We start from the raw sequence: 72,089 nt of genomic DNA, 5'->3' as shown, positions 1-72,089 counted from the left end.
TGTAAATGAAATATACAATCGTATTATTTTTCACCTTTTTCTTTCTATAGAATCCTAACACTCACTAGCTTCTAGAACTCTCGTCCCCTTGGAACGAGCCCAAACACAACTCATCTCCAATACGGAAAAACATGCAGTCAAAATAAATTGATCCATGGCAACACACTGGCTAAATGCAAAACAAATCTTTTTGACAGCCCACCCTTGAGGCAATCAGCAACTAAGTTGTCCTTACCACGGACATGTCTGATTTCAAGAGGAAACTCCTGCAATATCTGTAGTAACTTTCCACCTCATTGCAGAGCTTCTCTCTCTTTTCAGGGTTCACTAGATAGGCATGTTGTTGGATCGGGGCCCAGTCCCCAATGTCATGCTCTAGTACATTTGCGTTGGCACATCTGAGAATGAACCCTGATATTCTAAAAGCAGGGCAACAATGTCAATATAATTGTCCCCAAAAATTGTCAGTTGGTCATATAAATAATTAGGATTACTAAATGTAAATATGAATACCAAATGTACACCCCTTTGTTAATATGTATTGTCAACAATTAACTTAATGGTGAGGCATGTAATAATAAAACATGTATATTTTGTCAGGCTGAATATTTGAAATATGAGGTGATTTAAAATCATGCTTCTTCAGGAGTGGAATAAAGACAATTATCACTTGAATGTTGTCAAGAAATACTGGAGTGATGTCAGATTGTTAATACAATTGATTATAGACCAATCTATTATACTGCGTCCATGTGTTTAGGCTGCAAGTATGTTGAAATTAAGTTGTTTTCAAGTCAATGAAAAAACAACCCGAAAAGACATCTTCTCAACTTTCAACTAAAACTGAACTGTATATTGGATGTCGGGCATAGTTTGATTTTCAACGTCTTTTCAATTACATTTCGGGTGTCCAAATCCATAACCAATATGCAGAAACAGTTTGTGGTGTATTGAAAACCTAAACATAAAATGTGCTATATACACAAACATCTGCCACAATAATCATAATACTTGTTTTTTTTTTAAAAGCACCTTATAAACTGCACAAGCACCAGAAACGCTGTTGTTTTGACAAGTAGCAATAAATCACTGATATCGATTAGGGGGGAAATCAGGTTGTACGTGCTTTTGAAACTAACACAACTAAACAAAACACATGGAAATGGGAGATATATTTTACCTCACTGGTTAGAGGACAACCTGCAGAAGACAGTCAGCTACATTTTGGAGTGATGCATTTAAATGTAGGGGTCACTAAACAAAGGAACACAACACCTATTTGTCATCACTCATCGATATAATGCTAAAATCATTTGTGTGACAGGAGGGAGATGAGGTTGCACGTCCTGTTAAAACTAACAGCTCAAAAAACACGGAATCTGGGAATAATGTGTACATCCCTGGTTAGAGGACCATTTGTAGAAAACAGCTAGCTACATTTTGAAGTGTTGCATTTTTATTCAAGTGGGTCACCAACGTGGTAAGTGTAACGCAACACTTTCAGAGCCTGGATTTTCCCACTGAGGCTAATATCCATATCATGTTGAAATCAATAGAACAGGGGGCAAACGTTTAGGGTTCTACATTGTGACATCATTAAAATACTCCTTCTACAATGTTAAAACATTCTACATTGTGACATTAATTCATTGATATCATGAAACAACTCCTTCATGGATTTTCTGATATTTGATCAGAGATCTTTTATCAGATTATGTCTGGTCACAGCTATGAGATTTTTCTCCCGTGTGTGTTCTCTGGTGTAGAGTCAGATTGCGAGATGTAATAAAACTCTTCCCACATTGATCACAGCTATACGGTTTCTCTCCTGTGTGTATTCTCTGGTGTATTCTCAGATTGCTAGATCCTGTAAAACTCTTCCCACATTGATCACAGGTATAAGGCTTCTCTCCTGTGTGTGTTCTCTGGTGTATTCTCAGATTGCTAGATCCTGTAAATCTCTTCCCACATTGATCACAGCTATAAGGCTTCTCTCCTGTGTGTATTCTCCTGTGTACAGTCAGCTTCCCAGATTGACCAAAACTCTTCCCACAATGATCACAGCTATAAGGTTTCTCTCCTGTGTGTGTTCTCTGGTGTATCGTCAGATTGCAAGATCCTGTAAAACTCTTCCCACACTGATTACAGCTATAAGGCTTCTCTCCTGTGTGTGTTCTCCTGTGTACAGTCAGCTTCCCAGATTGACCAAAACTCTTCCCACATTGATCACAGCTATAAGGTTTCTCTCCTGTGTGTATTCTCCTGTGTACAGTCAGCTTCCCAGATTGACCAAAACTCTTCCCACAATGATCACAGCTATAAGGTTTCTCTCCTGTGTGTGTTCTCTGGTGTATTGTCAGATTGCTAGATCCTGTAAAACTCTTCCCACATTGATCACAGCTATAAGGCTTCTCTCCTGTGTGTATTCTCTGGTGTAGAGTCAGATTGCTAGATGCAGCAAAACTCTTCCCACAATGATCACAGCTATAAGATTTCTCTCCTGTGTGTGTTCTCTGGTGTCGAGTCAGAATGCTAGATGTAATAAAACTCTTCCCACATTGATTACAGCTAAAAGACTTCTCTCCTGTGTGTATTCTCTGGTGTAGACTCAGATTGCTAGATGCAGCAAAACTCTTCCCACATTGATCACAGCTATAAGGTTTCTCTCCTGTGTGTGTTCTCTGGTGTAGAGTCAGACTTCTTGATGCCGCAAAACTCTTCCCACATTGATCACAGCTATAAGGTTTCTCTCCTGTGTGTGTTCTCTGGTGTAAAGTCAGCTGACCAGATGTAGTAAAACTCTTCCCACATTGATTACAGCTATAGGATTTCTCTCCTGTGTGTATTTTCTGGTGTAGAATCAGACTGCTAGATGCAGCAAAATTCTTCCCACATTGATTACAGCTATAAGGTTTCTCTCCTGTGTGTATTCTCTGGTGTAGAGCCAAACTTGTAGATGCTGCAAAACTCTTCCCACATTGATCACAGCTATAAGGTTTCTCTCCTGTGTGTGTACTCTGGTGTAATGTCAGCTGGCCAGATTGAACAAAACTCTTCCCACATTGATCACAGCTATAAGGTTTCTCTCCTGTGTGTGTTCTCTGGTGTAAAGTCAGCTGGCCAGATTGAACAAAACTCTTCCCACATTGATCACAGCTATAAGGTTTCTCTCCTGTGTGTGTTCTCTGGTGTAAAGTCAGCTGGCCAGATTGAACAAAACTCTTCCCACATTGAGCACAGCTATAAGGTTTCTCTCCTGTGTGTGTTCTCTGGTGTAAAGTCAGTTGGCCAGATGTAGTAAAACTCTTCCCACATTGAGCACAGCTATAAGGTTTCTCTCCCGTGTGTATTCTCTGGTGTGATTTTAAATGTCCAGAAGAAACAAAACTCTTCCCACAGTCAGAGCAGCAGTGAGTTCTCTTCCCTGTGGGTCTCTGTGGGTGTTTCTTGAGGTGTTCTAATGTGGAGAGACTCTTCTCTGCCTTGTCAGCATCATGAGATTGTTGAGGCTCCTCAGAGGACCCATGATAGTCACGTCTCTCTCCTGTGTGAACAACAAAGTCAGACAGATAATTAAAGGCCGACAACAGCAGTAATCCACTGTAAAAGGTGATGCCAACAGCGTAGCCATGATGTTGTACAACAATTGACGTCTGTAATGAATGTTACAATTATTTGACAATTGTCTTAAAATTAGCAAGAACAGTCATATTTTGTCTTTTCACAATAGTAGTAAAATCGATGATTGTATGCTAGAAGAAAGTTAAAGTTGCTGAAATCCTAAGGGGTGTGCCAGACGACTTTTGGTCTCCAATATAGGCCCCTTTCTGTGTTTAATAAAATTGCGGCACGAGGGCGATGCGCACACAATTTGATTGCAGAAACATCTCCCTGCTAATGAGGAAACCAATAGTTATGGATGTAGTATATCTGCCTGGAGCAAAAATGGTGAGCAAAGATTTTCGATTTTTACAATGTATTCAGAATGTGAACGGGGGAAAACTCAGGAGAGTAACCTCCATTTCCAGGTTGCTTATGAGTGCATTTCACACTACTTTGGATTATAATTGTAAGGATTCTTTGAATGTCTTGCTTAATATAATGTTTGTGTCATGATCGCAAATCAACCTCTTTGTACTTAAAAAACCCTTCAACCAGTAAAACGCTTTTAACTCAAAAATGGCGCCGGAGGAGATGGCCGTCTCCTAACCAATTGTGCTATTATGTGTTTTCTTTCCCGATATTTGTAAATTATTTTGTACATAATGTTTCTGCAGAAAAGAGCTTCTGGATATCAGGACAGCGATCACTCACCTCAGATTAGACAAAGATTTTTTCAACAACAACAAGCAGGACTCAGACTATATTCTCCAAACACCCCACAGGGCCGACATCCCAATTATTCGCAAAAGGAAGCGACGCAGAGGACGAAGAGCCGGATGCCTCGTCCGGACCCACAGAAGGCGAGTAGGAAAGCTGCCGTTACCGTCAATATTACTCGCCAAAGTGCAATCATTGGACAATAAACTAGACAAGGTACGATCACGAATATCCTACCAACGGGACATCAAAAACTGTAATATCCTATGTTTCACGGAATCGTGGCTGAATGACGACATGGATATTCAGGTTGCGGGATATAAGCTGCACCGGCAAGATAGAACAGCACACTCTAGTAAGACGAGGGGGGGCGGTCTGTGCATATTTGTAAACAACAGCTGGTGCACGAAATCTAAGGAAGTCTCTAGATTTTGCTCACCTGAAGTAGAGTATATTGTGATAAATTGCAGGCCACACTACTTGCCTAGAGAGTTCTCAGCTATACTTTTCGTGGCTGTTTATTTACCACCACAGACAGATGCTGGCACTAAGACCGCACTCAGTCAGCTGTATAAGGAAATAAGCAAACAGGAAACCGCTCACCGAGAGGCGGCGCTCCTAGTGGCCGGAGACTTTAATGCAGGAAACTTAAATCAGTTCTACCAAATCTCTATCAACATGTTAAATGTGCAACCAGAGGGTAACAAATTCTAGATCACCTGTACTCCACACACAGAGACAAAGCTCTCCCTCACCCTCCATTTGGTAAATCCGACCACAATTCTATCCTCCTGATTCCTGCTTACAAGCAAAAATTTAAGCAGGAAGCACCAGTGACTCGGTCTATAAAAAAATGGTCAGATGAAGCAGATGCTAAACTACAGGACTGCTTTGCTATCACAGACTGGAACATGTTCCGCGATTCTTCCGATGACATTGAGGAATACACCACATCAGTCACTGGCTTTATCAATAAGTGCATTGAGCACATTGTCCCCACAGTGACTGTACGTACATACCCCAACCAGAAGCCACAGGCAACATTCACACTGAGCTAAAGGGTAGAGCTGCCGCTTTCAAGGTGCGGGACTCAAACCAGGAAGCTTACAAGAAATCCCGCTATGCCCTGTGACGAACCATCAAACAGGCAAAGCGTCAATACAGGGCTAAGATTGAATCATACTACACCGGCTCCGACGCTCGTCGGATGTGGCAGGGCTTGCAAACTATTACAGACTACAAAGGGAAGCACAGCCGCGAGCTGCCCAGTGACACGAGCTTACCAGACGAGCTAAATCACTTCTATGCTCGCTTCGAGGCAAGCAACAACGAGGCATGCATGAGAACATCAGCTGTTCCGGATGACTGTGTGATCACGCTCTCCGTAGCCGATGTGAGTAAGACCTTTAAACAGGTCAACATACACAAGGCTGCAGGGCCAGATGGATTACCAGGACGTGTGCTCCAGGCATGTGCTGACCAACTGGCAGGTGTCTTCACTGACATTTTCAACATGTCCCTGATTGAGTCTATAATACCAACATGCTTCAAGCAGACCACCATAGTCCCTGTGCCCAAGAACACAAAGGCAACCTGCCTAAATGACTACAGAGCTGTAGCACTCACGTCCGTAGCCATGAAGTGATTTGAAAGGTTGGTAATGGCTCACATCAACACCATTATCCCAGAAACCTAGACCCACTCCAATTTGCATACCGCCCAAAAAGATCCACAGATGATGCAATCTCTTTTGCACTCCACACTGCCCTTTCCCACCTGGACAAAAGGAACATTTATGTGAGAATGCTATTCATTGACTACAGCTCAGCGTTCAACACCATAGTACCCTCAAAGCTCATCACTATGCTAAGGAACCTGGGACTAAACACCTCCCTCTGCAACTGGATCCTGGACTTCCCGATGGGCTGCCCCCAGGTGGTGAGAGTAGGTAGCAACACATCTGCCAAGCTGATCCTCAACACTGGAGCTCCCCAGGGGTGCGTGCTCAGTCCCCTCCTGTACTCCCTGTTCACCCACAACTGCATGGCCAGGCACGACTCCAACACCATCATTAAGTTTGCTGACGACACAACAGTGGTAGGCCTGATCACCGACAACGACGAGACAGCCTATAGGAAGGAGGTCAGAGACCTGGCCGGGTGGTGCCAGAATAACAACCTATCCCTCAACGTAACCAAGACTAAGGAGATGATTGTGGACTACAGGAAAAGGAGAACCGAGCACGTCCCCATTCTCATCGACGAGGCTGTAGTGGAGCAGGTTGAGAGCTTCAAATTCCTTGGTGTCCACATCAACAACAAACTAGAATGGTCCAAACACACGAACAGTCGTGAAGAGGGCACGACAAAGCCTATTCCCCCTAAGGAAACTAAAAAGATTTGGCATGGGTCCTGAGATCCTCAAAAAGTTCTACAGCTGCAACATCGAGAGTATCCTGACCGGTTGCATCACTGCCTGGTACGGCAATTGCTCGGCCTCCGATCGCAAGGCACTTCAGAGGGTTGTGCGTACGGCCCAGCACATTACTGGGGCGAAAAGTGGGAGGTGTGGTCAAGAAACACTGGCATATTTTATCATCGGACCCAACTTTGCCGGCCGAATTTAAAAATCCACCACTTATTGTGTATAGGAGAGGTCGCAATTTACGCGATAAATTGGTTCATGCCAACTGCCAGCCACAAAAGAAAAATCAGCCAGGCTCTTCTACCAAATGGTAGCTATAAATGCAAAGGATGCGCACAATGCAATATGATGAGGTGTGAATATTTCTGCCACACCCACACAGGAAAACGGTTCCAAATAAATGATATCATTACGTGTTCCGCCACCCATGTTATTTACATTATTAAATGTCCATGTGGGCTCTGCTATGTCGGTAAGACCTCCCGCTCTCTCAAACAGAGAATTAGTGAACATAAAAGTTCAATCAGGCGAAACGACAGGGATTATCCAGTCGCAGTACATTTTAATGACCTAAAGCATGACATTTCTACCTTTAGATTTTGTGGCATAGAGAAAGTCAAGATATCAGACAGGGGAGGTGATATTAATAATACTCTGAGCAAAAGAGAATGTTTTGGATTTTCACCCTCCAACACATTATTTGCTAAAGGACTTAATGATGAAATGCCTATGTATGTTATGTTGTGAATTTCAACATGAATTATGTGCCTATTTAAGATAATTCTGATGCTTTTCGTACGACGTACCCAATGATTAATGAAAACTTGCTATGTCCTCATTGTGGTTTTATGGACGTGTTTAATGCGTCTTATTTATACACTTTTGTTGTGTTTGCGAAAGGCATATTGTTATGTTTGGTAGCACTTATTTATTTTTCCTTTGCCTCCAACCCCTTTCCATGCGTGGAACGGATGTGGGTGGGGCTAGGTCTACATAGGGGTGCTGATTTAAAAAAATTCACAAAAGCTCTGACAAAGGCCGTGAGGCCGATACTTAAAGCTTATTAAATATCAGTGATACTATCGAGAGCAGTGTGCGGTTTCCTTTCTCCTACATCCTGTTTCAACTGTTGCCATGCACCTGCAAAAAGATTGATCAGATGTGCGAGTGCCTTTTGAATTTTGTAACAGTAGTTATAGTCAAAGTTACACTCCCTTTCAGTCGGTCAACTTCGGTACAACATTCTATGGGGAAATACAATCATTCCCCATGCCAACCCAAATCCACGGATACTAAATGAAATGGCCCCTGGCAGACCACCCAGACCTGACACCGCAAGATCTTTCTTTCTCTCAGAGGACCTGAGCCCTAGGACCATGCCTCAGGACTACCTGGCATGATGATTCCTTGCTGTCCCCAGTCCACCTGGCCGTGCTGCTGCTCCAGTTTCAACTGTTCTGCCTGTGGCTATGGAACCCTGACCTGTTCACCGGACGTGCTTGTTGCACCCTCGACAACTACTATGATTATTATTATTTGACCATGCTGGTCATTTATGAACATTTTAACAACTTGACCATGTTCTGTTATAATATCCACCCGGCACAGCCAGAAGAGGACTGGCCACACCTCATAGCCTGGTTCCTCTCTAGGTTTCTTCCTAGGTTTTGGCCTTTCTAGGGAGTTTTTCCTAGGGAGTTTTTCCTAGCCACCATGCTTCTTTCACATGCATTGCTTGCTGTTTGGGGTTTTAGGCTGGGTTTCTGTACAGCACTTTGAGATATCAGCTGATGTACGAAGGGCTATATAAATACATTTGATTTGAAGATGCGTCAGGTTTGTCAATTTATTAATTGTCTTTTGTTTGAAACAGTCCTGTCAATGTTGAGTAAGGACGCACACCTGATTACGCATATAGAAGTAGGACTAGTCTACCTGTCCTGCACACAAATGTAGGTCTATAAATGTGCCCATTTGGGATGTCTGAAAGTATTTCTACCTGATCGAGAATAATTTTTATTTTATTAAAACACGTGGGTGGTGTTTATATATGGAGAAATACACATTAGAAATGTTCAACCAATCGATTGTTTGAGGCGTTACTACAGACCCTGGTTCGAATCCTGACTGTATCCCAACTGGCCGTGACTGGGAGTCCCATAGGGAGGCGCACAATTGGCCAAGCGTCGTCCGGTTTTGGCCGGTGTAGGCCATCATTGTAAATAAGAATTTGTTTTTAACTGACTTACCTAGTTAAATAAAGGTTACATTTGAAAAATGTAATAAAACATAGAGCATTCAGAAAGTTCAGACCCCTTCCCTTTTTCCACATTTTGTTAAGTTACAGCCTTATTCAAATGTTTAATGCCCATCCAAGAGACTGTCGACCAATCACGTTCACATTGTCATGCTGTGACACGCAGTTCCTAAAATACACGTTATAAACTAAGCTAATTGTACCAAAATCCCTTTTAAAAAGTCAGGGTATGAGTGAGAAACCATCAAGACACCAACTTTAAGAAGGTTCTAAAACAAAGGTTTCAAACCAATTCATGAATGTTATTGAATCTAGGTATGCTTCATCCTTAATGTAATTGAATCTAGGTATGTTTCACCTTTAACCTCACTAGGGTAGGGGGCAGCATTAGGAATTCTGGATGAAAAGCGTGCCCAAAGTAAACTGCCTGCTACTCAGGCCCGGAAGCCTGAGTAGGATATGCATATAATTGGTAGATGTGGATAGAAAACACTCTACAGTTTCCAAAACTGTTAAAATAATGTCTGTGAGTATAACAGAACTGATATGGCAGGTGAAAACCTGAGGAAAATCCATCCAGGAAGTGCTATTATTTTGAAACGGCTGTTTTTCCATTGAGAGCCTATCCACCATACAAAGACTTATGACCCAGTTCACAATCCCTATGGCTTTCACAACATGTGGCCAGTCTTTAGGCATTGTTTCAGGCCTTTACTCTGAAAAATGAGGGAGAAACACCACTTTCAATGAGAGGACAGTGGAAATTTACAGACATGAGTCCAGCGCGTGACCAGGAGCGTGCCTTTCTTGTTTTTCTTTTTCTATTGATGAAGCTATTGTCCGGTTGAAATATGATCGATTATTTATGACGAAAACAACCTGAGGATTTACGTTTGACATGTTTCTACGAACTTTTATGGTACTTTTTTGATTTTTCGTCTGCCTGTTGTGACCGCGCTTTGTTCCAATGGATTACTGAACAAAATGCACCAACAAAACGGAGGTTTTTGGACATAAAGAGGGACATTATCGAACAAAACAAACATTTATTGTGTAACATGGAGTCTTGGGAGTGTAACCATATGAAGCTCATCAAAGGTAAGTGATACATTTTATCACTATTTCTATCACTATTTCTGAGTTTTGTTACTCCTCTACTTGGCTGGTTACTGTTTGTAATGATTTGTCTGCTGGGCGCAGTTCTCAGATAATCGCATGGTTTGCTTTCGCCGTAAAGTATTTTTGAAATCTGACACCGTGGTTGGATTCACAAGAAGTTCATCTTAAAACCGATGTATAACACTTGTATGTTTTCTGAAAGAATTTTTATTTATATAATATTTCTGTTTTTGAATTTGGCGCTCTGTAATTTCACTGGATGTTGGCCAGGTGGGACGGTAGCGTCCCACTCCCCCTAGAGCGGTTAATGTTACTGTATCTAGGTATGTTTCACCTTCAATGTAATGGCATGAAAAAATAAATGGCTGAATATTTTACAATGACTTACAGTTGAAGTGGGAAGTTTATATACACATTAGCCAAATATATTTAAACTCAGTTATTCACAATTCCTGACATTTAATCCGAGTAGAAATTCCCTGTCTTAGGTCAGGTAGGATCACCACTTTATTTTAAGAATGTGAAATGTCAGAATAATAGAGAGAATTATTTATTTCAGCTTTTATTTCTTTCATCACATTCCCAGTGGGTCAGAAGTTTACATACACTCAATTAGCATTTGGTAGTATTGCCTTTAAATTGTTTAACTTGGGTCAAACATTATGGGTAGCCTCCCACAATAAGTTGGGTGATTGTTGGCCCATTCCTCCTGACAGAGGTGGTGTAATTGAGTCAGGTTTGTAGGCCTCCTTGCTCGCACACGCTTTTTCAGATCTGCCCACAAAGGTTCTATAGGATTGAGGTCAGGGCTTTGTGATGGCCACTCCAATACCTTGACATTGTTGTCCTTAAGCCATTTTGCCACAACTTTGGAAGTATGCTTGGGGTCATTGTCCATATGGAAGACTCACTTGCAACCAAGCTTTAACTTCCTGACGGATGTCTTGAGATGTAGCTTCAATATATCGACATACGTTTCCTACCTCATGATGCCATCTATTTTGTGAAGTGCACCAGTCCCTAATGCAGCAAAGCACCACCACAACATGATGCTGCCACCCCCGTGCTTCACGGTTGGGATGGTGTTCTTCGGCTTGCAAGCTTCCCCCTTTTTCCTCCAAACATAACGATGGTCATTATGGCCAAACAGTTCTATTATTTTTTTTTATCAGACCAGATGACATTTTTCCAAAATGTACGATCTTTGTCCCCATGTGCAGTTGCAAACCGTAGTCTGCCTTTTTTATGGCAGTTTTGGAGCAGTGGCTTCTTCCTTGCTGAATGGCCTTTCAGATATGTCGATATAGGACTCGTTTTACTGTGGATCTATATCCACAGTAAAAGGCCTATACTTTTCTACCTGTTTCCTCCAGCATCTTCACAAGGTCCTTTGCTGTTGTTCTGGGATTGATTTGCTCTTTTCGCACCAAAGTATGTTCATCTCTAGGAGACAGAATGCGTCTCCTTCCTGAGCGGTATGACGGCTGCGTGGTCCCATGGTGTTTATACTTGTGTACTATTATTTGTACAGATGAACGTGGTACCTTCAGGCATTTGGAAATCGCTCCCAAGGATGAACCAGACTGAGGTCTTGGCTGATTTCTTTTGATATTCCAATGATGTCAAGCAAAGAGGCACCGAGTTTGAAGCTATGCCTTGAAACACATCCACAGGTACACCTCCAATTGACTCAAATGATGTCAATTAGCCTATCAGAAGCTTCTAAAGCCATGGCATAATTCTCTGGAATTCTCCAAGCTGTTTAAAGGCACAGTCAACTTAGTGTATGTAAACTTCAAACCCACTGGAATTGTGATACAGTGAATTATAAGTTAATTAATCTGTCTGTAAACAACTGTTGAAAAAATGACTTGTTTCATGCACAAAGTAGATGTCCTAACCGACTTGCCAAAATTATAGTTTGTTAACAAGAAATGTGTGGAGTGGTTGAAAAACGAGTTTTAATGACTCCAACATCAAATCAAATGTATTTATATAGCCCTTCTAACATCAGCTGATATCTCAAAGTGCTGTACAGAAACCCAGCCTAAAACCCCAAACAGAAAGCAATGCAGGTGTAGAAGCACGGTGGCTAGGAAAAACTCCCTAAGTGTATGTAAACTTCCCTCTTCAACTGTATCAACAGCTGTAACAATTTGACCCCCACAGCAAATCTTAACTGGCAATTCTAGAATATACTATATAGCCTTGAAATCAGGTTAAAACTATAATTTTGACCTCATGGGTGGCCAGTCTTTGTATTCATAGTGTAGTGAATTCAGGGGGTAGCCCTGAGCTGAACTCAAACCTGGGTCCAGCGACTGTCAAGCCAACACCTTATAACTGTTACGCCAAGATGTCTGAACTTCTTGACGAGGTCGCTAGGTTTTGGATTAAGGTTGATGCAATAGCATCCAATGAATTTGAGAGTGGTTACATTTCTCCAGCCCCCATCCCTCAGCTGTTTACCAAACCAAGTCTCTGGACAGCCATTTTGTTTCTGTTTAAATACTAGGTTGTCCCTTTAAAAAAGCCACATAAATCACTCAACCAACTTGCCATTCAAACAATAACAAAGCTGTAATTCCACCACTGTTTTGGTAATAAGATGATGGATGGGGCTGGAGAAATGTAACGAATCTCAAATGCATAGACAGACCTACGGATGCAAGGACTGACCATCCATGATATCAACATTATAGTTTTAACCATGTTGAGGCTATACAGTGTTGGTTTACATTGTTTCTAAACATTGGAGTAAAAAAAGCTTATTTGGGGTTCTGATGGGGTACAACAGTTGAACTAAGCTCATGAGGCACGTGTTATATTCTTCAAGAATCAATGGCTATAAATTAATAATTTAAAGTCCAAATATGGATGTAGCAATTGCAGATTTCCCCTTTAACACCACACATCGGTTCAACAACTGCAGAGTTTGTGCCTCTGTATTTAAGACAGTACTTACTAGTGTTAATCAGGGAACGGTTTCTCAAAACCATCTTATGGCTAAGTTCATCGTTAGAACCATTGGACGCCTTAAGATGCGTTTGGGAAACCGGACCCAGATATCCAGTTTCCTCCTCTTCCTTTTTCGATGTGACAGTCATCTCCCCCTCCTTCTCTTTCACTCCATAAACTGCATCCTCCTCTTTCTCATCCTCTTTTTTTACAGTAACATCCTCCTCCTCTTTCACTCTGAAAGCGTCTTCCTCTTCTTTCACTGAAACATCTTTCTCTTCTTCTTTCACGGTAACAGCCTCGCCCTCTACTTGTTTTTGTATTGTAACATTCTCTTCCTCCTCCTCTTTCACTCTGAACGCGTCTTCCTCTTCTTTCACTGAAACATCTTTCTCTTCTTCTTTCACGGTAACAGCCTCACCCTCCACTTGTTTTTGTATTGTAACATCTTTCTCTTCCTCTTCCTCTTTCACGAGAACTTCTTTCTCCGTCCAGCAGACCTCCTCTTTAACAGGAGGAGAGTAGCTTAGTGAACTCATGGTCGGGGATACTAGCTAGCTAGCATTAGCGACTAGCCTAGTTCTAAGCTAACTTAGCAAACCAGCTAGCTGGCAAACAACGTAAATATATAATTAAATAGGTCAACAAGTACATACAACAGAAGTGTGTTTAATACACAGCGACTAATATACACCAAAACAGTGTAAAGAGCGTGAATGTTGTAGCTATGTTTGCTAGAAAGCTACCGAGGTGTCTGACTAGCTGTTGTTGTTGAAGGAGCGTTCCGTCCACTAGATTATACGTCACACTGGCAGCATCGCCTGAACCTAAAAGACGCACATCGCCATCTGCTGACTGGAGTGGGCAACGCAGTTGAGGAACCAAAAGTTTATTTTTCATTTATTTCATAAAGTTTAATATTATATCAAGTCGTTCAAAGAGAAGCATGTGTTGATTGATTCGTTTTTAATGAGAGAGAATTTAAAACAAACTTTACACCCACTACATATTTGCGTTGAACCATACTTCTGACATGGATCATTTTGACCCCAGAGACATATCTTTTATCATTGCCAAAATGTGGTTTATTCAATTCTTCAAATTTTTCATGACTTTGTCAATCAACCTGTTCTTAATAAATCTAAATCATGGTTTAGTGTTTCTGTATCAAAATGGACTTTTAACAAATTCAAATCCTTTGGAGTAATTTTGACTCCAGCCAAAAGCACCTTTGATAAATAGGACGTTTATTTCAAATAAAACATTTTATCACACAGGTGTTCAGCAGATGTTATTGCGGGTGTAGCGAAATGCTTGTGTTTCTAGCTCCGACAGTGCAGTAATATCTGACAAGTAATATCTAACAATTTCACAACATATACCCAATACACACAAATCAAAGTATTTGAATCTAGGTTTCTCTGTATACATGATCCATCCCACCAGAGGGTGGAGGGGCACCTGTATCAGTCGTTTTGACCAGATAGACACCTGCAGATACACAGTATAGTGCCTCCCATGTACTCTCCTAAGATTGGACTTTTCTATGCCACGTATCACATGACTGTGTACAAAACTGCCAATGATAGAAAACTCTCCCAGCAATACCCCAAAATGACAATCCCAAAACAGGTTTTTAGAAATCTTTACTTAAGTATTCAGACACTTTGCTATGAGACTTAAAATTGAGCTCAGATGCATCCTGATTCCATTAATCATCCTTGAGATGTTTCTACAACTTGATTGGAGTCCACCTGTGGTAAATTCAATTGATTGGACATGATTTGGAAAGGCACACAGCTATGTACAGTTAACAGTGCATGTCAGAGCAAAAAACAAGCTTTGATGTCGAAGGAATTGTCCATAGAGCTCAGAGACAGGATTGTGTCGAGGCACAGATCTGGGGAGGGTACCAAAAAATGTCTGCAGCATTGGCGGTCCCCAAGAACACAGTGGCCTCCATCATTCTTTGATGAAAGAAGTTTGGAACCACCAAGACTCTTCCAAGAGCTGGCCGCCCGGCCAAACTGAGCAATCGGGGGAGAAGGGCCTTGGTTAGGGAGGTGACCAAGAACCCGATGGTCACTCTGACAGAGCTCCAGAGTTCCTCTGTGGAGATGGGAGGACCTTCCAGAAGGACCATCATCTCTGCAGCACTCCACCAATCAGGTCTTTATGGTAGAGAGGCCAGACGGAAGCCACTCCTCAGTAAAAGGCACATGACAGCCCACTTGGAGTTTGCAAAAAGGCACCTAAAGGACTCTCAGACCATGAGAAACAAGATTCTCTGGTCTGATTAAACCAAGATTGAACTCTTTGGCCTGAATGCCAAGTGTCACGTCTGGAGGAAAATTGGCACCATCCCTACGGTGAAGCATGGTGGTGGCAGCATCATGCTGTGGAGATGTTTTTCAGCAGCAGTGCAAATTGTCCACTGGTATTGGTGTAATTTCTCACCCCTTTTGGCTGTATGAAAGTTAATTTCCCCTCAGGCACACACATTTGTTCTTTGCTGTTATGAAGCTAATATGTGTAGAATGTACTTTTCCCCACTAGTCTTTACATTGCTTATGCATATTCGGTGGCCTGACCGCATCCAGACTATGTCAAAGGCCCATCCTGGTAGATCTGAACCTAATGCAGTTTGGAGTGATTAGATGACAGAAGTCACATTTAGGTGCCAGGTGTAACTGAGGCCATATATGCTCCATATCCATTACTTTGAGTGTTTTACATATGACTAAATGTGTTTCTGCGTATAGGCAGGGTCATTTATCATTTTCAACAAATGTACTTGGTTCGTTGAAAAGTGATACTAAACGTTCATACAATGCACTATTTTCACATAGTGGAAGATATACTGAAATTATACTGTTTTTCATACTAAGACTGACCAAGATACGTGTTGCTTTTGCACAGATTTGTTCATTGGTTTTGCAAGAGTCTGTTGATTGGTCAGTCATTGGGTTAATTTGTTTTACAATATGTTCAAATCAAATCAAGCTTTATTTATACAGCACATTTCAGACATGGATACAACACAATGGCTTCACAGAAAGAAACAAAATGAAAATAAAAATGTACACAAAACATAAGAGGATTAAAAAACAGAAGACTAACAACTGAAAGACTAATGAGCACCCTAAGGAAATGCCATTGAGTAAAATATTAACAATTGGATGCAACATCCAACACAAAATATAAGCTTGTTTTACTACATTGTTTGTTACGTTTCCCAGCATGAAAAATCTAAAATGTTGCTCAAACAGAAGAGGAACTAACAAAGACTCACTGACAACAACCACAACTAAACAGGTGGGGTTTTAGGAGGGGTTCTGATAGACACTATGGGGGTGTCCACTGAAAGTTGACTAGTAACAACAACTGGGACCTAAAAGACACCCACCATGAGACCCACTAAATCTGCCCAAGAAGAGGCAAACAAAAGAAAAACCCACACCAAACTTAAAGACAGGAAGCAAACCAAAAAAGTGGCGCAACTAAAGGTGTTGACTCTCCACATGTATCAAGACAACTGGAGCACTGGGCCAGACACTCTTAAATAGAACCTGGACCAGCTCAGGTGAAACACCTTCCCACTAACGAGATGGACAAGCCAGCACAGGTGTAACACATACTGACTAACGAGGTGACACCAATCAGTGCGTGCTAACGAGCTACACGTGCTAACGAGCTACATGGTGTCTACTGGCTGTCAAAAATTAAAACAAGAAAAAACACATTTCTAAATAATAATATACAATCGTATTATTTTTCTCTCCTTTTTCGTTCTATGGAATGGAACCCACTAGCTTCTAGAACTCTCGTCCCCTTGGAACGAGCCCAAACGAAACTCAAATCAAATTTTATTAGTCACATGCGCTGAATACATGTGTAGACCTTACAGTGAAATGCTTACTTACGAGCCCCTAACCAACAGTGCAGTTTAAAAAAATACAGATAAGAATAAGAGATAAAACTCATCTACAACACGGAAAAACGTGCAGTCAAAATAAATAGTGATCCATGGTAACACACTGGTTAAACGCAAAACACAAATAGTTTGACTGCCCAGCCTTGAGACAATCAGCAACCAAGTTGTCCTTACCACGGACATGTCTAATTTCAAGAGGAAACTCCTGCAATATCCGTAGTAACTTTCCACCTCACTGCGGAGCTTCTCTCTCTTTTCAGGGTTCACTCGATAGGCATGTTGTTGGATCGGGGCCCAGTCCCCAATGTCATGCTCTAGTACATTTGGGTTGGCACATCTGAGAATGAACCCTGATATTCTAAAAGCAGGGCAACAATGTCAATATAATTTCATTACTCTAGTACATTTGTTGTTAATTGTACCCAAAAATGTGTCAGTTGGTTGCATTAATAATAATCATAACTAAATGCTACATGAAATATTTGGTTGCATAGTCTTATTTTCAAAGTATTTTCAATGACATTTTGCTAGGTGGGATAGCCCAATGTCAAAACACAGTTTTAACATGTCTAAATCAATAACCAATATGCAGACAGTTTGGGATAAAGTGAAAACCTAAACATAAAATGTGCTATGTACACAAACATCTGCCACAATAATCATATTACTTGTATTTTTTAAAACAAACACCTTATAAACTGCACAAGCACCAGAAACGCTGCTGTTTTGACAAGTAGCAATAAATCACTGATATCGATTAGGGGGGAAATCAGGTTGTACGTGCTGTTGAAACTAACACAACTAAACAAAACACATGGAAATGGGAGATATATTTTACCTCACTGGTTAGAGGACAACCTGCAGAAGACAGTCAGCTACAATTTTGGAGTGATGCATTTAAATGTAGGGGTCGCTAAACAAAGGAACACAACACTTATTTGTCATCACTCATCGATATCATGTTGAAATCATTTGTGCCGAGAGGAGGGAGATGAGGTTGCACGTCCTGTTAAAACTAACAGCTCAAAAACCACACGGAATCTGGGAATAATGTGTACATCCCTGGTTAGAGGACAACTTGTAGAAAACAGCTAGCTACATTTTGAAGTGCTACATTTTGATTCAAGTGGGTCGCCAACGTGGTAAGTGTAACACAACTCTTTTTGTGTTAGTCACTTTTTGTTAAATCACATAAATAGTACTCTTTCAATTCAGAGCCTGGATTTTGCCCCTGAGGCTAATATCCATATCATGCTGAAATCAATAGAACAGGGACAAACGTTTAGGCTTCTACATTGTGAGATCATTAAAATACTCCTACAACAATGTTAAAACATTCTACATTGTGACATTAATTCATTGATATCATGAAACAACTCCTTCATGTATTTTCTGATGTTTAATCAGAGATCTTTTATCAGAGTATCTCTTCCCACATTGATCACAGCCACACGGTTTCCCTCCTGTGTGTGTCCGCTGGTGTTCTTTCAGGCCGTTTAACTGAGTAAAACTCTTCCCACATTGATCACAGCCATAAGATTTCTCTCCAGTGTGTGTTCTCTGGTGTGTAGTTAGATAGCTAGATGTAGTAAAACTCTTCCCACATTGATCACAGCAATAAGATTTCTCTCCCGTGTGTCCCCGGTCGGTGTATTTTAAGTTCTGATGAAGATTTGCAACCTTTCCCACAGTCAGAGCAGCAAATAGATGTATTTCCTGTGGGTCTCTGCTGGTGTGTCTTGAGGTGTTCTGATGTGGAGAGACTCTTCTCTGCCTCGTCAGCATCATGATGTTGTTGAGGCTCCCCAGAGGATCCACGATAGTCACATCTCTCTCCTGTGTGAACGACAAAGTCAGAGGTTAAAGGCCCACAACAGCAGAAAGCCACTGTTTATTTGAGGTAATAGGTGATGCCCAGATCATAACCATGAAGTTGTACAACAATTGACTCCTGTTAAATTATATGACAATTGTCTTGTTTTCACAGTAGTAAGATCGATGATTGTAGGCTAGAAATAAGTTATTCAAGTTGTTGAAACGTTAAGCAGTGTGCCAGACGACTTTTGGTCTCCAATATGGGCCCCTTTCTGTGTTTGCCAAAATTGCGGCACGAGGGCGATGCACACACAATTTGATTGCAGAAACTCCTCCCTGCTAATGCAAAAACCGCTAGTTATGGATGTAGTATATCTGCAAATCAGGAAACCACTAGTTATGGATGTAGTATATCTGCTAATGAGGAAACCACTAGTTATGGATGTAGTATATCTGGTAATGAGGAAACCACTAGTTATGGATGTAGTATATCTGGTAATGAGGAAACCACTAGTTATGGATGTAGTATATCTGGTAATGAGGAAACCGCTAGTTATGGATGTAGTATATCTGGTAATGAGGAAACCACTAGTTATGGATGTAGTATATCTGGTAATGAGGAAACAACTAGTTATGGATGTAGTATATCTGGTAATGAGGAAACCGCTAGTTATGGATGTAGTATATCTGGTAATGAGGAAACCACTAGTTATGGATGTAGTATATCTGGTCATGAGGAAACCACTAGTTATGGATGTAGTATATCTGGTAATGAGGAAACCACTAGTTATGGATGTAGTATATCTGGTAATGAGGAAACCACTACTTACGGATGTAGTATATCTGGTAATGAGGAAACCACTAGTTATGGATGTAGTATATCTGGTAATGAGGAAACCACTAGTTATGGATGTAGTATATCTGGTAATGAGGAAACCACTAGTTATGGATGTAGTATATCTGCCTGGAGCAAAAATGGTGAACGAAGATTTTAGTTTTTCACAATGTATTCTGAATATTAAAGCTCACTATCAACACAAGGAAACTCACATTAAGTTCTGTGTCTATTCACTAATTGACAACCGTGGGGGAAAACTCTGGGGAGTTCTCATCGGCTGACAGCAAATATACCCTCCATTTCTAGGTTAAAGTGTATTTCACATTACATTGGATTGTGTTATTGTCGAAAATGTACTACTTTACATTTAAAAACGACTTCAACCAGTAAAATGCTCTTTGGCTAGTTTTCCATCAGCCTGACAATGAGATTTTGTACACTAAGAGTTAAACAAATTGTCCCATAACTTCACCTAACAATAACATAGACCTACAGTAGTACCCCCATAACTTCACCTAACAATATCATAGACCTACTGTAGGACCCATAACTTCACCTAACAATATCATATACCTACTGTAGGACCCATAACTTCACCTAACAATATCATAGACCTACTGTAGGACCCATAACTTCACCTAACAATAACATAGACCTACTGTAGAACCCATAACTTCACCTAACAACATTGACCTACTGTAGGACCCATAACTTCACCAAATAACAACATAGACCTACTGTATGACCCATAACATCACCTAACAATAACATAGAGCTACTGTAGGACCCATAACTTCACCTAACAATAACAGACCTAGGACTATAAATAATTTAATATTTCAGATGAAACATGGAAACTAAAATGTATTTGTCATGACATTTCATAACCTGATCACCAGATAATTCTGTCAATAATCCCACTAGGCTACTCTGTAATGTGTTGTCATTCTAAATGTCCTGAATAAAGGAAAATAGCTCTGTGTGTTGTACAATAGCCTACCCATCAAGGAACAGTTCTCTACACATTATGAGCTAAGTATCTCTGTGTCCAAACAGACTAACGAGACCCTACTGTAAATCAACCAGACAATAACATTATAAATATCAATTTGTTAGGGATGTTGGATCCAACATGGAGCACGGCATAACTGTCTTTACCAGAGTAATGAATGAAGAAGCACTTTGGTTGTTGTTGCATGTCGTGATGTTTGTCATGTGACTGTCATTCGAAAATCCATTTCCTGGATCAGCTGATGATAGTTGAAGATGTGACTGTAACTAAACAGCTACAGTATTAAGTAGTATGTGTAATTATTGAAGAACCACATTAATGACAGTATCCATTTGGGTGTTGTCAATAAAGTTAAGGTGACTCGCTTAGAACCATAGGATTTAGCAAACTCTGAAATGATTTAGGATTTCTGTGCCCATGAAAACTGTTTTCCCAGCGTAACATAAGGAGACAATAAATGTTACGTAGTTAGAGTGCATTTCAGAGATCTGAATACAAAAAACTGTCCTAACAGGACAATAACCTAAACCACAAGGCCAAATCTACACTGGAGGAGCTTACCAATATGACATTGAATGTTCCTGAGTGGCCTAGTTACAGATGGGACTTAAATCATCTTGAAAGTCTATGGCAAGACTAGAAAATGGCTTTCTAGCAATGATCAACAACCAACTTGACAGAACAGGAAGGATTTTAAAAAGAATAATGAATATTCACATGAAGATCAGTCTCCTATTGGATGACATCACGACTTCCCATCAAGCCAACTCCTTGAAGGCCTTACTATGACATCACTCACCCCTTCTAGTTTGCAGTTGTCTAAAAAAAACACTATTTTGCACAAAACATTTGTTTCCCTTTAGTGTGTTTATACTTTACTGTATTTATATATCACTTTTCAACAGGAAAAGTTTTTTTTTTTAAATCACTGGAGGACGTCATGAACAATTCCGACAGTACAAAAACATATTCAAGTGTAGAATGCCCTTTTAAAAATCACACATTAGTTCAACAACTGCAGAATTTGTGTCCTTGTTTTATAAGATAGTACTCAGTGTATTTACTGGTGTTAATCAGATTATTGTCCCTGTTTTATTAGGTAGTACTCAGTGTATTTACTGGTGTTAATCAGATTATTGTCCCTGTTTTATTAGATAGTACTCACTGTATTTACTGGTGTTAATCAGTTCTCCAGTGTTCTCTTCTTCGTCCTCCTCTAATGTGACAGTAATCGCCCCCTCTTCATCCTTAATTCCAAAAACGTCTTCATCTTCTACTCCAAAAACTGCATCTTCCTCCTTTTCTTTCACAGTAACATCCTCCTCCTTTTTCACTCTGAAGGCGTCTTTCTCTGTAACGTCTTTCTCTGCTTTCTCAGCTTCACCCTCTACTTGTTTTTGTATTGTAACAGCCTCCTCTGCCTCCTCTTTCACAAGATCTTCTTTCTCCATCCAGCAGACCTCTTCTTTAGCAGGAGGAGAGTAGCTTAGTGAGCTCATGGTCGGGGATGTTAGCTAGCTAGCATTAGCGACTACACTAGTGCTAACTTAACCAGCCAGCTAGCTGACTTACAACGTAAATATTACATTAAATGGGGTAACTAGTTGTTTCCACATAATGATGTTTAAATCATAGCGGCAAATAAACCACGAAATTGTCTAAAGAACTTGAATGGTGCGACTTTGTTGGCTAGCGAGCTACGGAGGTGGCTGCAGTTGTTGAAGAAGCGTTTTCTTCTTCATTGAATTATAATATTATAAAGCAGTTTAGGGAAAAGTTTTTTCCTCTCCATTAAATATGAATATTATATTAACACGTACAAAGAGCAACAAGTGTTGTTTGATTAGTTCAGATTTGTTTATGAGAATTTAAAACAAACTCTCCATCTACTCCACATCTGTATTTCTGATTCAGTCAAATAACTAGATATCAAAATAAGCACCTAGTTATTGATACCCTTGATAAAGATGAGCAAAAATGTATGTATAAAATAAATAATTAAACTTTACCCACTACCAGGATATTTTAGCCCAAAACCTCTCTGATAGGAGGCTGAAACTTGGCCAAAAGTGGATATTCCAGCAAGATACATCAACATCAACGAAGAAATGGTCAATTGGGCACAAAATCAACATTTTTCTATGGCCATCTCAGTCTTCGGACTTCAACTCCATTGAAAACCTGTGGTTTGAATTGAACAGGGCAGTCCACAAGCGCAGACAAAGTAAATTAAGGACCTGGAGAGATTCTGTTTTGAGGAATGGTCTAAGATCCCACCCAATGTGTTCTCTAATCTCATAAAACATTTGAGTGTCGTTATCCTCCCAAGGGGAGGGTGCTGGAGTATTGAAAACATGGGTATAATTCAGACCCCTACCTTTTGAGAATTACATGTTAAACTATATCTCTTTCTCTGAGCAATTGTATTAGTATAAAATAATAGAATTTCCCTTTATTTTTTACATACAATATAGCTCAGTATTTGAATTCTTTATTTTATAGAGTTGTTTATCTCATCTTTATCAACAATTTGTCCCCCACTGTACCTCCATACTGCTCCTACATGGTGTAACAATACATCATGTAGATGTATATAATGAACAGACTAGGTCTATACTGCTCCTACATGGTGTAACAATACATCATGTAGATGTATATAATGAACAGACTAGGTCTATACTGCTCCTACATGGTGTAACAATACATCATGTAGATGTATACTACCGCTCAAACGTTTTGGGTCACTTAGAAATGTCCTTGTTTTTTAAAGAAAAGCAAAAAAAATTGTAAACAATGTGCTGGCTTTCTTGTTCTTTAACAAAGCTTTTGTAAATGGTGTTTTTGCATGCAGCAATTCAACCATGAAGGCCTGATTCACGCAGTCTCTGAACAGTTGATGTTGAGATGTGTCTGTTACTTGAACTCTGTGAAGCATTTATTTGGGCTGTTATCTGAGGTGCAGTTAACTCTAATGAACATATCTTCTGCAGCAGAGGTAACTCTGGGTCTTCCTTTCCTGTGGCAATCCTCATGAGAGCCACGCATACCTTGTCACAAGACAACTGATTGGCTCAAACGCATTAAGAAGGAAAGAAATTCCACAAATGTACATTTAACAAGGCACAGCTGTTAATTTAAATGAATTCCAGGTGACTACCTCATGAAGCTGGTTGAGAGAATGCCAAGAGTGTGCAAAGCTGTCATCAAGGCAAAGGGTGACTGCTTTGAAATATCTCAAATATAAAATATATTGTAATAACCATTTTTTGTAAATAGTAAAAATAAAAACCCTTGAATGAGTAGGTGTGTCCAAACTTTTGACTGGTACTGTACGTAAATGTGATATTTCAGTTGTTTGTTTTTTTTACATCTGAAACATTTATAAAAACCTGTTTTTACTTTGTCATTATGGGGTATTGTGTTGTCTTTATGGGGTATTGTGATGTCATTATGGGGTATTGTGTGTAGATTGAGGGTAAAATATTGATTTAATTCATTTTAGAATAACGTAGCAAAATGTGGAAAAAGTGAAGGGGACTGAAAACTTTCCAAATGCACTGTATATATAGTGGCAGTACTCAGTGACATCACTTCCTGAAACAGGAGGTACATATATATAACATAGGTTCACAATATCAACATTCAATGTATCAAAATATATGACCAAGCTGGAAGTGGAAACACCAGCCCAGCCACAATCCTAAAGGTTCACTGATGATCAACCTCCTCCTTCACATCTGACTCCTGATGATCAACCTCATCCTTCACATCTGACTCCTGATGATCAACCTCCTCCTTCACATCTGACTCCTGATGATCAACCTCCTCCTTCACATCTGACTCCTGGTGATCAACCTCCTCCTTCACATCTGACTCCTGATGATCAACCTCCTCCTTCACATCTGTCTCCTGGTGATCAACCTCCTCCTTCACATCTGACTCCTGATGATCAACCTCCTCCTTCACATCTGACTCCAGATGATCAACCTCCTCCTTCACATCTGATTCCTGATGATCAACCTCCTCCTTCACATCTGACTACTGGTGATCAACCTCCTCCTTCACATCTGACTCCTGGTGATCAACGTCCTCCTTCACATCTGACTCCTGATGATCAACCTCCTCCTTCACATCTGACTCCTGATGATCAACCTCCTCCTTCACATCTGACTCCTGATGATCAACCTCCTCCTTCACATCTGACTCCTGATGATCAACCTCCTCCTTCACATCTGACTCCTGATGATCAACCTCCTCCTTCACATCTGTCTCCTGGTGATCAACCTCCTCCTTCACATCTGACTCCTGATGATCAACCTCCTCCTTCACATCTGACTCCAGATGATCAACCTCCTCCTTCACATCTGATTCCTGATGATCAACCTCCTCCTTCACATCTGACTACTGGTGATCAACCTCCTCCTTCACATCTGACTCCTGGTGATCAACGTCCTCCTTCACATCTGACTCCTGATGATCAACCTCCTCCTTCACATCTGACTCCTGATGATCAACCTCCTCCTTCACATCTGACTCCAGTGATCAATGCAGAGCGTCTTCTTTTTTGGGGGAATCCCGATGGACGACGTCATCGAATAGGCCGTCATCACCGCCACCGCCCACAAGATAATTGTCATTCAGGTTATCAATAGGAAGAGCATTAGCAATATGTCCTGTCTGGTAACTTGTCTCGTTCAATGGATTTACATTGGCAGGTGCAGAGGGAGAAACCCCCCTTTTTTTAAACTGAGTTGATCCTAAACTGCGGAAAAACTTTTGGAAGTCTTTAACTGTATCAAAGTCTGTGGCCTGTGATGTTGGGACAGATGATAGTCCCTCATTATACAAGAGACAAAATCCCCTAATTCTACAGCACAACAGCAGAGTCATGTCTTCAGTGTAAAACTAACAATGACTCAATAATCCTTCTGGGAATGTTATGATGTCATAAAGTTATGGGAGGAGTTAGAAAGTTGGCTGTCAGAAGGACAGTATTCTAATGTAAACTGTACTTTTAATCCGTCTGTCTGCATATTTCAAGACATGGCATATGAGGGTGCAGTGAGATACTCAATGGTTTTCTCGTCAATCATCTTAAGTACTGTACTTAAAAACTGTCAACCAATCTTCTGTTGTTAACGCAATAGAAAGGTAAACCACTTTATTATCTAAAAATGTAAAGTTCTGGGCGACAGAGAGAAATGAAATGGTGCAGTTTGAGGCCATGTGGCGGAGAGTGATGCGCTGGAGATGGAGGTGTGTTCTAGTGTGTCTGGGCAGGTGTGATGTAGTTAATGGAGATGGAGGTGTGTTCTAGTGGGTCTGGGCAGGTGTGATGTAGTTAATGGAGATGGAGGTGTGTTCTAGTGGGTCTGGACAGGTGTGATGTAGTTAATGGAGATGGGGGTGTGTTCTAGTGGGTCTGGGCAGGTGTGATGTAGTTAATGGAGATGGAGGTGTGTTCTAGTGGGTCTGGACGGGTGTGGTGTAGTTAATGGAGATGGAGGTGTGTTCTAGTGGGTCTGGGCAGGTGTGATGTAGTTAATGGAGATGGAGGTGTGTTCTAGTGGGTCTGGGCAGGTGTGATGTAGTTAATGGAGATGGAGGTGTGTTCTAGTGGGTCTGGGAAGGTGTGATGTAGTTAATGGAGATGGAGGTGTGTTCTAGTGGGTCTGGACGGGTGTGGTGTAGTTAATGGAGATGGAGGTGTGTTCTAGTGGGTCTGGGCAGGTGTGATGTAGTTAATGGAGATGGAGGTGTGTTCTAGTGGGTCTGGGCAGGTGTGATGTAGTTAATGGAGATGGAGGTGTGTTCTAGTGGGTCTGGGAAGGTGTGATGTAGTTAATGGAGATGGAGGTGTGTTCTAGTGGGTCTGGGAAGGTGTGATGTAGTTAATGTTTGTATGATGTTGTCATTTGTATGTTTTGTATTGTTTATAAAATATAAAATAAAATATTTTTAAGTCCCAATGCAAAGTAACACCTCACTGCTCTATTTTTGGAGTTATTACATAAAACCAATCAGAATTCAGAAGAATGCCAAAGTCAGGTGTGATGTAATATGGAGGACCAGCCTATTCCCTATGACGTAAACTACAACAGAAATACCTTCAAATGTATAACTTCATATTAAACCAATCGTTTGCACTATAACACAACCACACAGTATATGAAAGCATGAGGTGTGGCTAATGTTGACAAGCTGGAGCTAGCTACCGAGCTAGCATAAAAACTCTGTAGCACATAGTGGGTAGTTTAGAAGTTATCCGGAAATAAATTAAGAAATATGTAATAACGCAAAAACATAACTGTTTGTACTTATAGGTAACCAGATCATGAATACAACTAAGTTACTAAGTCTTTAACCACACTGTGTTGTTACACTGGTGAGTAAAAACTCATGCTTCCTACCCTTTAACTTGTTGTCTGAAAATAAAATGTACATTTTACTGAACTGCGTCCAGTCAGCAGATGGACTAGATGCCGCTTAGGCCGCCCAATGTGACTCTGTCAAGAATTCAGCAGAGCAAGTTTGTATGAAGGTCTGGTTATTAAATGGGTACATAGTTCAATAGTAATATCCTCTAAAACGCTCTGGTGACAAACTTTGCTGCCCTGTTTCTAATTGTCCACATGGCTGGGAGAACCTATTCAAGTAAGTAAGTAAATAGATTTTGAAAATGTTTAAAAAAACGATGTATTATTAGCTAACTAGCTACAGTGCAGGCTAACTCAAATGAGCTGCTAATTGGCTAGCTAGCTAGCTATCTAACCAACTTCAAATACTGTATAGGTAGATAGGTAGCTGGTGATATTTAATTAACTTAGCTATCTAACTTCATATTAGCTAGCAATCTTGATGTATTTATCACTGTAAAAAACAAACTCCAAATGCATTTGTAGGTAGCTAGCTAACAGCCATGGAGGAGGGTGAAAGGATAGCAGCCCCAACTGTCAGTGAGAGAGGAGGCTATTCTGGATAGGGCAGGTACTTTTGTGTTGTTCCTGTCCCTAGAAGTGAGGACGGAGATAATAGTAACATAATATTCAGTGTGGTGTAATTTGACTATAATGAAGTCTGTTTCTTGTGAGGTTTTTTGTCCTCAGATAAAGAGCGCTATGAAAGCCAGTCTTCATATGAAGAGGTCCCAATGAAGAGCAGTGGTTCTCAGTCCTGGGGACTCAGAGGGGCACATTTTGGTTTTTACCTTCACACTGCACAGCTGATTCAAATGATCAACTCATCATCAAGCTTCAAGTGGTATTTATGTGTTTATTTGTGATGCCATCCTTGATATGATCCTGTTATTGTCACATGCTACACATGTACATATGTGTGCCCAAGCATCTATCAATCCAATGTTATCATGATTTGTTATCAGGGATATTATACTTTAGTAATCCACAATGACCTGGTGATATAACAGTCTAATAATTACATTGTCTTCCATATTCCTACAGATACCTTGTAACTGGAGATTCCTTCAAAACGATTGCCTACAGTTACCGTGTAGGGCACTGCAGGGTTGGGTGACCAGGGTCATCTGGGACTGCCTCCTGGAGGAATTCAGGTGTGTGAAGGCTACCTGTGTCCTGCGTAACTTCATGAGGATGGACACGAGGACCAGGAGGGGATCTGCAGCTCACCGCCGTGTGCCAGAGGAGGAGTCTGCTGCTCTGCAGGATGTTTCAAGGATGGGGTCCAACAACGCAGCAAGAGAGGCAATCCGTGTGCAGGAGATCTTCACCTCCTACTTCTTCTAAGAGGGTGCTGTTCCCTGACAACACCATAGACTACACTATGCACAACCAAAGGCTCTTTTAAGAGCCATTCACATTGCAATAAGAGTATATGTCAACTGCAGTTATTCAATTCACAGTTTCTCTCCCTTTGATTTCTACTTCTCAGGTGAGGGTGCTATTTAGGTAAGGGTGTGATGTCTGTACAAAAACAAAACAGGCTATTTTAAATCACCCATATTGAAAAAATGTAGAACAATTAGACACCCTATAACCCACACGTACACACTCATGTATCAATCTGATTGATGGATTGTGTTGTGCAGTAAACATGCTCAGGTGTATAACTGTGGCTCCTTCCACCTTCAAAGAATAGGCAAGAGGGCCAACCATGGAGAATAGTAAGACACTTCATTATTTCTATAACTACGCTATATTGTGTGTCCGTTCATGTTTTTCAGCATAAAGTACTCTGCAGCCACTTAGTGTGGTGTGGACACCAGGTGAGGCCACACAGATTCCTGTTCAACACTGTCGCTTTAACTACCTTATTTTCTCAATAACAGTCTCTCCTTCACTTCATCCCTCTCTTCCCTTCTCCCTAAATGCTCTAGGTTATATCAGCTGTGTCGGTGAACCCCTCCTACATCTGAACTGGCTACATAGAGGGCACAGCATGATCAGAGGTGAGAGGTCACTTGGTCAGGTCAACAGGAAGTATTATTCAAGAGATGCTTTACATTGAAATACAGATAGAGATGCAGTAGTCCCAGAGTTAATGATCCAAGGTCAGTTTATATTATACCGGAAGTATTATTCAAGAGATGCTTTACATTGAAATACAGACAGAGATGCAGTAGTCCCAGAGTTAATGATCCCAGGTCAGTTTATATTATACAGGAAGTATTATTCAAGAGATGCTTTACATTGAAATACAGACAGAGATGCAGTAGTCCCAGAGTTAATGATCCATGGTCAGTTTTGCATTTCATCTCCTGATTGATGACTAACAATGTCAGAATAAAAACTAAAAACACAAGGCTTAAACATGTTCTCTCTCTCCATCTGTCTCTCGTCTGCAGGTATGTTTTGATGTGAGAGGATGCCAACCCCCAGTCCCATCATCGCCACCTCACCCGCTTTTAAGAACCTTTGGGCCGACATGAGACTTATGTAATTGTGATGAACTGAGAGAATATTTATGTAGCACTGTGATTCATTAATCATGTGCTGCATTCCCTGCTCCTATGTGCTTACCTCTTTCCCTTTATGTATTTTACACATCTCTCACCACCTCCTCTTTCTTCCTCTGTTTTTATAATGCACAACAGATGTGCATTGAAGTACAGATTGAAACTTGTATTTATAACACTTGGATAATGAGCTTTTCACTAAAGCGTTTCACATTCTCTACTGGTTGAAATGAAGTGTAATGTGATGAAATACTCCACCTATCCTGTGTTTACCAGATCAATGCAGATGAACGGCATTAGATGTTGAGATGAACCAGTGTTAGAGTATTTACATGATGCATAGGAAGTGTAGTGTTCTGTTTTTTAACATTATATTTCTGTATATATGAATTAACTAGTTAAATCCTGTTTCTAGTCTATTAGTTACAATGTGTAACCATTGATGTCCCAGGACCAAGATTGGTAAACACTGTTGAAGTGTATAAATGTAATACATACATGCAGACACAGCGTCATTCAAAGACTGGAATTTAATACTCCTGGTATTGGATATGACTGAAAAATAATCTCAAAGACATTCATACCTAAACTGCACCTTTATTTGCCAAGGTAGAGTACATGATCAGTGAATATATTAAAATGTACAGGCTACAATGTGGGGATCTCATGCATGGTAATAACTACATGTATATACGACTTACATCCTTGGCACAACATGATATTATATTCTACTCAATCCATAGGCTTCATTAATGTCATTCAGGCTGTTTTGAAGTTGATACAACTGGCTATGATAGCTGAGGTTCATAGCTAGGTTCTGAACTAATATGTATACCAAACGTTTGGGTCCATACACAGATCGGCTAGATAGCTAGCTACACATCCATAGGCATACAGGTATTTTAATCATCCACTGCACAATAAGCAAGAACATAGCTAGCTACGTTATTTAATCTATCTGCATGGCAAATATCAGCAAGGCAAGCTTACACAATTGTACATTCAATTTGGAGTAAATTCTTCAGCTAGCTAGATTCTATACATCCACTGTTTCACCAAACGACAGCCTGGTTTGCTGGTTGTTTCAGGAGTCCCTAAAACAACCAGAAGTACAATTTCATACTCATGTCACAACACCCATAAAGCTACTCAGCTAGCTGGCTAATGTTAGCTAGTCAGCTAGCTGGCTAAATCGCAATTTTCATAAATTAACTTTACGATAAAATAAAACATAATCGTTTGTCTATACATTAACTAACATTCCTGTCAACTGTGCATGTTTTTGCATGATTCGTTATGATGTTATAATCCCTTACATTTGCTTCCATCCTAGTATTTCTGTCCGCCATCTTTGCTGAAGAAAGTCTAACAGTCACTAGTGCAGCAGCAGCCTCCCCGGTCCTAGTACCGGCCCGGTAAGAAGTTTAAGATGCGATGGAACGGTTGACCAAAAAAAGAAATCACCGAAAAAATATATTGACTGATATTGATTTATTTAGGGGGGGGGGGGGCTAATTAATATTTTAGGGCTTGCGACGTCAATGATTCCTACCCTTTAGCCACACTGTGTTGTTACACTGGTGAGTAAAAACTCATGCTTCCTACACTTTAACTTGTTGTCTGAAAATTAAATAAACATTTTACTCAACTGCGTTACCCACTCCAGTCAACAGATGGCGGTGTGGGAATTTATGGTAATGCTGTTGGTGTGACGTGTAATGTAGTGGACGGAACGCTTCTTTCAACAGCAGCAACAGTTCGTCAGTCTCCTCGGTTGCTTGCTAGCTTAAATAGCTGAACCAATAAAGCTCTTTAGACGCTTTAGTGTATATTAGCCACTTTGTTTTAAAGCCTTTTCTGTCGTCTAGTTAGTTATCCGATTTAATTTCATATTTACTGTGTTGTTGTTGTTAGTCAGCTAGCGGGCTGATTAAGTTAGCATTAGCCTAGCTAGCTAACATCCCCGCCCATGATCTCACAAAACTACTCTCCTCCTGCTGAAGAAGAGGATATCTGCTGGATGGAGGAAGAGGAGGATATCACAGTAAAACAAGAAGTAGAGGGTGAGGCCGTTACTGTGAAAGAAGAAGAGGAAGACACGTTCAGAGTGAAAGAGGAGGAGGATGTTACAGTAAAAGGAGAGGAGGAAGAGCAAGAGAAGGATGCATTTTATGGAGTGAAAGAGGAGGAGGGGGAGATGACTCCTAAATCGATAAAGGAGGAGGAAGAAGAGGAGGAAACTGGATACATGGGCCCGGTTTCCCAAAGGCATCTTAAGGCGTCCAATGATTCTAACGATGAACTTAGCCGTAAGATGGTTTTGAGAAACCGTTCCCTGATTAACACTAGTAAGTACTGTCTTAAATACAGAGGCACAAACTCGGCAGTTGTTGAACTGATGTTTGGTGTTAAAGCGGAAATCTGCAATTGTTACATCCATATTGTGACTTTTAAATTATTTATTTATAGCCATTGACTCTTGAAGAATATAACACATGCTTCATGAGCTTAGTTCAACTGTGTTCAACAATGTCTAGAAACAATGTAAATCAACACTGTATAGCCTCAACATGGTTAAAACTATCATGTTGATATCATGGATGGTCAGTCCTTGCATCCATGTCTATGAATTTTGGAAGTAATTACATTTCTCCAACCCCATCATCTTATTACCAAAACAGTGGTGGAATGGCAGATTTGGTATTGTTTGAACTGCAGATTGCTGGGTTGTGTGGGTTTTTTAAACAGCAACAAAATGGCTGCCCTGAGGCTTGGTTTGGTAAACAGCTGAGGGATGGGGGCTGGAGAAGTGTAACCACTCTCAAATTCATAGAGAAAGCTATTGTAGCAACCTTAACCCAACACCTAGCGACCTCGTTAATAAGTTCAGACATCTTGGTATAACAGTTATAAGGTGTTGGCTTGACAATCGCTGGACCTGAGTCCAGCTCAGGACTACCCCCTGAATTCACTACACTATGAATACAATGGCTGGCCATCCATGATGTCATAATGAGCGTTTAACCAGGTTTCTAGGCTATATAGTATATTCTAGAATTCATCCATGATGTCATAATGGTAGTTTAACCAGGTTTCTAGGCTATATAGTATATTCTAGAATTCATCCATGATGTCATAATGACAGTTTAACCAGGTTTCTAGGCTATATAGTATATTCTAGAATTCATCCATGATGTCATAATTATTGTTTTGGCTCGTTGCGAACTGTGTGAATACTATTTCTTCCTAACAAGTATAATACATTGTTTCATTCTGCCTCCTATCCCCGTTTTAAACCCTTCTCAAAGTTGGTGCCTTGACGGATTTGTAAAAAATGGTTCGTCATAAAACACTTATTTATTTAAATGTAACCTTTATTTAACAAGGCAAGTCAGTTAAGAACAATTTCTTATTTACAATGACTGCCTACTCCGGACGACGCTGGGCCAATTGTGCGCTGCCCTATGGGACTCCCAATCACAGCCGGTTGTGATACAGCCTGGATTTGAACCAGGTTGTCTTTAGTGACGCCTCAAGCACTGAGATGCAGTGACCGCTGCACCACTCGGGAGCCCCAAAATCATGTTCTAATGCTGTCCCCAACTAAAATACATACCAAGAGTCATCTGTTCTTTCTACCAATCACCCCATGTGTTTTTATAAAATCTATATGTACTGAACTTTTCTGATGCTTTAAAACCTGTTAGGGATAGGGGGCAGTATTTGCACGGCCGGATAAAAAACGTACCCGATTTAATCTGGTTACTACTCCCTCCCAGTAACTAGAATATGCATATAATTGTTTGATTTGGATAGAAAACACCCTAAAGTTTCTAAAACTGTTTGAATGGTGTCTGTGAGTATAACAGAACTCATATGGCAGTCAAAACCCTGAGACAAATCCTGACAGGAAACTGAAATCTGATGTGTGGATATCACTTCAAACATTTGCCATTGAAACACACAGGGGCTTGTGAATCATTTAGCACTTCATATGGCTTCCACTAGATGTGGCTTCCCCCAGTCTTTACAAAGTGGTTTGAGTCTTCTATGGTAGTAACTGACCCAAAGAGAGGCTGTTGATATTGGTCACAGGGGATGGGCCATTACCATTGTGACGTCGGCGCCCATGGCTACTCTCCCTTTTCGAAACGTTTTGAAAAACAATGCAACCGTCCCAATGGAATATTATTTAAGCCCTGGTTGAAAAAGCCCCTAAAGATTTATGTTATACAACGTTTGACATGTTTGAACGAACTTAAATATATATTTTTTGCTCATTCCTGACGACAAGTCAGACGCACACGGTACATTTTCATTAGCCTTCGGAGCGCGCTAACACTATTGGGACATAAATTATTAACTTTTTGGAACAAAACTACATTTGTTATGGACCTGGGATTCCTAGAAGTGCCTTCTGATAAAGATAATCAAAGGTAAGGGATTATTTACAATAGTATGTTTGATGGTTGATCGTTCCAAGATGGCTCCAACATTTATAGCCTAGACTTTTCTTCTGGGCATACCACGTCATTTATTGCAAAGTGTGATTTCCCAGTAAAGTTATTTTTCAATCTGGCAAAGCGATGGCATTCAAGACATGTTAATCTATAAGTCTTTGAATGACAATATTACATTTTAACAATGTTTTCAAATAGTACTTTTGTAAATTGTAGCGCTAATTCACCGGAAGCATTTGAGGGAAAAGATTTTCTGAACGTCATGCGCCGATGTAAAATGCTGTTTTTATATATAAATATGAACTTTATCGAACAAAAAATGCATGTGTTGTGTAACATAATGTCCTAGGACTGTCATCTGATGAAGGTTGTCAAAGGTTAGTGCTGCATTTAGCTGTGTTTTGGGTATTTGTGATGCATGCTAGTTGCTTTGAAAATGGGTGTGTGATTATTTCTGGCTGGGTACTCTGCTGACATAATCTAATGTTTTGCTTTTGCTGTAAAGCCTTTTTGAAATCGGACAACGTGGTTCGATTCAGGAGAGGTGTATCTATAAAACGGTGTAAAATAGTCATATGTTTGAGAAATTGAAGTTATAGCATTTATGAGGTTTTGCATTTAGCGCGACGCGATTCCACTGGCTGTTGATTAGGGTGGGACGCAAGCGTACCACTGGCCCAGACAGGTTAAGCACGTTGTTTGATTAAATAATTAAGACACACAAATGACTACAGTGAGCCAGTCATCAACATAACCTGACTGGAGGGAGCCGACCAGTTCTGAAAGCTTTTAGCCGTACCCTCATCCTACTCCTCTGTCCCTCGGGGGATGTAGGCGCTCTCATTTGTTTATTTCTGTAACCGTAAAAGCCTTGGTTTCATGCATGTTAACATCAGAAGCCTCCTCCCGAAGTTTGTTTGACTCACTGCTTTAGCACACTCCGCCAACCTTGATGTCCTTGCCGTGTCTGAATCAGACAAGATAGAACTGCCAAAGGGGGAGGAGTTGCAATCTACTGCAGAGATAAGTTCTATCATACGTTCCAGGTCTAAGCCCAAACAGTTCGAGCTTCTAATTTAAAAAATGTATCTCTCCAGAATAGAGGTCGACCGATTAATCGGAATGGCCGATTTAATTAGGGCCGATTTCAAGTTTTCATAACAATCGGTAATCGGTATTCTTGGCCAAATTTGGCAAATTTTTGTAATTGTTTTGTAATTAATTTTTGTATTTTTATATACAGTTGGGAGAACAAGTATTTGATACACTGCCGATTTTGCAGGTTTTCCTACTTACAAAGCATGTAGAGGTCTGTAATATATATCATATTTTTTTAACTAGGCAAGTCAGTTAAGAACAGATTCTTATTTTCAATGACGGCCTAGGAACGGTGGGTTAACTGCCTTGTTCAGTGGCAGAACGACAGATTTTTACCTTGTCAGCTCGGGGATTCAATCTTGCAACCTTACGGTTAACTAGTCCAACGCTCTAACCACCTGCTTTACATTGCACTCCACAAGGAGCCTGCCTGTTATGTGAATGCAGTAAGAAGCCAAGGTAAGTTGCTAGCTAGCATTAAACTTATCTTATAAAAAACAATCAATCAATCATAATCACTAGTTAACTACACATGGTTGATGATATTACTAGTTTATCTAGCCTGTCCTGCGTTGCATATAATCGATGCGGTGCGCTTTTGCGAAAAAGGACTGTCGTTGCTCCAACGTGTACCTAACCATAAACATCAATGTCTTTCTTAAAATCAATACACAAGTATATATTTTTAAACTTGCATATTTAGTTAATATTGCCTGCTAACATGAATTTCTTTTAACTAGGGAAAATGTGTCACCTCTGCAACAGAGTCAGGGTATATGCAGCAGTTTGGGCCGCCTGACTCGTTACGAACTGTGTGAAGACTATTTCTTCCTAACAAAGACAGCCAACTTCGCCAAACGGGGGATGATTTAACAAAAGCGCATTTGCGAAAAAAGCACAATCGTTGCATGACTGTACCTAACCATAAACATCAATGCCTTTCTTAAAATCAATACACAGAAGTATATATTTTTAAACCTGCATATTTAGCTAAAAGAAATCCAGGTTAGCAGGCAATATTAACCAGGTGAAATTGTGTCACTTCTCTTGCGTTCATTGCATGCAGAGTCAGGGTGTATGCAACAGTTTGGGCCGCCTGGCTCGTTGCGAACTAATTGCCAGAATTTTACGTGATTATGACATAATATTGAAGGTTGTGCAATGTAACAGGAATATTTAGACTTAGGGATGCCACCCGTTAGATAAAATACAGAACGGTTCCGTATTTCACAGAAAAAATAAATGTTTTGTTTTCGAGATGATAGTTTCTGGATTCGACCATATTAATGACCTAAGGCTCGTATTTCTGTGTTTATTATATTATAATTAAGTCTATGATTTGATATTTGATAGAGCAGTCTGACTGAGCGGTGGTAGGCACCAGCAGGCTCGTAGGCATTCAGTCAAACAGCACTTTTGTTTATTTTGCCAGCAGCTTTTCGCAATTCTTCAAGCATTGCGCTGTTTATGACTTCAAGTCTATCAACTCCCAAGATTAGGCTGGTGTAACCAATGTGAAATGGCTAGCTAGTTAGCCGGGTGCGCGCTAATAGCGTTTCAAACGTCACTCGCTCTGAGACTTGGAGTAGTTGTTCCCCTTGCTCTACATGGGTAACGCTGCTTCGAGGGTGGCTGTTGTCGATGTGCTCCTGGTTCCAGCCCAGGTAGGAGCGAGGAGAGGGACGGAAGCCATACTGTTAAACTGGCAATACTAAAGTGCCTATAAGAACATCCAATAGTCAAAGGTATATGAAATACAAATAGTATAGAGAGAAATAGTCCTATAATTCCTATAATAACTAACCTAAAACTTATTACCTGGGAATATTGAAGACTCATGTTAAAAGGAACCACCAGCTTTCATATGTTCTCATGTTCTGAGCAAGGAACTTAAACATATTGCACTTTTACTTTCTTCTCCAACACTTTCTTTTTGCATTATTTAAACCAACTTGAACATGTTTCATTATTTATTTGAGGCTAAATTGATAGTATTTATATTAAGTTAAAATAAGTGTTCATTCAGTATTGTTGGAATTGTCATTATTGCAAATAAAGAAAGAAATCGTCCGATTAATCGTTATCGTTTTTTTTGGTCCTCCAATAATCGGTATCGGCGTTGAGAAAATCATAATTGGTCGACCTCTAGTGTATATACTTGTGATGGTGAGAACATGTTTTTGTCTGAATTACAGCTGTAGCGACCCTTTGGGAAGAATTAAACTTGGTTAATTAAGCTTCTCTAGTGTCCGTGAGTTATTTACTCAGAAAAATTAGAACCTAACACTATAATTAGTGTTCCCTGAAGGAGGGAAACGAGGTACAACACCTGTTTGGCCCCACCCCTTCCTGGGTCGGTGAAGAGCGGTTTTAAATTTAAGGAATAAATCCAAGCCTCACGCTCATCACCTGTAGAAGGCAGGGCTTCCAGCAAGGCGCGGATTTAACCTCTCTGGGCTAGGTGGGACGTTAGCGTCCCACCCTAGTCAACAGCCAGTGGAATCCCGTGGCGTGATATTCAAATACCTTAGAAATGCTATTACTTCAATTTCTCAAACATATGACTATTTTACACCATTTTAAAGACAATACTCTGGTTAATCTAACCACACTGTCCGATTTCAAAAAGGCTTTACAACGAAAGCAAAACATTAGATTATGTCAGCAGAGTACCCAGCCAGAAATAATCAGACACCCATTTTTCAAGCTAGCATATAATGTCCCATAAACCCAAACCACAGCTAAATGCAGCACTAACCTTTGATGATCTTCATCAGATGACACTCCTAGGACATTATGTTATACAATACATGCATGTTTTGTTCAATCAAGTTCATATTTATATCAAAAACCAGCTTTTTACATTAGCATGTGACTAGCATGTGACTAGCATTCCCACCGAACACTTCCGGTGAATTTACTAAATTACTCACGATAAACGTTCACAAAAAACATAACAATTATTTTAAGAATTATAGATACAGAACTCCTTTATGCAATCGCGGTGTCCGATTTTTAAACTAGCTTTTCGGTGAAAGCACATTTTGCAATATTCTGAGTAGATAGCCCGGCCATCACAGGCTAGCTATTTTGACACCCACCAAGTTTGGTACTCACCAAACTCAGATTTACTATAAGAAAAATTGGATTACCTTTGCTGTTCTTCGTCAGAATGCACTCCCAGGACTTCTACTTAAACAACAAATGTTGGTTTGGTTCCAAATAGTCCATAGTTATATCCAAATAGCGGCGTTTTGTTCGTGCGTTCAAGACACTATCCGAAGGGTGACGCGCCCAGCGCGTTTCGTGACAAAAAATTTCAAAATATTCCATTACCGTACTTCGAAGCATGTCAAACGCTGTTTAAAATACATTTTTATGCGATTTTTCTCGTAAAATAGCGATAATATTCCGACCGGGAGTCGTTGTTTTCGTTCAAAGACTGAGAAAGTAAAATGGACTCTTCACGTGCACACATGCGCACGTCTCATTGTTCTCAGATTGACCACTTACCAAATGCGCTACTGTTTTTCAGCCATGGGCTGCAAAGTCATCATTCAACGTTCTGGCGCCTTCTGAGAGCCTATGGGAGCCTTAGAAAATGTCACGTTACCAGAGATCCTTTGTTTTGGATAGAGATGACAAAGAAGGCCAAGAAATGGTCAGAGAGGGCGCTTCCTGTTTGGAATCTTCTCAGGTTTTGGCCTGCCATATGAGTTCTGTTATACTCACAGACACCATTCAAACCGTTTTAGAAACTTTAGGGTGTTTTCTATCCAAATCAAACAATTATATGCATATTCTAGTTACTGGGCAGGAGTAGTAACCAGATTAAATCGGGTACGTTTTTTATCCGGCCGTGCAAATACTGCCCCCTATCCCCAACAGGTTAATAGTATGTTGTACCTAGTTTCCCTCCTTCAGGGAACAGTAGTTATAGTCATAACATGTGGATTTAATAGTATGTTGTACCTAGTTTCCCTCCTTCAGGGAACAGTCGTTATAGTCATAACATGTGGATTTAATAGTATGTTGTACCTAGTTTCCCTCCTTCAGGGAACAGTAGTTATAGTCATAACGTTACGCTTGTCATATGATGAACTTCAACTTAAATACTGGATCTTGCTGTCGGACAGTTTTTGGTATTCTGAAATACACTCGAACTACGTATAATTTAGTGGCTCCTTATGTTACGCTGGGAAAACAGTTTTCGTGGGCACAGAAATACAAATAATTTCAGAGTTTGCTAAATCCAATGTTTTTTAACTGAGAGTCATCTTGTAATCCAAGATGGCGTAGCAGTAAGACGTGTTTGTTGTAAATGTTGTTTTTTTCGTCTTTTTTGTTTATATTGCACTATATTTCAATCTCTTTTTCCATTTTTAAATTAAATATACCTTCCAGCAACCCGCCTCACCCAATGTGATACCGATCTGCTATCTTTTAGACCTTATAGCTAGAACCTCCATCAGCAGCTAGCCATCAGGAGCTAATTAGCTACTAGCTATTTAGTCATTGTTAGCCACTGCTAGCGGCCTTTACCTTTTTAGCTCAGACACCAGCCGCTTGTAGCCTGGATAATACCTGCCAGTCTGCACAGCGCGATCTCAACGGACTGTTTTTCTCCACTACATCACCATATTCCTGCCGTAAGCTCTGGACCATTACACCAGATAATCTTAGCTAGCCCTCGAAGCTAGCCTTGAGCCAGGCCCATCTCCCTGCCTGCTCAGTGGACCCTATGATCACTCGGCTACACAGCTGATGCCTCCCAGACTCTTCACTAAGACGACTAGAAGCCACTACATCACCGGATTCCTGCCGTAAACTCTGGACCTTTGCTCCAGATTGGCTATAGTGGCTAATGCCCTTGTCCCGAAGCTAACACCAGTTAGCCTCGAGCCAGGCGCATTTCCCGGCTAGCGTAGTAATGACTACCTAACAGCTTCCCTGGTTCATATATTGCTGTTCACTGGACCCTATGATCACTTGGCTACATAGCTGATGCCTGCTGGACTGTTCATTAATCACTGTACTCCATTTTGTTTATCTGTCGGCCCCAGCCTCGAACTCAGGCCCTGTGTGTAGTTAACTGACCCTCTCTGCCCATTCATTGCCATTTTGCCTGTTGTTGTTGTCTTAGCTGATTAACTGTTGTTGTCTTACCTGTTGTTGTCTTAGCTAGCTCTCCCAATCAACACCTGTGATTGCTTTTTGCCTCGCTTTATGTCTCTCTAATGTCAGTATGCCTTGTATACTGTTGTTTAGGGTAGTTATCATTGATTTATTTTACTGCGGAGCCCCTAGTCCCACTCAACATGCCTCAGAGAGCTCTTTTGTCCCACCTCCCACACATGCGGTGACCTCACCTAGCATAACTGGTGCCTCCAGAGATGCAACCTCTCTTATCGTCACTCAATGCCTAGGTTTACCTCCACTGTACCCGCACCCTACCAAACCCTGTCTGTACATTATGCCTTGAATCTATCCTACCACGCCCAGAAATCTGCTCCTTTTATTCTCTGTTCACAACGCACCAGTTCTGATAGCCTTTAGCCGTACCCTCATCCTACTCTGTTCCTCGGGTGATGTAGAGGTTAACCCAGGCCCTGTGTGTCCCCAGGCTCTCTCAATTGTTGACTTCTGTAACCGTAAAAGCCTTGGTTTTATGCATGTTAACATTAGAAGCCTCCTCCCTAAGTTTGTTTTACTCACTGCTTTAGCACACTCCGCCAACCATGATGTCCTTGCCGTGTCTGAATCCTGGCTTTGGAAGGCCACCAAAAATTCGGAAATTTCCATCCCCATCTACAACATTTTCCGTCAAGATAGAACTGCCAAAGGGGGAGGCGTTGCAATCTACTGCAGAGAGAGAACTTTGCAGGCTATCATACTTTCCAGGTCTATACCCAAACAGTTCGAGCTTATAATTTTAAAAATGAATCTCTCCAGAAATAAGTCTCTCACTGTCGCCGCCTGTTACAGACCCCCCTCAGCTCCCAGCAGTGCCCTGGACACCATATGTGAATTGATTGCCCCCCCATCTATCTTCAGAGTTTGTTCTGTTAGGTGACGTAAACTGGGATATGCTTAACCTCTCTAGGGGGTGTGGGACGCTACCGTCCCACATGGCCAACGTCCAGTGAAATTGCAGAGCGCCAAATTCAAAAACAGAAATACTCATTATAAAAATTCATAAACATACAAGTGTTATACATCGGTTTAAAGATGAACTTCTTGTTAATCCAACCACGCTGTCAGATTTCAAAAAGGCTTTACGGCAAAAGCATACCTTGCGATTATCTGAGAACAGCGCCCAGCAGACAAATCATTACAAACAGTTACCAGCCAAGTAGAGGAGTTACACAAGTCAGAAATAGCGATAAAATTAATCACTTACTTTTGATGATCTTCATATTGTTGCACTCACAAGACTCCCATTTACTCAACAAATTTTCGTTTTGTTCGATAAAGTCTCTCTTTATATCCAAAAACCTCCGTTTTGTTCAGTCTTTTTGTTCAGTAATCCACAAGCGCAAAGGCTTTCACAACAGCCAGGCGAAAAATCCGAAAAGTATCAGTAAAGTTTGTAGAAACATGTCAAACTATGTTTATAATCAATCCTCAGGTTGTTTTTAGCCTGAATAATAGATAACATTTCAACCGGACAATAACGTCGTCAATATAAAAGGTAAACAAGAAAGGCGCACTCTCGGTCTCGCGCATGAAAGAAATCTCTGGGACACTGAATGGTCCACACATTCAGAGTGGTCTTACACTCATTTTTGAGAATACAAGCCTGAAACAATTTCTAAAGACTGTTGATATCTAGTGGAAGCCATAGGAAGTGCAATTTGAGTCCTAAGTCAATGGAATCTGTATAGGCAGTCAATGGGAAAACTAAAAAAAAAAAAAAATCCCACTTCCTGGATGGATTTTTCTCAGGTTTTCGCGTGTCATATCAGTTCTGTTATACTCACAATCATTATTTTAACAGTTTTGGAAACTTTAGAGTGTTTTCTATCCAAATCTACCATGTTTACTTTGGGCACGCTTTTCATCCGGAGGTGAAAATAGTGCCCCCTACCGTAGTGAGGTTAACACCCCGGCCGTCCTACAATCCAAGCTAGATGCCCTCAATCTCACACAAATTATCAAGGAAACCACCAAATTCAACCCCTAAATCTGTAAACATGGGCACCCTCATAGAAATTATCCTGACCAACGTGCCCTCCAAATACACCTCTGCTGTTTTCAATCAGGATCTCAGCGATCACTGCCTCATTGCCTGCATCCGTTATGGGTCCGCGGTCAAACGACCACCCCTAATTACTGTCAAACACTCCCTAAAACACTTCTGCAAGCAGGCCTTTCTAATCGACCTGGCCCAGGTCTCCTGGAAGGATATTGACCTCATCACGTTAGTAGGGGTTGCCTGGTTGTTCTTTAATTGTAATTTCCTCACCACCTTAAATAAGCATTCCCCTTTCAAAAAACGTAGAACTAAGAACAGATATAGCCCTTGGTTCACTCCAGACCTGACTACCCTCGACCAGCACAAAAACATCGAATCGTCTCCGCGATATGCAACTTTTCAGAGAAGTCAGGAACCAACACAGTTAGGAAAGCAAAGTCTAGCTTTTTCAAACAGAAATTTGCATCCCGTAGCTCTAACTCCAAAAAGTTTTGGGACACTGTAAAGTCCATGGAGACTAAGAGCACCTCATCCCAGCTGCCCACTGCACTGAGGCTAGGAAACACTGTCACCACCGATAACTCCACAATAATGGAGAATTTCAATAAGCATTTCTCTACAGCTGGACATGCTTTCCTCCTGGCTACCCCAACCCCGGCCAACAGGTCTCCACCCCCCACAGCTACTTGCCCAAGCCTCCCCAGCTCCTCCTTCACCCAAATCCAGATAGCTGATGTTCTGAACGAGTTGCAAAATCTGGACCCGTACAAATCAGCTGGGCTAGACAATCTGGACCCTCTCTTTCTAAAATGATCCACCGCCATTGTGGCAACCCCTATTACTAGTCTGTTCAACCTCTCTTTTGTATCGTCCGAGATTCCTAAAGATTGGAACGCTTCCGTGGTCATCACCCTCTTCAAAGGGGGTGGCACTCTAGACCCAAACTGTTACAGATCTATATCCATCCTGCCCTGCCTTCCTATTTCGCAACAAAGCCTCCTTCACTCACGCTGCCAAACATACCCTCGTAAAACTGACTATCCTACCGATCCTTGACTTTGGCGATGTCATTTTCAAAATAGCCTCCAACACTCTACTCAGCAAACTGGATGCAGTCTATCACAGTGCCATCTGTTTTGTCACCAAATATTTGTCTCCAAACCCACTGGCTCCAGGTCATCTACAAGTCTTTGCTAGGCCGCCTTCACTCAGCTCACTGGTCACCATAGCAACACCCACCCATAGCACGCGCTCCAGGAGGTATATCTCACTGGTCGTCCCCAAAGCCAACACCTACTTTGGCCGCATTTCCTTCCAGATCTCTGCTGCCAGTGACTGGAATGAATTGCAAAAATCGCTGAAGTTGGAGACACTAACTTTAAGCATCAGCTATCTGAGCAGATTACCGATCGCCCGTCTGTAAATAGCCCATCCAATTGCCTACCTCATCCCAATGTTTTTATTTACTTTTTTGCTCTTTTGCACCCCAGTATTTCTACTTGCACATCATCATCTGCACATCTATCACTCCAGTGTTAATTTGTTAAATTGTAATTACTTCGCTACTATGGCCTATTTATTGCCTTACCTCCGTACTCCATTTGCACACACTGTATATAGATTTTTCTAGTATGTTAATGACTGTACGTTTGTTTATCCCACGTGTAACTCTATGTTGTTTTTGTTGCACGGCTTTCTTGGCCAGGTTGCAGTTGAGGTTGCAGTTGAGAACTACTTGCCTACCTGGTTAAACAAAGGTGAATTATTTTTTTCATTTTTTTTTTTTTAAATCTTAGCTTTATTGACAACACTTAAATGGATACTGTCATTAACGCAGTTCTTCACTAATTACACATAATTCTTAATACTGTAGCTGTTTAGTTACAGTCACATGTTCAACTATCATCAGCTGATCCAGGAAATCATTTTCGGAATTCCAGTCAAATCACAAACATCACGACATGCAACAACAACCAAAGTGCTTCTTCATTCTTTACTCTGGTAAAGACAGTTATGCCGTGCTCCATGTTGGATCCAACATCCCTAACAAATTGATGTTTACAATGTTATTGTCTGCTTGATTTACAGTAGGGTCTCGTTAGTCTGTTTGGACACAGAGATACTTAGCTCATAATGTGTAGAGAACTGTTCCTTGATGGATAGGCTATTGTACAACACACAGAGCTATTTTCCTATATTTGTTGTTAGATGAAGTTATGGGTCCTACAGTAGGTCTATGTTATTGTTAGGTGAAGTTATGGGCCAATTTGGCAAACAGTGTACAAACCCTCATTGTCAGGCTGATGGAAAAGCCAAAGAGCATTTTACTGGTTGAAGTGTTTAAGTACAAAGCGGTTGGTTGATTTGCGATGATGACACAAACATTATTTTAAGCAGGACATTCAAACGAGCCTCACAATTATAATCCAAAGTAGTGTGAAATGCTCTCATAAGCAACCTGGTAATGGAGGTCTTTTCTCACCATTTTTGCTCCAGGCAGATATACTACATACAATTTTAGCAAACACAGAAAGGGGCCTATATTGGAGACTAAACATCGTTTGGCACACTACTTAGAGTTTCAACAACATGAATAACTTATTTCTGGTATACAATCTTAGATGTTACTACTTATGTGACAACAAGACAAAATATGACTATTGTTGCTCATTTTAAAACAAATGTTAAATAATCATTACAGACGTTAATTGTTGTACAACATCAACATCATGGCTACGCTGTTGGCATCACCTTTTAAAGTGGATTTCTGCTGTTGTGGGCCTTTACCCATCTGTATGACTTTGTTGTTCACACAGGAGAGAGACGTGACTATTGTGGATCCTCTGGGGAGCCTCAACAACCTCATGATGCTGACAAGGTAGTGAAGAGTCTCTCCAGATTAGAACTCCTCAAGAAACACCAGCAGAGACCCACAGGCAAGATAATTCACCGCTCTGACTGTGGGAAGAGATTCACCTCATCAACAGGCATTAAAATTCATCAGAGAAGCCACACAGCAGATAAACCTTATTGCTGTACTCAATGCGGGAAGAGTTTTGATACATCTAGCCATCTTATTGTACACCAAAGAATACACACAGGAGAGAAATCTTATAGCTGTGATCAATGTGGGAAGAGTTTTACTCAGCTAAGCAGTCTGATATCACACCAGAGAACACACACAGGAGAGAAACCATATAGCTGTGATGAATGTGGGAAGAGTTTTACTAGGTCGAGAAATCTGACTCTTCACCAGAGAACACACACAGGAGAGAAACCCTATAGCTGTACTCAATGTGGGAAGTTTTTTTTTACATCCAGCTATCTGAAGGTACACCAGAGAAGACACACAGGAGAGAAGTCTTATAGCTGTACTTCATGTGGGAAGAGTTTTGTTCAATCTGGCGAACTGAAGATACACCAGAGAACACACACAGGAGAGAAATCTTATAGCTGTAATCAATGTGGGAAGAGTTTCACTCAGCTAAGCAACCTGATATCACACCAAAGAATACACACAGGAGAGAAACCTTATAGCTATGATCAATGTGGGAAGAGTTTTACTCACCTAAGCACCCTGATATCACACCAGAGAAATTGTATAGCTGTGATGAATGTGGGAAGCATTTTACTAAGTCGAGCAGTCTGACTCGTCACCAGAGAACACACACAGGAGAGAAACCCTATAGCTGTACTCAATGTGGGAAGTTTTTTTTTTTACATCTTGCCATCTGAAGATACACCAGAGAACACACACTGGAGAGAAACCTTATGGCTGTGATCAATGTGGGAAGAGTTTTACTCAGCTAAGCAACCTGATAGTACACCAGCGGACACACACAGGAGAGAAATCTTACAGATGTGATCACTGTGGGAAGAGTTTTTCTACATCTTGCTATCTAACTCTTCACCAGAGAACACACACAGGAGAATAACCTTGTGGCTTTGATGCATGTGGGAAGAGATACTCTGATAAAAGATCTCTGATTAAACATCAGAAAATACATGAAGTAGTTGTTTCATGATATCAATTAATTAATGTCACAATGTAGAATGTTTAAACATTGTAGTAGGAGTATTTTAATGATGACACAATGTAGAACCCTAAACGTTTGTCCCGTTCAATTGATTTCAGCATGATATGGATATTAGCCTCAGGGGGGAAAATCCAGGCTCTGAATTGAAAGAGTACTATTTATGTGATTTAACAAAAAGTGACTAACACAAAAAGAGCTGTGTTACACTTACCACGTTGGCGACCCACTTGAATCAAAATGCAACACTTCAAAATGTATCTAGCTGTTTTCTACAAATTGTCCTCTAACCAGGGATGTACACATTATTCCCAGATTCCGTGTGTTTTTTGAGCTGTTAGTTTTAACAGGACGTGCAACCTCATCTCCCTCCTCTCGCACAATTGATTTCAATGTGATATCGATGAGTGATGACAAATAAGTGTTGCATTCCTTTGTTTAGCGACCCCTACATTTAAATGCGTCACTCCAAAATGTAGCTGACTTTCTTCTGCAGGTTGTCCTCTAATCAGTGAGGTAAAATATATCTCCCATTTCCATGTGTTTTTTTAGTTGTGTTAGTTTCAACAGCACGTACAACCTGATTTCCCCCCCTAACAGATATCAGTGATTTATTGCTACTTGTCAAAACAGCGTTTTTGGTGCTTTTGCAGTTTATAAGGTGCTTGTTTAAAAAAAATACAAGTAATATGATTATTGTGGCAGATGTTTATGTAAATAGCACATTTATGTTTACGTTTTCAATTTATCCCAAACTGTTTCTACATATTGGTTATTGATTTGTACACGTTAAAACTGTGTTTTAACATTTAGGCTATCCCATCTAGCAAAATGTCATTGAAAAGCTGTTGAAAATAAGACTATGCAACCAAATATTTAATATTTCCAATTCATGTAACATTTAGTAATGATTATTATTATTGCAACCAACTGACAATTTTTTGGGTACAATTATATTGACATTGTTGCCCTGCTTTTAGAATATCAGGGTTAATTCTCAGATGTGCCAACCCAAATGTACTAGAGCATGACATTGGGGACTGGGCCCAGATCCAACAACATGCCTATCTAGTGAACCCTGAAAAGAGAGAGAAGCTCCGCAGTGAGGTGGAAAGTTACTACGGATATTGCAGGAGTTTCCTCTTGAATAAGACATGTCTGTGGTAAGGACAACTTGATTGTCTCAAGGGTGGGCAGTCAAAAAGTTTTGTGTTTAGCCAGTGAGTTGCCATGGATCACAATTTGTTTTGACCGCACGTTTTTCCGTTTTGGAGATTCGTTTTGTTTGGGCTCGTTCCAAGGGGACAAGAGTTCTAGAAGCTAATGAGTTTTAGGAAGACGAGAGTTCTACAAGCTAGTGGGGAAAAATGTTTTTTTTTCAATTGTTGACAGCCAGTAGACACCATGTTTTTATTAGTGAAGCTGAAGTATTGTTGATTATAATGTGAAATGGAAGTTGTTTTCTGTTCGTGGTAAGCAAATTGTCCAACAAAAATATAGTATATATTTGTTTTCTTAAGGGGGAAGGTGTTACAGTCGTTGGTTTTTCCATTATTAGTCAGTATGTGTTACACCTGTGCTGGCTTGTCCATCTCGTTAGTGGGAAGGTGTTTCACCTGAGCTGGTCCAGGTTCTATTTAAGAGTGTCTGGCCCAGTGCTCCAGTTGTCTTGATACATGTGGAGAGTCAACACCTTTAGTTGCTCCACCTTTTTGGTTTGCTTCCTGTCTTTAAGTTTGGTGTGGGTTTTTCTTTTGTTTTCCTCTTCTTGGGCAGATTTAGTGGGTCTCATGGTGGGTGTCTTTTAGGTCCCAGTTGTTGTTACTAGTCAACTTTCAGTGGACACCCCCATAGTGTCTATCAGAACCCCTCCTAAAATCCCACCTGTTTAGTTGTGGTTGTTGTCAGTGACTCTTTGTTTGTTCCCTTTTCTATTTAAGGGACATTTCTGGTTTTCTTGCTGGGGAAAATAACAACAAACAATGGAGTAAAACAAGCTTATATTTTGGGTTGGATATTGCATCATATATGCATCAATGAATTGTTAATATTTTAATCAATGGCATTTCCTTAGAATGCTCATTACTCTTTCAGTTGTTATTCTTATGTATGTTGTGTAGTAAATACTTGTTAATTTTCAATCGTTTTTTCCTGTGAAGCCATTGTGTTGCATCCATGTCTGAAATGTGCTGTGTAAATAAAGCTTGATTTGATTTGAACATGACCGACCAATCAACAGACTCTTGGTCTCAGTGGGAGATATACTGAATTTATACTATGTCAAATAGTGCATGGTATGTAAGTTTAGTATCATTTTTCAACCAATCCAGTGCATGTCAATGGATTCAACTACTGAAAACTGAAACAAACAAATGGATCAAACAGATCAATCCCACTTTTCCAGCCTGCTGAAGGCGTGGTGGAGTGGTAAATACCACCCCCGGCTCTACCAGCGGCTTGAGGTGGTCTCCCACAGCTCTGATTATGTCATGTTCTGTGGTCTTGCTGTTCCATTTATTGACTGCCCCTGCAACACAGAAACACATTTAGTCATATTATATAAAACACTCAAAGTATTATTTATTTTCAGGTAGAGATACATCCTTGGGACGTCCCTAGCCCATTAAAGTTGACATTTAAAATAGTTAAGGTCAGGGTTTTGGGTAGGGATGTCCCAAGGATCCCGGATAGCATTGACCATTGTGCATTCTTCTGTCTCTTTTACATAGCAGGTGATGGGTTCTGAACTTAAAAATATTAAATATCCTTATTATGTGAAATTGAATGAAACAATAATGTATGTTGATGCTAATATGATGTACAATATTCCATGATGTTTCTATATGATAACAAGGTATGGAACAGGGTAGGTAACAACACATCCGCCACGCTGATCCTCAACACAGGGGCCCCTCAGGGGTGCTTGCTCAGCCCCCTCCTGTACTCCCTGTTCACTCATGACTGCACAGCCAGGCACGACTCCAACACCATCATTAAGTTTGCCGATGCCACAACAGTGGTAGGCCTGATCACCAACAACGACAAGACAGCCTATAGGGAGGAGGTCAGAGACCTGGCCGTGTCGTGCAAGGATAACAACCTCTCCCTCAAAGTGATCAAGACAAAGGAGATGATTGTGGACTACAGGAAAAGGAATACGGGGCTGTATTCTATGCATAGTCACTTTAATAACTCTACCTACATGTTCATATTACCTCAATTACCTCGACTAACCAGTGCCCCCGCACATTGACACTGTACCGGTACCCCCTGTATATAGTCTAGCTATTGTTATTTAACTTCTGCTCTTTAATTACTTGTTCCTTTTATTTCTTATTCTTATTTGTACTTTTTAAAACTGCATTGTTGGTTATGGGCTTGTAATTAAGCATTTCACTGTAAGGTAAAATTTGATTTGATTTGATAAACTCATAGTACATTATGAATGACTGACTGCCCAGTTCAACGTCTCACCTCATACTGTATTGGAGCAGCAGCAGCTGACTGCCCAGTTCAACATCAGTTCACCGTCTCACCTCATACTGTATTGGAGCAGCAGCAGCAGCTGACTGCCCAGTTCAACATCAGTTCACCATCTCACCTCATACTGTATTGGAGCAGCAGCAGCTGACTGCCCAGTTCACCGTCTCACCTCATACTGTATTGGAGCAGCAGCAGCTGACTTGATCGTTGATGCTATTCATCATGTTTGAATCTGAGAGTAAATAGAGCTGACTACACTCTAAAAATGAAGGGTTCAACTGGAGTTGTTCTCAGATCCCCTAAGAACCGTAGGGTTCTTGGTCAATGAAAAACAGCCCCAAAAGGTTCTTCAAAGAACTTGTTAGAAGGTGGGTTCATCGAGGAACCTCCGTTGTTGCTGGACTTCTTCCGGGAACTTCGCAATTACAACTGAAAACGATGGTGACAAGTTTGGATGCGACAACAGTTAAAAAGGTTGATTTTGGCTCTGAATATGTATCAAAATAATTTATATAATAATATAACACAACGTTACATGGGCAATACTATCCCATTTTGGAAACGTTACATGTACAATACTATCCCATTTCGGAAACGTTACATGTACAATACCATCCCATTTTGGAATATGTATCGAAATAATCTATATAATAATATAGCACAACGTTACATGGACAATACTATCCCATTTTGGAAACGTTACATGTACAATACTATCCCATTTTGGAAACGTTACATGTACAATACTATCCCATTTTGGAAACGTTACATGTACAATACTATCCCATTTTGGAAACGTTACATGTACAATACTATCCCATTTTGGAAACGTTACATGTACGCCCCCTTGTGGAGGGAAATTAATAGCTTACAAGAACCCCCGCAACTCCTCTCATACTGGGAAGAACCCCACCCAGGCCTCAAGGGCAGTTTTATTTCAAATGTAGTACCCGGACGGAGAAAATCCAGTAAGCGTTTTATAGTTACATCGTTAGGGTAACTTAACCTAAAGTGGACACACTCCAGTTTCTGAGACAATTGCCCAGACTTTGTAGACAGTTCATTAAACCTCATCTTTATCAAATTAAATCTCTAGTAATAGATTACACACATACAATTCATCATATTTTCATATATTCACAGAATCCATATAAAACGTAAGAAATTCTCAGGTAGTCACGACAACCATTCCATTTGCTTTATCAAGGACTTTCCACAGCTACGAAGCAGCTCTCCAAACATACAGCGGAACCCAAAAAATATGGGTTTGTTTCCCCGACAATGACGAGATCGTCAACTATGATCGGCAGTGAAGGAACGGAACCCCAAGATAACGTTATATCCAAAGCTTATTATCCACGTCAATCATCCGATTAAGTATACTTCTATACAAACTTCAGATTAAGACTCAGTCACACAACTCTCATATCACAGTCACACAACTCTCATATCACATACACACAACTCTCATATCACAGTCACACAATGCTATTCCCAAACAGACCTAATCAATTAGTTGTTTTTCAACAATATTTTAACCCGCAGGAATATTTCCACATTTCTGTGTGGTCTCCCTGAGATCCCAAGTTTGAGGGATCCCTCGTGCACCATTTACCCAGGTCGTCACGAGCGGTCACCAAGTCAAGATTCACATCCCCATCGCCAAATGTGGAGGTTAATTTCTTTAATATCAATTGAGGAGACAAACTTATCACACAAGTCAGAGTTATTCTAAAACTAAATCTTTATTCACTTGTTAATACGGGAGCAGGTCAAAACAACACACACATATAAAGTGAATCAATTGAGTGCTCTACGATAATGATGGCTGGTTGATGAATCACCCCCAGATGAATCATTGAGAGCCACGAGACAAAAGTACAAAGGTCTTTTATAGCCAAGATACACCCCTTTCAATCTACATGACGAACAACAGATGTATAGAACGGGTCACAAGATTAAGATTTGTATGAAAGATACTTATAATTCTCAGCAGACAGTATCTGCTGTAAAAACAGTACTGTTTGTGTAGAGACCAGGGTCTGGCCCTGGGGTCATCTCTCCCTGGTACCATATAGAACAGAAACATTAACTCATGCTCTGGAATGCGGTCTCTTTAGGTTTCAGTGTTTTCTCCCAGAGGCCCATCCTCAGTAGAACACAGACACAATAGTTATAAGAACCCTTTATTCTGTTGCATAAAACAACCATTTGATGCAATAAAAGTATTATAACATAATGTTGCAGTTTTGCTCTCACAGTGTCTACGTGCTAACGAGCTATACGTGCTAAAGTCAAACCTCAAAACATAAATGGAAAAACCAAAGCCTGTAACACCTTCCCCCTTAAGACACCAATATATCCTAGATTTTTGATGGACAAGTTTGCTCACTACCAACAGAAAACAACTTCCATTTCACATTATAATCAACTACAATGCTTCACCTTCACTAATATAAACATGGTGTCTACAGCTGTTTTTCTAAAACTCACTTGCTTCTATAACTCTTGTCCCCTTGGACAAAACTCATCTCCAATACGGAAAAACGTGCAGTCAAAATAAATGGCAACGCACTAAATGCAAAACACAAAAAACTTTTTGACTGCCCACCCTTGAGACAATCAGCAACCAAGTTGTCCTCACCACAGACATGTCTGATTTCAAGAGGAAACTCCTGCAATATCCTTAGTAACTTTCCACCTCACTGCGGAGCTTCTCTCTCTTTTCAGGGTTCACTAGATAGGTATGTTGTTGGATCGGGGCCCAGTCCCCAATGTCATGCTCTAGTACATTTGGGTTGGCACATCTGAGAATGAACCCTGATATTCTAAAAGCAGGGCAACAATGTCAATATAATTGTACCCAAAAATTGTCAGTTGGTTGCATAAATAATTATCATTACTAAATATTACATGAAATGTAAATATGAAATATTTGGTTGCATAGTCTTATTTTCAAAGTATTTTCAATTACATTTTGCTAGGTGGGATAGCCCCAATGTCAAAACACAGGTTTAACATGTCCAAATCAATAACCAATATGCACAAACAGTTTGGGATAAATTGAAAACCTAAACATAAAATGTGCTATATACACAAACATCTGCCACAATAATCATATTACTTGTATTTTTTAAACAAGCACCTTATAAACTGCACAAGCACCAGAAACGCTGTTGTTTTGACAAGTAGCAATAAATCACTGATATCAATTAGGGGGGAAATCAGGTTGTACGTGATGTTGAAACTAACACAACTAAAAAAAACACATGGAAATGGGAGATATATTTTACCTCACTGATTAGAGGACAACCTTTCAGAAGACAGTCAGCTACATTTTGGAGTGATGCATTTAAATTTAGGGGTCGCTAAACAAAGGAACACAACACTTATTTGTCATAACTCATCGATATCATCGCTAAAATAATTTGTGTGAGAGGAGGGAGAGGAGGTTGCACGTCCTGTTAAAACTAACAGCTCAAAAACCACACGGAATCTGGGAATAATGTGTACATCACTGGTTAGAGGACTACTTGTAGAAAACAGCTAGTTACATTTTGAAGTGTTGCATTTTGATTCAAGTGGGTCATCAACGTGGTAACAGTAACACAACTCTTTTTTGTCAATTTTTGTTAAATCACATAATTAGTAACTCTTCCAAATCAGAGCCTGTATTTTACCCCTGAGGCTAATATTCATATCATGTTGAAATTAATAGAACAGGGAGCAAATATTTAGGGTTCTACATTGTGACATCTTTAAAATACTCCCACTACAATGTTAAAACATTCTACGTTGTGACATTAATTCGTTGACATCATGAAACAACTCCTTCATGTATTTTCTGATATTTGATCAGAGATCTTTTATCAGATTATCTCTGGTCACAGCTATGAGATTTCTCTCCTGTGTGTGTTCTCTGGTGTCTTGTCAGCTGGCCAGACTGAACAAAACTCTTCCCACATTGATCACAGCTATAACTTTATCTCCTGTGTGTGTTCTCTGGTGTACAGTCAGATTGCTAGATGCAGCAAAACTCTTCCCACATTGACCACAGCTATAAGATTTCTCTCCTGTGTGTGTTCTCTGGTGTCGAGTCAGAATACTAGATGTAGTAAAACTCTTCCCACATTGATCACAGCTATAAGATTTCTCTCCTGTGTGTGTTCTCTGGTGTCGAGTCAGAATACTAGATGTAGTAAAACTCTTCCCACATTGACTACAGCAATAGGGTTTCTCTCCTGTGTGTGTTCTCTGGTGTATAGTCAGCAGGCCAGATCCAACAAAACTCTTCCCACATTGACCACAGCTGTAAGGTTTCTCTCCTGTGTGTGTTCTCTGGTGCACTGTCAGATCTCCAGATTGACCAAAACTCTTCCCACATTGACCACAGCTATAAGGTTTCTCTCCTGTGTGTGTTCTCTGGTGTATTGTCAGCTGGCCAGATCGAACAAAACTCTTCCCACATTGAGCACAGCTGAAAGGTTTCTCTCCTGTGTGTGTTCTCTGGTGTAGAGTCAGATCTCTTGATGTAGTAAAACTCTTCCCACATTGAACACAGATATAAGATTTCTCTCCTGTGTGTATTCTCTGGTGCACTGTCAGATAGCTAGATGTAGAAAAACTCTTCCCACATTGATCACAAGTATAAGGTTTCTCTCCTGTGTGTGTTCTCTGGTGTAGCGTCAGATAGCTAGATGTAGTAAAACTCTTCCCACATTGAACACAGATATAAGAATTCTCTCCTGTGTGTATTCTCTGGTGCACTGTCAGATAGCTATATTGACCAAAACTCTTGCCACATTGAACACAGCTATAAGGTTTCTCTCCTGTGTGTGTTCTCTGGTGTAGAGTCAGATTGCTAGATGAGGCAAAACTCTTCCCACATTGACCACAGCTATAAAGTTTCTCTCCTGTGTGTGTTCTCTGGTGTAATGTCAGCTGGCCAGATTGAACAAAACTCTTCCCACATTGATCACAGATATAAGGTTTCTCTCCTGTGTGTGTTCTCTGGTGTAATGTCAGCTGGCCAGATTGAACAAAACTCTTCCCACATTGATCACAGATATACGGTTTCTCTCCTGTGTGTGTTCTCTGGTGTAATGTCAGCTGGTCAGATCGAACAAAACTCTTCCCACATTGATCACAGATATAAGGTTTCTCTGCTGTGTGTGTTCTCTGGTGTAGAGTCAGATTACTGGATGAGGTAAAACTCTTCCCACATTGATCACAGCTATAAGATTTCTCTCCTGTGTGTGTTCTCAGGTGTTCTTTTAGTGAATTTGGTATTGAGAAATATAACCCACAATCAGAGCAGCAGTTAGATATCTTAGTGGGTCTCTGCTGGTGTTTCTTGAGGAGTTCTGATCTGGAGAGACTCTCTGCCTCACCAGCATCATGATGTTGTCTCTCTCCTGTGTGAACAACAAAGTCAGACAGACGGTTAAAGGCCCACAACAGCAGAAATCCATTGCTTATTTGAAGTAAAAGGTGATGCCCAGAGCTTACCCATGAAGTTGTACAACAATTGACGTCTGTTAAATAATTTGACAATTAAGACAGTCAAGATAGCAACAAGTAATGTCTTGTTTTCACATTAGTGGTAGCTAGAAATAAGTTAATAAAGTTGTTGAAATCCTAAGCAGTGTGCCAGACGACTTTTGGTCTCCAATATAGGCCCCTTTCTGCGTTTAATAAACACAATTTGGTTGTAGAAACTCCTCCCTGCTAATAAGGAAACAGATAGTTATGCGGAAATCCACTGTAAAAGGTGATGCCAACAGCGTAGCCATGATGTTGTACAACAATTGACGTCTGTAATGAATGTTACAATTATTTGACAATTGTCTTAAAATGAGCAAGAATAGTCATATTTTGTCTTGTTTTCACATTAGTAGTAACATCGATGATTATAGGCTAGAAATAAGTTATTCATGTTGTTGAAACTCTAAGCAGTGTGCCAGACGACTTTTGGTCTCCAACTTTTGGTCTCCCCTTTCTGTGTTTAATAAAATTTCGGCACGAGGGCGATGAGCACAGAATTTGATTGCAGAAACACCTCCCTGCTAAGTATATCTGGTAATGAGGAAACCACTAGTTATGGATGTAGTATATCTGGTAATGAGGAAACCACTAGTTATGGATGTAGTATATCTGGTAATGAGGAAACCACTAGTTATGGATGTAGTATATCTGGTAATGAGGAAACAACTAGTTATGGATGTAGTATATCTGCTAATGAGGAAACCACTAGTTATGGATGTAGTATATCTGCCTGGAGCAAAAATGGTGAGCGAAGATTTTAGTTTTTCACAATGTATTCTGAATGTGAATGGAGGAATCTCAGGGTAGTAAGCTCCATTTCCAGGTTGCTTATGAGTGCATTTCACATTACTTTGGATTATAATTGTAAGGCTCGTTTGAATGTCCTGCTTAATATAATGTTTGCTACAGTATTAAAAATTATGTGTAATTATTGAAGAACCGCGTTAATGACAGTATCCATTTGGGAATCAATAAAGTTAAGATTTTATTTATTTCATTCTTTAAATTTAACCTTTATTTAACCAGGTGGCCAGTTGAGAACAAGTTCTCATTTACAACTGCGACCTGGCCAAGATAAAGCAAAGCAGTGCGACAAAAAAACAACAGAGTTACACGTGGGATAAACAAACGTATAGTCAATAACACAATAGAAACTCTATATACAGAATGTGCAAATGGAGTACGGAGGTAAGGCAATAAATAGGCCATAGTAGCGAAGTAATTACAATTTAGCAAATTAACACTGGAGAGATAGATGTGCAGATGATGATGTGCAAGTAGAAATACTGGTGTGCAAAAGAGCAAAAAAAGTAAATAAAAACATGGGGATGAGGTAGGAAGTTGGATGGGCTATTTACAGATAGTCTGTGTACAGCTGCAGCGATCGGTAAGCTGCTCAGATAGCTGATGTTTGAAGTTAGTGAGGGAGATATGTCTCCAATTTCAGCAATTTTTGCAATTCGTTCCAGTCACTGGCAGCAGAGAACTGGAAGGAAATGCGGCCAAAGTAGGTGTTGGCTTTGGGGATAACCAGTGAGATATACCTTCTGGAGCGCGTGCTATGGGTGGGTGTTGCTATGGTGACCAGTGAGCTGAGTTAAGGCGGAGCTTTACCTAGCAAAGACTTATAGATGACCTGGAGCCAGTGGGATTGGCAACGAATATGTAGCGAGGGCCAGCCGACGAGAGCATACAGGTCCCAGTGGTGGGTGGTATATGGGGCATTGGTGACAAAACGGATACTGTGATAGACTGCATCCAGTTTGCTGAGTAGAGTGTTGGAGGCTATTTTGTAAATGACATCGCATATAGAAGTAGGACTAGTCTACCTGGCCTGAGCGCAAATGTAGGCCTATAAATGTGCCAATTTGGGGATGTCTGACTGTCTTAACGCACCACCACTAATGAGTTGTGGAGCTTCTCAAAGTAATTTTTTCTTCACCTCAAACAACAAGTCAACAAAGTCTAATCAAAATCAATTGCAAATGAGAAAAGTTCCTCAAAGTATTTGTAAAATATTGCCAGCTCTCGCCCTTTCGATAACCACTCAGCATGAAAGGGAAAAACGTAATGCGCTGATCCAGTGGAAATGTAAAAATACCTGATGACTTCTTATCCTTTGCACAAATAGCCGACAGCTGTGTCTGTCCTGAACTCACTGGCGGGAAACTCTGAGGGCCCAGAATATTTTATACAATGTTGCAAGCTTGTTATCTCCAGTTTTGGGCAGACCCAGTTGATACAATGTTTCAAGTTCGTTGCAGACAGGCCATGTGCAGCCAATGTGATTTAGATTATATTTATTTTTATCAGGATACTTTCTACCATTGCTAAAAAAAAAAAAACGTTTTTTTAATCATTTTCATTTAAATAGAATGTAGATTAACCACAGAGAATGATGTTGAGATACAAAGACTATAATTATTATTACTATTATAAATTAAATGAAACTGTTCCAGTAAACTGTGAATATGAAAATCATAACTGGCACCAGATCAGTAGAAATGGTCAGAAATTGTAGTCTATTACCAGAAACTTTAGGAGCATAACATCAGGCTTCCCTGTGGCTCAGTTGGTAGAGCATGGTGTTTGCAACGCCAGGGTTGTGGGTTCGATACCCACGGGGGGCCAGTACGGAGCGAGGAAAAAAAATATGTATGATATGAAATGTATGCATTCACTACTGTAAGTCGCTCTGGATAAGAGTGTCTCCTAAATGACTAAAAATGTTTAAAAAAATCAGAATTTACAAAGGCAAGCAGCAGCGGGAGGAGAAGGCTAAGGAAGAGTTTTTTTCTGATGGTTAGGCTATCTTGTTTCAGAGGGGCGTCATCAATAGCCCATAATGACAAAGTGAAAACAGGTAAAAAACAGAAATACCTTATTTACTGAAGTATTCAGACCCTTTGCTATGAGACTCAAAATTGCTTTCAGGTGCATCTTGATTCCATTAATCATCCTTGAGATGTACAGTGGGGGAAAAAAGTATTTGATCCCCTGCTGATTTTGTACTTTTGCCCACGGACAAAGAAATGATCAGTCTATAATTTGAATGGTAGGTTTATTTGAACAGTGAGAGACAGAATAACAACAAAAATCCAGAAAAACGCAGGTCAAAAATGTTATAAAATGATTTGCATTTTAATGAGGGAAATAAGTATTTGACCCCCTCTCAATCAGAAAGATTTCTGGCTCGCAGGTGTCTTTTATACAGGTAACGAGCTGAGATAAGGAGCACACTCTTAAAGGGAATGCTCCTAAACGCAGCTTGTTACCTGTAAAAAAGACACCTGTCCACAGAAGCAATCAATCAATCAGATTCCAAACTCTCCACCATGGCCAAGACCAAAGAGCTCTCCAAGGATGTCAGGGACAAGATTGTAGACCTACACAAGGCTGGAATGGGCAACAAGACCATCGACAAGCAGCTTGGTGAGAAGGTGACAACATTTGGTGCGATTATTCACAAATGGAAGAAACACAAAAGAACTGTCAATATCCCTCGGCCTGGGGCTCCATGCAAGATCTCACCTCGTGGGGTTGCAATGATCATGAGAACGGTGAGGAATCAGCCCAGAACTACACGGGAGGATCTTGTCAATGATCTCAAGGCAGCTGGGACCAGTCACCAAGAACACAATTGGTAACACACTACGCCGTGAAGGACTGAAATCCTGCAGTGCCCGCAAGGTCCCCCTGCTCAAGAATACATATACATGCCCGTCTAAAGTTTGCCAATGAACATCTGAATGATTCAGAGGACAACTGGTGAAAGTGTTGTGGTCAGATGAGACCAAAATGGAGCTCTTTGGCATCAACTCAACTCGCCGTGTTTGGAGGAGGAGAAATGCTGCCTATGACCCCAAGAACACCATCTCCACCGTCAAACATGGAGGTGGAAACATTATGCTTTGGGGGTGTTTTTCTGCTAAGGGGACAGGACAACTTCACCGCATCATTTGACGGGGCCATGTACTGTCAAATCTTGGGTGAGAACCTCCTTCCCTCAGCCAGGGCATTGAAAATGGGTCGTGGATGTGTATTCCAGCATGACAATGACCCAAAACACACGGCCAAGGCAACAAAGGAGTGGCTCAAAAAGAAGCACATTAAGGTCCTGGAGTGGCCTAGCCAGTCTCCAGACCTTAATCCCATAGAAAATCTGTGGAGGGAACTGAAGGTTCGAGTTGCCAAACGTCAGCCTCGAAACCTTAATGACTTGGAGAAGATCTGCAAAGAGGAGTGGGACAAACTCCCTCCTGAGATGTGTGCAAACCTGGTGGCCAACTACAAGAAACGTCTGACCTCTGTGATTGCCAACAAGGGTTTTGCCACCAAGTACTAAGTCATGTTTTGCAGAGGGGTCAAATACTTGTTTCCCTCATTAAAATGCAAATCATTTAATACAATTTTTGACATGCGTTTTTCTGGATCTTTTTGTTGTTATTCTGTCTCTCACTGTTCAAATAAACCTACCATTAAAATTATAGACTGATCATTTCTTTGTAAGTGGGCAAACGTACAAAATCAGCAGGGGATCAAATACTTTTTTCCACCACTGTATCTACAACTTGTTCGGAGTCCACCTGTGGTAAATTCAATTGATTGGATATGATTTGGAAGGCACACACCTGTCTATATAAGGTCCGGGAGTTGACAGTGCATGTCAGAGCAAAAACCAAGCAATGAGGTCGAAGGAATTGTCCGTAGAGCTCCGAGACAGGATTGTGTCGAGGCACAGATCTGGGGATGGGTACCAAAAATAATTCTGCAGCATTGAAGGTCCCCAAGAACACAGTCGCCTCCATCATTCATAAATGGAATACTCTTCCTAGAGCTGGTCACCCGGCCAAACTGAGCGATTGGGGGAGAAGGGCCAGGGAGGTGACCAAAAACCTGATGGTCACTCTGACAGAGCTCCAGAGTCCCTCTGTGGAGATGGGAGAACCTTCCAGAAGGACAACCATCTCTGCAGCACTCCACCAATCAGACCTTTATGGTAGAGTGGCCATACAGAAGCTACTCCTCAGTATAAAGCATATGACAGCCTGCTTGGAGTTTGACAAAAAGCACCTTAATACTCTAAGACCATGATAAACAAGATTCTCTGGCTTGATGAAACCAAGATTGAACTCATTGGCCTGACTGCCAAGAGTCACGTCTGGAAGAAACCTGGCACCATCCCTACGGTGAAGCATGGTGGTGGCAGCATCATGCTGTGGGGATGTTTTTGAGCAGCAGGGACTGGGAGACTAGTCCGGAAAGTATTATGTGAAATTATTTTGATGTGATATTTAAATATTGTGTGAAATTATTCTGAATTGATATGAAAGTAAAGCAATTTATGTTTCTAGAAACATATCGCAATTGAGAATCGATTCACATTTAGATGGAATATTTGACTATTTTAACTGCCAGAGCCAGTCTACCTCTGAAAATAAAACACAGTCCTTGGACCTTGAGGATTAGCGGGGGCAGCAATCAGCAGTAGAAACAATAACAAAGCGTACTCCCTGCCCGTTTCGGTAAAAAGCTGAGGGATGGGGCTGGAGAAATGCAACCATCCATGATATCAACATTCTAGTTTTAACCATGTTTTGAGGATATACAGTGTTTGTTATATTTACTGACAAACATTGGAGTAAAAAAAAAAAGCTTATATTTTGGGTTCTGATGTGGTATGACAGTTGAACTAAGCTCATGAGGCATTTCTAAGTGATTTATTCAAGAAAGAGATGGGTAGATAAGTCCCAAAATGGATGTAACAACTACTGATTGCCCCTTCAAGAGAACATATTGGGCTAATCTAATAGGAGATATTGAGGACTACAGTATTTCAGGCATTGTCATTGGATGCATTTGATCAATTGTTAACGTTTTGTTGATGGTCCACTCTTGATGTTCAACACGTTACAGTGTAGCTTCAGCCATTCCTACAGAACAACATTAAAGTGTAGAACCCCATTACTGCATATTGGTTCAACGACTGCAGAGACGGTACTTACTGATGTTAATCAGATCTCCAACCTTCTCTTCTTCCTCCAATGTGACAGTCTTCTCCTCCTCCTCCTTTTTCACTCCAAAAACTGCATCCTCCTCTTTCTCTTCCTCCTCTTCTTTTACTGTAACATCCTCCTCCTCTTTCACTCTGAACGCGTCTTCCTCTTCTTTCACTGAAACGTCTTTCTCTTCTTCTTTCACTGTAACAGCCTCACCCTCTACTTGTTTTTGTATTGTAACATCTTTCTCTTCCTCCTCCTCTTTCACTAGAGCTTCTTTCTCCGTCCAGCAGGCCTCCTCTTCTTTAGCAGGAGGAGAGTAGCTTAGTGAACTCATGGTCGGGGATGTTAGCTAGCTAGCATTAGCGACTAGCCTAGTTCTAAGCTAACTAAGCAAACCAGCTAGCTGACAAACAACGTAAATATATAATTAAATGGGCCAACAAGAACTTACAACAGAAGTGTGTTTAATATACAGCGACTAATATACACCAAACCAGTGTAAAGAGCGTGAATGTTGTAGCTATGTTTGCTAGAAAGCTACCGAGGTGTCTGACTAGCTGTTGTTGTTGAAGGAGCGCTCCGTCCACTAGATTATACGTCACACTGGCAGCATCGCCTGAACCTAAAAGACGCACATCGCCTTCTGCTGACTGGAGTGGGCAACGCAGTTGAGGAACCAAACGTTTATTTTTCATTTATTTCATAAAAGTTTAATATTATATTAAGTCGTTCAAAGAGAGGCATATGTTAATTGGTTCGTGTTTAATGAGTGAGATTTTAAAACAAACTTTACACCCACTACATATTTGCATTGAACCATACTTCTGACATGGATCATTTTGACCCCAGAGACATATCTTTTATCATAGCCAAAATGTGTTTTATTCAATTCTTCCTATTTTTTATGACTTTGTCAATCAACTTGTCCTTAATAAATCTAAATCATGGTTTAGTGTTTCTGTATCAATATGGATTTTTAACAAATTAAAATCCTTTGGAGTCATTTTGACCCCAGCCAAAAGCACCTTTGATAAATAGGACGTTTATTTCAAATAAAAATCGAATCACATTTTATTGGTCACATACACGTGTTTAGCAGATATTATTGCGGGTGTAGCAAAATGCTTGTGTTTCTAGCTCCAACAGTGCAGCAATATCTAACAAGTAATATCTAACAATGGTCCCATGTGGCTCAGTTGGTAGAGCATGGTGTTTGCAATGCCAGGGTTGTGGGTTCGATTCCCATGGGGGACCAGTACGGGGGAAAAAAGCTATGAAATGTATGCATTCACTACTGTAAGTCGCTCTGGATAAGAGCGTCTACTTAATGACTAAAATGTAAATTTCACAACATATACACACAAATCTAAGTATTTGAATCTAGGTTTTTCTGTAGACATGATCCATCCCACCAGAGGGTGGAGGGGCACCTGTATCAGTGGTTTTGACCAGATAGACACCTGCAGATATAGTGTCTCCCAAGATTGGATTTTTCTTTGCCACGTATCACTCTGCCAGGTGTAGAAAACTCTGCCAACACTCTGCCAGCGGTAGAAAACTCTGCCAACACTCTGCAAGGTGTAGAAAACTCTGCCAACACTCTGCCAGGTGTAGAAAACTCTGCCAACACTCTGCCAGCGGTAGAAAACTCTGCCAACACTCTGCCAGCAGTAGAAAACTCTGCCAACACTCTGCCAGCGGTAGAAAACTCTGCCAACACTCTGCCAGTTGTAGAAAACTCTGCCAACACTCTGCCAGGTGTAGAAAACTCTGCCAACACTCTGCCAGCGGTAGAAAACTCTGCCAACACTCTGCAAGGTGTAGAAAACTCTGCCAACACTCTGCCAGTTGTAGAAAACTCTGCCAACACTCTGCCAGCGGTAGAAAACTCTGCCAACACTCTGCCAGGTGTAGAAAACTCTGCCAACACTCTGCCAGCGGTAGAAAACTCTGCCAGCGGTAGAAAACTCTGACAACACTCTGCCAGCAGTAGAAAACTCTGCCAGCGGTAGAAAACTCTGCCAACACTCTGCCAGCGGTAGAAAACTCTGCCAACACTCTGCCAGCGGTAGAAAACTCTGCCAACACTCTGCCAGCAGTAGAAAACTCTGCCAGCGGTAGAAAACTCTGCCAACACTCTGTCAGCAGTAGAAAACTCTGCCAGCGGTATAAAAGTCTACCAGGGGTATACAGCGCATTCGTAATGTATTCAGACCCCGTCACTTTTTCCACATTTTGTTACATTACAGCCTTATTCTAAAATGGAAGATTTTTTCCCTCATCAATCTACACACAATACCCCATAATGACATCACAATACCCCATAATGACATCACAATATCCCATAACGACATCACAATACCCCATAATGACAAACCAAAAACAGGTTTTTAGACATTTTTTTACATTAATTTACTTAAGTATTCATACCCTTTACTATGAGACTCAAAATTGAGCTCAGATGCATCCTGATTCCATTGATCATCCTTGAGATGTTTCTACAACTTGATTGGAGTCCAACTGTGGTAAATTCTATTGAATGGACATGATTTGGAAGGCACACACCTGTCTATATATCCCCATTAGTTCCTGTCAAGGCAGCAGCTACTCTTCCTGGGGTTTATTATGGATCCCCATTAGTTCCTGCCAAGGCAGCAGCTGCTCTTCCTGGGGTTTATTATGGATCCCCATTAGTTCCTGTCAAGGCAACAGCTACTCTTCCTGGGGTTTATTATGGATCCCCATTAGTTCCTGTCAAGGCAGCAGCTACTCTTCCTGGGATTTATTATGGACTTATTATTGTGGAAAAACGAAAATCTAATGTCAGTACCAACGTATTATTATAATTTTTTGTACTTTTACCCCTTTTTCGTGATATCCAATTGCAACTCCCCTACGGACTCGGGGGAGAGGCGTAGGTCGAGAGCCATGCATCCTCCGAAACACGACCCTGCCAAGCCGCACTGCACTTCTTGACACACTGCTCGCTTAACCTGGAAGCGTGTCGGAGGAAACACCGTCCAGCTGGCGACGGAAGTCAGCGTGCATGCGCCTGGCCGCCACAAGGAGTTGCTAGAGCGAGATGGGACAAGGACGTCCCGGCTTGCCAAACCCTCCCCTAGCCTGGACAATGGTGGGCCAATTGGGTGCCGCCCTATGAGACTCCCGATCACAGCCGGTTGTGATACAGCCTGGATTAGAACCAGGGACTGTAGTGACGCCAATGACAAGCATACCCATAACATGATGCAGCCACCACCATGCTTGAAAATATGAAGAGTGGTAGTCAGTGATGTGTTGGATTTGCCCCAAACATAACACTTTGTATTCAGGATTTCTTTGCCGCATTTTTTTGCAGTATTACTTTAGTGCCTGATTGCAAACAGGATGCATGTTTTGGAATATTTTTATTCTGTACAGGCTTCACTCTGTCATTTAGGTTAGTATTGTGGAGTAACTGCAATGTTGTCGATCCATCCTCAGTTCTCTCATATCACAACCATTAAACACTGTAACTATTTTAAAGTCACCATTGGCCTCATGGTGAAATCCCTGAGCGGTTTCCTTTCTCTCCAGCAACTGAGTTAGGAAGGACGCCTGTATCTTTGTAGTGACTGGGTGTATTGATACACCATCTAAAGTGTCATTAATAACTTCACCATGCTCAGAGGGATATTCACCAATAGGTTCCTTTCTTAGCGAGGCATTGGACAACCTACCTGGTCTTTGTGGTTGAATCTGTGTTTGAAATTCACTGCTCAACTGAGGGACATTACAAATAATTGTATGTGTGGGGAACAGAGATGAGGTATTCATTCAAATATCATGTTAAACACTATTATTGCACACAGAGTGAGTCCATGCAACTTATTATGTGACTTGTTAAGCAAAATCTATACTTCTGAACTTGTTTAGGCTTTTAATTACATTTGTAAACATTTCCAAAAACGTAACAACAAACAAAACGTGGGACAAGTCAAGGGGTGTGTCACGTCCTGACCAGTAAAAGAGGTTGTTTGTTATTGTAGTTTGGTCAGGGCATGGCAGGGGGTGTTTGTTTAGAGTGTTTCGGGGTTTGTTGGGCTATGTTCTTGTTAGTCTATTTCTATGTTAGTTCTAGTATGTCTATTTCTATGTGGTGTTTATTGGGTTGACCTTCAATTGGAAGCAGCTGCTCCTCGTTGCTTCTAATTGAAGGTCCTATTTAAGAGGGGTGTTTTTCTATGGGATTTGTGGGTAGTTGTTTCCTGTTTAGTGTTTGTTGCACCTGACAGGACTGTTTCTCGTCGAGTTTTGTTAAGTGTTTAGGTTTTCCTTCATTAACGAAGATGAGTATTCACGTACCCGCTGCGTTTTGGTCCAATCCCTACGACACCCGTGACAGGGTGTGAATACTTTCTGAAGGCACTGTATATATAAAACTCCTATCCCCCAAACCCAGCAATCTAATAGCATCAGTAAAATCTGTTGAAATAAAACCACAGATAAATATACCTAACATAGTACATATATTAAACAATACATACATCAGAAATAGTTACACATTATAGAGATCCATTCATGGATGTACAGGTCTGTTGGATAAACGTTCAGAAATGTCCACTGCTGATTTTTTTCCAGGTGTCCATAGCGGACACCCTGGCCCTATGAATCCTGTCCCTGGAAAATTCTCAGTCAAAAACATAAGTCAGAACACAGCCTCTCTATTCTTTCGTGTGATTTCAGGTCCTCTGACTGGGAAAATGTATTTTCACAATGAGAACAGTGGTATGTCTTCTCCTCCTGTATGTTGGAAAGGCTTTTCTCCTGTGTGTTTTCTCGCATGCATTTTCAGACTCCCTGACCACCTAAAACTCTTTTCACACTGGGAACATTGGAAAGGCTTTTCGCCTGTGTGTATTCTCTCATGTGTTTTCAGGCTCACTAACCACCTAAAACTGTTTCCACTGTGAGAACAGTGATAAGGCTTCTCTCCAGTGTGTATTCTCTCATGCTTTTTAAGGACCCATAACCACCTAAAACTCTTTCCACAGTGGGAACAGTGATAAGGCTTCTCTCCCATGTGTGTTCTCTCATGCCCAACCAGGGCCCCTAACTGAGTAAAATTCTTTCCACAGTGGGAACAATGGTAGGGCTTTTCTCCTGTATGTATTCTCTCATGCATTTTCAGGCTCCCTAAACACCTAAAACTCTTTCCACACTGGGAACAGTGGTGTTGGTTAGGCGTCTCCGGGTCTGTTTCCTCTGAGGAACTCTTCCTGCTGTCAGAGTCTGGTCTCTCTCCTGCCAAAGACAAACAGATTGTTTAGTTAAACAGAGACACCTGAATGAAACCTGCATTAAATAAAATTGTTTTCCTATGAGGTTTAATCTAGACTAGATCCAAAATAAACTTGGTGACGGTGAGATTTAAAAACAAATGATGTAGAGCTCCAAATCTAATTTTTCAGGTAATGTCATGTGTCAGGCTGAGCAGAGCTCTATAATAATAGATACTGTCATGTTAATAGGTTGAGCAGAGCTCTATAATAATAGATAATGTCATGTTTATAGGCTGAACAGAGCTCTATAATAATAGATAATGTCATGTTTATAGGCTGAACAGTGCTCTATAATAATAGATAATGTCAAGTTTATAGGCTGATCAGAGGTCTATAATAATATATATTACTATTTCAGTCAATGTTATAGGCTGCATTTGATCCAATGTTAATAACGTTTTGTTGGTGGCCCACTTTATCGCTAAAGTAATAATTACTATCTTTTCTAAATGATAATTCTTTAGTTCAGCCTTTCCTTGAAATGGCTATTTTGCCCATGTTTTTTGTCAACTAACAAACGTTTGCTAATATGTTCAGTCTCCCCAAAGCGCTTGTCCTTTTGCTAATATCTTCCAAAAACACGTGTTCATTTTCATTTCAATAATGATTCTTATTTTATGTATTTCTCCAACATTGTTTAGAAGTCTGCTTTTTGCAGGTATACACACTCTACACAAGGTCTACAATAGACACACGTCAAAAGTTTAATATATAACTTGTTTGCCATTCTGTGAGACAATTAAGTTGTGATTTTGTGGTGGTGGGGACTCTGATGGTATACACATGTTACAGTTAAGCAATAAGACCCGAGGAAGTGTGGTATATGGCCAATATAGCATGGTTAAAGACTGTCCTTATGCACAACGCAGAGTGCCTGGATACAGCCCTTAGCCGTGGTATATTGGCCATCTATCACAAACCCCCGAGCTGTCTTATTGCTATTATAAACTGGTTACCAACGTAATCAGAACAGTAGAAATACATGTCATACCCATGGTATACGGCCTGATATACCACGGCTGTCAGCCAATCAGCATTCAGGACTAAATGCAAAAACTGCATCATCCTCTTTCTCATCCTCCTCTTCTTTTACTGTAACATCCTCCTCCTCTTTCACTGAACGCCTCTTCCTCTTCTTTCACTGTAACGTCTTTCTCTTCTTCTTTCACTGTAACAGCCTCACCCTCTACTTCTTGTTTTACTGTAACATCCTCCTCTTCCTTCTCCTCTTTCACTACAATGTTCAGCCACAGAGCTTCTTTCTCCGTCCAACAGACCTCCTCTTCTTTAGCAGGCGAGCTAGCTAGCTAGTTAGCATGAGCGACTAGTTTAGTGCTAGGCTAACTTATCAAGCCAGCTAGTTGACTAACAATGTACCTAACGTTATTCCATTGAAATGGTGTCTATTAACTAGATGTCAGAAGTATATTTAAAACATAGAGGCAAATATGCACAAAAACAGTCTAAATGTTTCGGCTGTTGGCTACCAAAGTGGCTGACTCGTTGTTGTTGATCCTTTCCGTCCACTAGATTATACGTCACGCTGGCAGCATCGCCCCAAAGACGCACATCGCCGTCTGCTGACTGGAGGGAAACGCAGTTAAGATACGTTTTTTTATTTTTCATTTGCAGACAAATGTATTTTTCATTCATTTTATTAAATAATAATATTATATTGAGACGTTCAAATAGAGCAGTGCATATTTTGAGTGAGAATTTAAAACACACTGTCCTTCACATCTGTATTTAAGGCAGTTTCATATTCATTAATTTAAAGAAACCCACTGGTCACACACTGGTTGAATTATCTGTCAAACTAGGAACTCTGCAGCCTAGTTTAACAGTGATCTATGTTCTATGAACGCTGCTGGGAGAAAACTGGAGAATAGCTAGAGGAAAACAAACCTAACTACATCCCCAGGCCCTGGTATATCATCAGACTGTACAAACCTAACTGCATCCCCAGTCCCTGGTGTATCACCAGACTGCATACAAACCTAACTGCATCCCCAGTCCCTGGTATATCACCAGACTGTATACAAACCTAACTACATCCCCAGGCCCTGGTATATCATCAGACTGCATACAAACCTAACTGCATCCCCAGTCCCTGGTATATCACCAGACTGCATACAAACCTAACTGCATCCCCAGTCCCTGGTATATCATCAGACTACATACAAACCTAACTGCATCCCCAGGCCCTGGTATATCACCAGACTGCTGTGACAACCCTCCCACTCTGTCTGCTGAATTCTTTCTCTTTTCTCTTGTTTTCCTTAATAGGATGTCGGTGGGCGGAGCCGGGAGGGTCGTCAGTGAAATGGGCTGGGCTCGGGTGTGTCCCAGGATAAATGCACCTCTTCCCCGTTCATTGAGGAGACTCTCTCCATGCAGACACAGACAGATTTTGGTTGTGGCATTTTTCTGGCTATTTTGGTTGTTTGCGTTGGCACCTTTCAACACCCCTCATTATCACATGTATACATGCGACCACTCACTTACACTACTGACTAAACACACACCATTGTTAATTCTATTTACTTTACTTCAGTTAATAAATATATTTTGTTATTCTTTATCTCCACGTTGTCTCACTTTTTGTTACGGTCTTCGAGCCGGTTCGTGACACTATGGTCAGCGAGCTGGAGCCCAACTAATGGAGACCAGTTACAACCCAACTAACAAAACCCAACTAAAACATGACTGCAGATCAGAAGAGCAGAGAAATACAGAATGATGGCAGGGAAAATCCCCAACATCAAAAATAGATAGATTCCAGATGTCAGTCAGCTAGCGTGCTAGCAGTAAGCCAAGGTGGAAAAAGTTACAAAACTCCCGTAGTCTACTTCACAGAGAACATGCAAAGCTTCCTGAAGCGTTGATGCTTTTCAGCCAATTGTCTCAAAAACAGGTTAATTACTCAAGGCTTTGAGCAACACAGAATTTAGAACAGCCAAATAATTATAGATGACATCCCACACCGTAGCAGCATAGCCTTTATGTCATTATTATAGATGACATCCCACACCGTAGCAGCATAGTCTTTATGTCATTATTATACACTGCGTGCACAATTATTAGGCAAGTGAGTATTCTGATCTTATCATTGTTTCTATTCACATTTTCGATCTCCAAACCATATAAACTTGAATGCTTATTGGATTTAATCATTTTCAGGTGATATGTATTTGTATAATGAGGGAGGGTGTGGCGAAAGTGAATAACACCTTATATCAAGGTGTGCATAATTATTAGGCAGCCTCATTACCTCAGGTAAAATGGGCCAAAAAAGAAATTTAACTGCAACACTCTTTAAATAGCTAAACTATTGAGGTGTGACCACCGGACATTCAAACGTTTTGTTGCGAATAGTCAACTGGGGCGCAAAAAACACATGGGGAAGAAAAGGAGCAAATTAACTGCAAAAGACTTGAGAAGAATTAAACATCAAACTACCAGGAACCCATTATCCTCCAGTGCCACCGTATTCCAGAACTGCAACCTACCTGGAGTGTTCAGAAGTACAAGGTGTCAAGTGCTCAGAGACATGGCCAAGGTCAAGAAGAATGAAACAAGACCACCACTGAATAAGATTCACAAGTTGAAGCGTCAAGATTGGGCAAAGAAATACCTGAAGACAGATTTTTCAAAGGTTTTATGGACAGATGAAATGAAAGTGACTCTTGATGGCCCAAATGGATGGGCCCGTGGCTGGATCAGTAATGGACACAGAGTACCACTTTGAGTTAGGTGCCAGCAAGGTGAAGGAGGGGTACTGGTATGGGCTGCTATCATTGAGGATGATGTAGTTGGACCTTTTCGGGTTGAAGATGGACTGAAACTCAACTCCCAAACCTACTGCCAGTTTCTGGAAGATTCTTTCGTCAAACAGTGGTACAGGAAGAAGTCCTCAGCATTCTAGAAGGCCATGATCTTTATGCAGGACAATGCTCCTGTCACGATTCTCTAAAGCTGAACCCAGAAGCAGACCAGGACAAGGTGAGTAAAATGAAGGTGAGTATTTATTTACAGTCTCGAGGTGAAAATAGAATAATCCAGGAAACTGAGCGGCAGCGGAGGTGAGTTGATGAGACTGAATAGGCAGATCCAATGATGTCACTGAAACCACCGACGGCCAGGCAAGGGAGTTGAATGTTCCGGGAGGATGATGTTCATTGCTAACGATCCAGCAGGGAATGGATGTCAGGTTAGGGCTTATGAAGAGAAGAGGTGATGATCAGGACCAGGTGTGCAGATGGCTGATGAGATGCAGGTGCGGGTAATCAAGAGTTCTCCCGTCATGCTTCGTCGCCTGGCAACAAGACAGGGTGCGTTCAGGAACCTCAGGAAAACAGACTCCAAAACAAAAAACAGTCAGCTCAGGCAGAAAACAGAGTCAGGAAGTGGGATTCCTGACAGTACCCCCCTCCAACGAACGCCACCGGGCGGACAACCCGGAGCGCCAGGATGGAGGTGGTAGAAGTCACGAAGGAGGGCATCATCAAGGATCTGACGCTGAGGAATCCAACACCTCTCCTCAGGACCATACCCCTCCCAGTCCACGAGATACTGGAAACCCCGACCCCGCCGTCTGGAATCCATGATGCGGCGCACCGTGTAGACTGGACCACCTCCGATCATCCGAGGAGGAGGAGGAGGAGGCGGAGGGGGTAGCAGAGGACTGAGGTGCACAGGCTTGAGGCAGGAGACATGAAAGGTGGGGTGGACTCTGAGCGTTCTAGGCAACTTGAGTCGAACCACAACAGGATTGATCACTCTCCACCACAAACGGACCAATGAACTTCGGTGACAGTTTCTTCGACTCAGTCCGCAGAGGAAGATCCCGTGTAGCCAACCATACCTTATCTCCAATGGCATAATCGGGGGCTGGAATCCGGTGACGATTCGCCTGGAGCTGATAACGGTCAGAAACTCTAAGGAGAGCCATTCTGGCCAGGTCCGGTGGCAACGACGAATGTGGGCCTGGACCAAGGGTACCGAGAGATCCTTCTCCTGAGAAGGAAACAAGAGAGGTTTGTAACCGTACAGGCACTGGAAGGGAGACATCCCAGTAGCAGATGTAGGGAGAGTATTGTGGGCATACTCGACCCATGGCAACTGAGAGGCCCAAGAGGCGGGGTTGGAGGAGACAAGGCAGCGCAGCGTGGATTCCATCTTCTGGTTGGCTCTCTCCGACTGACCATTAGATTGGGGGTGAAATCCAGATGTGAGACTGACAGTAGCTCCAATAGCCAAACAGAAGGATTTACAGACAGCAGAGGTAAACTGAGGACCACGGTCGGAAACTATGTCACTGGGCAACCCGTGGACCCTGAAAAC

The 72,089-nt window shown here is 41.0% G+C and overlaps 2 protein-coding genes and 2 long non-coding RNA genes across 4 annotated transcripts; 1 reads left to right on the top strand and 3 right to left on the bottom strand.

Moving 5' to 3' along the window:
- Positions 1-1,438: 1,438 nt before the first annotated feature.
- LOC145862999 (uncharacterized) lies at positions 1,439-13,858 on the bottom strand. The gene is made up of 2 exons (XM_082968048.1): positions 13,086-13,858; positions 1,439-3,544 (listed from the first exon to the last, which is right to left on the bottom strand). The coding sequence occupies exons 1-2, from the start codon at positions 13,615-13,617 to the stop codon at positions 1,713-1,715; spliced, it is 2,364 nt and encodes a 787-aa protein (XP_082824174.1). The 5' UTR covers positions 13,618-13,858; the 3' UTR covers positions 1,439-1,712.
- A 17,470-nt stretch (positions 13,859-31,328) lies between these two features.
- Positions 31,329-48,620, top strand: LOC145863019 (uncharacterized). The gene is made up of 3 exons (XR_014382353.1): positions 31,329-31,957; positions 44,068-44,119; positions 45,179-48,620. It is a non-coding gene; the product is annotated as an uncharacterized LOC145863019 (long non-coding RNA).
- A 2,979-nt stretch (positions 48,621-51,599) lies between these two features.
- On the bottom strand, positions 51,600-61,999 carry LOC145850398 (uncharacterized). Its single transcript, XM_082968054.1, has 2 exons — positions 61,429-61,999; positions 51,600-55,293 (listed from the first exon to the last, which is right to left on the bottom strand). The coding sequence occupies exons 1-2, from the start codon at positions 61,757-61,759 to the stop codon at positions 53,810-53,812; spliced, it is 1,815 nt and encodes a 604-aa protein (XP_082824180.1). The 5' UTR covers positions 61,760-61,999; the 3' UTR covers positions 51,600-53,809.
- Positions 62,000-65,324: 3,325 nt separating this feature from the next.
- Positions 65,325-68,297, bottom strand: LOC106578625 (uncharacterized). The gene is made up of 2 exons (XR_014382351.1): positions 67,738-68,297; positions 65,325-66,708 (listed from the first exon to the last, which is right to left on the bottom strand). It is a non-coding gene; the product is annotated as an uncharacterized LOC106578625 (long non-coding RNA).
- Between the last annotated feature and the right edge of the window lie 3,792 nt (positions 68,298-72,089).

The sequence above is a fragment of the Salmo salar genome, chromosome 02, assembly GCF_965601325.2.
Source record: "Salmo salar chromosome 02, fSalSal1, whole genome shotgun sequence".
In the NCBI taxonomy this organism is placed as follows: Eukaryota; Metazoa; Chordata; class Actinopteri; order Salmoniformes; family Salmonidae; genus Salmo; species Salmo salar.
The sequence above is the reverse complement of the archived record's forward strand: the minus strand, read 5'-3'. Positions and strand labels throughout refer to the sequence as shown.

Bases quoted from the DNA above. Each gene is read 5' to 3' on its own strand.
- LOC145862999 (XM_082968048.1), bottom strand. From the start codon at position 13,617: ATGAGTTCACTAAGCTACTCTCCTCCTGTTAAAGAGGAGGTCTGCTGG. The intron at 3,545-13,085 runs GTAAGTACTGTC...TTGTTCACACAG, and splicing joins CCGTTCCCTGATTAACACTA to GAGAGAGACGTGACTATCAT.
- LOC145850398 (XM_082968054.1), bottom strand. From the start codon at position 61,759: ATGAGTTCACTAAGCTACTCTCCTCCTGCTAAAGAAGAGGAGGCCTGC. The intron at 55,294-61,428 runs GTAAGTACCGTC...TTGTTCACACAG, and splicing joins TGGAGATCTGATTAACATCA to GAGAGAGACAACATCATGAT.